The sequence below is a fragment of the Camellia sinensis genome, chromosome 15, assembly GCF_055761805.1.
Source record: "Camellia sinensis isolate YWXY chromosome 15, ASM5576180v1, whole genome shotgun sequence".
Lineage (NCBI taxonomy): Eukaryota > Viridiplantae > Streptophyta > Magnoliopsida > Ericales > Theaceae > Camellia > Camellia sinensis.
This window is the reverse complement of record NC_138975.1, coordinates 6,224,000-6,296,088: the sequence shown is the minus strand read 5'-3', so window position 1 is coordinate 6,296,088 and position 72,089 is coordinate 6,224,000. Positions and strand designations below refer to the sequence as shown.

General features: G+C 37.3%; 1 protein-coding gene across 1 annotated transcript; it reads left to right on the top strand.

Moving 5' to 3' along the window:
• Window positions 1-20,240: 20,240 nt before the first annotated feature.
• LOC114290770 (P-loop containing nucleoside triphosphate hydrolases superfamily protein) lies at window positions 20,241-53,128 on the top strand. The gene is made up of 22 exons (XM_028234739.2): window positions 20,241-20,552; window positions 22,286-22,670; window positions 24,202-24,318; window positions 24,419-24,501; window positions 25,841-25,987; window positions 26,080-26,228; window positions 26,349-26,479; window positions 26,630-26,752; window positions 26,891-26,964; window positions 28,103-28,693; window positions 28,844-28,955; window positions 29,100-29,237; window positions 29,580-29,909; window positions 31,133-31,403; window positions 31,516-32,837; window positions 34,128-34,527; window positions 34,623-35,554; window positions 35,705-35,770; window positions 35,862-35,987; window positions 37,811-38,055; window positions 38,136-39,253; window positions 52,584-53,128. Exons 1-22 carry the CDS (start codon window positions 20,410-20,412, stop codon window positions 52,670-52,672), a joined length of 7,092 nt encoding a protein of 2,363 aa, XP_028090540.2. The 5' UTR covers window positions 20,241-20,409; the 3' UTR covers window positions 52,673-53,128.
• Window positions 53,129-72,089: the final 18,961 nt, after the last annotated feature.

Sequence of the window (72,089 nt, the reverse complement as noted above, 5' to 3'; positions counted from 1 at the left end):
TAACCAATACCAACTGCCACGTGTGTGATTACGATTGAAGATTTGAATTGTCTTCCCATATTGCCCTTATCCTGCCACATGTCGAACTGTGATTGGCTTATACAAAATATGTAGCCAACAATATTTTGAGTTTTTAAGTTTTAAGATTTGAGTATAATTGTTTGTAATATATTAAGACTTAGACATATAGTTGTATGGCTGTTATTATGTTTGTTGGTTGCGAAACAAAAACAAAAAAATGCTTGAAGGATATGTTCTTAGTTTAGTTTTGAAAACTTGATGCTGGATATGTTCTTAGTCAGTTTTATGGTTTTGTTGTTTCCTATTTTCCGAAATTTTGTCGGGAATGTTTGTTGGATTAGATACATTACTATTTGTCATAAAAAAATGTCATTAATTACAAGTTTTAACGATAATTTATAAAAATCATGACAAAAAAAAATCATTAATTGTCAATTTTTAGTGACATATATAAAAAATTGTCACAAAAAAATTATTTTTAGGGACAATTTTATCAAGACTTATTTTCAATAGGACTTTATGGGAATTAAGTCTAACTATTAGGATCTATTGGTAGTTTACCTTTTTTATTATTTATTTGTTGTTATTGGATAAGGATTTGAAAGTCCAATCTAATTTTACAAGGATTCGATCAGGCCCAATTTCTAAAAAGGAACATGTGAAAATAGGTTCAGTTGTTGTAGGACTTTGGTTTGAAAGGCCCATTTTATTCATACAAGGTGGATAAAACCAGGCCCAAAATGGAAGAGCCCAAACTGTAAAAACTGCATCGAACTGCACCAAATCATATAGACTGGTTTGGTGCGGTTTATATATATACCTCAGTCCGTTCGGTCTACAAACTTACAAAATCGAATAATTCGGTTCAGTCCAAAAAACTTGGAAAAAACCGGACTGCACAGATTTCGCCCTTGGTATCTCTTATGTACCAATAGTTTATGGTACCTTATATTTATGGGAAGAGAGGGGGAAAAAAATAAAGAAACTACGATTCATAATAATTTTTGAGATGTTCATATGCTGAATTTCTTAAAGAACCAGCTGGTGGGTTCCTTTTGATCTTGTGAATCCTTGGTTTGGTGGTTTTGAATGTTTGTGAAATGACCTTTGTTTGTCTTTACTCAAGTATGATGCATCATACTATAACTGAATTGGCCATTTTTCTTTCGGACTTTATCTGATCGAATAAGTGATGCTGCGAGTTAAATAAGAAACTAGCCTATCGCTTGTGCTATGTACGGGATAATTATACATATTTATATTTATTTTAATTTTTTTTTAATGTATAAATTATGATTTTTAAGATTTTTTATAAAAATAATTTAACAATCTTATCACTAACCATAGTGTACAGGAGAAATTAAAAAGGCTATTGTAGTAACTATGCACGGGTTGTATCTATAATTATTTTTATGAGGGGATTTTAAATGCTAATTAGGGATTTTGACCAAATCAATAAATGCAAGCATGTGGATTGGAAAAAATTAACAAATGCTGATCAGGGGATTTTGACCAAATCAATAAATGCTGAGATTTTTTTTATTTTTTTAAATCAAAAATTTAGAAAATTAAGATTGAGAGATTGGGGCTCCCACAAGGCTTGGGGTTTAGAAACCCTCTTTTTCTTAATATATTTACAATCTATACTATATATTAAGCAAAATGGGGTTTCTATCCCACAAGCTTTGTAGAAGCTCCAATATGTCATTCCTAATTTTCTAATTTTTCGTTTTTTTTAAAAAAAATTAACCTCAGCATTTATTAACTTCTTTCAACCTACAAGACTTTTTGATTTCTCTCGTAATTACTGTAGTACCATTTTTAAAACAAATTATTTGTATATTAAAAAAAATTAAAACAAATATAAATATCTATATCTATCTATTTATTTATATCTATCTCTAACCCACAAGTTTTATAGGAGTTTCAATATCTGAACCTTAATTTCATAATTTTTTTGATTTTTTTTTTAAAAAAAACTTATCACTTATTAAATTCTTCCAAGTCTTTTTAATTTCTCCAATACACACACTCTCTTTAACTTTTCACATACCTATTGCAAACAGTAAGTCTCCTTTTTGTTTTCTCCTTCTTGACTTCATGCTTCTACACTTTTAACTTCAGTAACCACGTATGTAAACAGTAAGTTTTCTTTTTGTTTTTTTCTTCTTGACTTTTCCTTTTGTTTACTGTTTTAATATTGCAGTTAGATAGCGCATAAAAATATTTGTGATTTGTTTAGCGAATAAAAAATTATAATTTGATTTTTTAATATGATTGAAGTTAGATAAATATAAACCCTCACAAAGACAAAAATCTGATTATAATTAGTTGAATGATTCTTTTTTTTTAATGTGATTGTAGTTAGTTTAATAGTTCTTTTTTTTTATTTATTTATTTTATTATGGGAAAAATGTGATGTGATTGTAGTTTGTTCAATGGTTTTTTTTTTTAAATATGATTGTTGTAGTTAGTTCAATGGTTTTTTTTTTAATGTTATTTAATTTTTTTATTTACTATTTTAATTTTATTTTTAATATGATTGAAGTTAAATAAACATAAGCACTCACAAAGAAAAAAAATGTGATTGTAATGTGATGTGATTGTAGTTTGTTCTTGACTTTTCCTTTTGTTTACTGTTTTAATATTCTAGTTAGATAGTACATAAAAAATATTTGTGATTTGTGTAGCGAATAAAAAATTATAATTTGATTTTTTAATATGATTAAAGTTAGATAAATATAAACTCTCACACAAAGAAAAATGTGATTATAAATAGTTGAATGATTCTTTTTTTTTAATATGATTGTAGTTAGTTTAATAGTTTTTTTTTCATTTATTTATTTTATTATGGAAAAAATGTGATGTGATTGTAATTTGTTCAATGACTTTTTTTTAATATAATTGCCGTAGTTAGTTCAATGATTTTTTTTAATGTTATTTAATTTTTTTATTTACTATTTTAATTTTATTTTTAATATGATTGACGTTAGATAAATATAAATACTCACAAAGAAAAAAATGTGATTGTAATGTGATGTGATTGTAATTTGTTCAATAGTTTTTTTTTTAATATGATTGTTGTAGTTAGTTCAATGGTTTTTTTTAATATTATTTAATCTTTTTATTTACTATTTTAATTTTATTTTTAATATGATTAAAGTTAGATAAACATAAACACTCACAAAGAAAAAAATTGTGATTGTAATTAGTTCAATGGTTCTTTTTTTTTTTTAATGTGATTGTAGTTAGTCAATGGTTCTTTTTTTTATTTATTTATTTTTTTTATTATGGAAAAATGTGATGTGATTGTAGTTTGTTCAATGGTTCTTTTTTTAATATGATTTAATCTTTTATTTACTATTTTAATGGTTTTTCTTTATAATTATTTATGAAAAAAATATGATTGTAGTTAGATAGCATAAAAATATTTGTGATTTGATTTGATTTTTTTCTGATTTGATTTTTAAAGTACCAATTATTGATAATGATTAGATTATATTTTGAAAAAAAAAATTGTAATTGATTTTTTTAACTCACTGTGCTTTTTGAAAAAAAAATTATTGTGTTTTTTTAACTATCAATTCCCTTAATTTGTGATTTAATTTTTAACTCACTGTGTTTTTTGAAAAACAAAATGGATTGTACTCATTAGGATCACATAATGTACCAATTATGTTTTTTGAAATACAAAATGTTTTTTGCTTAATACTATACTAGCCAATCACCTGTGCTATGCACGGGATAATTATAGATATTTATATTTCCTTTAATTTTTTTTAATATATAAATTATGTTTTTTAAGTTTTTTTATAAAAATAATTTAACAATCTTATCACTAATCATAGTATACAAGAGAAATTAAAAAAGCTACTGCAGTAACTATACATGGGTTATATCTATAATTATTTATATGGGGAGATTTTAAATGCTAATCAGGGATTTTGACCAAATCAATAAATGCAGATATGTGAATTAGAAAAAGTTAATAAGGAATTTTGACCAAATCAATAAATGCTGAGGTTTTTTTTTTAAATCAAAAATTTTAAAAATTAAGATTGAGAGATTGGAGCTCCCACAAGGCTGTTTAGAAACCCCCTTTTTCTTAATATATGTACAATTATCTATATATGTGAATTACAATTTTTAAATGTCTTTTTTTTTTTTAAATGTCTTTTTTTTTTCCTTTTTTATATTATATTAAAGTTTAATATTTTGATAATAATCATATGTGTTAGACTTTTTAAAGAATTAAATGTCATCTTTTTTTTATTATATTATATTAAAGTTTAATATTTTGATAATAATCATTTGTGTTGGACTTTTCAAGAAATTTTTTTATGCTTGTTCTTAATACATTAAAGTGTTATTATGAGGGATAATAATTATATGTGTTGGGACTTTTTAAGGAATTCATATGTGTTGGATTTCAAAGAATTTTTTTTATACTTGTTCTTAATGCAATAAAGTGTTATTATGAGGATAAGACTTGGAGGTTGGGAGAAATTAATAAATGCTAAGGTTTTTTTTTTTTTAAATCAAAAAATCAAGAAATTTAGATTGAAAGATTGAAACTCCCACAAGGCTTGGGGTTAAAAACCCCCTTTTGCTTAATATATAGTATAGATATTAAGCAAAAGAGAGTTTTTAACTCCCAAGGCCTGTGAGAGTTTCAATATCCCAATCTAAATTTTCTATATTTTTTTATTTTTTATTTAAAAAAAAAAACTCAGCATTCATTGATTTGGTCAAAATCACCTGATCAACATTTATTAACTTTTGTCAATCCGCATGTTTTTTTACATGTCTGCATTTATTGATTTGGTCAAAATCTCTTGATCAACATTTAAAATCCTCTCATACAAATAATTATAGATACAATCCGTGTATAGTTACTGCAATACCCTTTTCAACTTTTCCCATATACTATGGTTAGTGATAAGATTGTTAAATTATTTTTATAAAAAATCTTAAAAAACATAATTTATATATTAAAAAAAACTAAAACAAATATAAATATCTATAATTATTCCGTGCATAGCACAGGTGATAAGCTAGTTATCTGTATATATGAATTGTGATTTTTAAATATCTTTTTTTTTTTTAAATGTCTTCTTTTTTCCTTTTTTATATTATATTAAAGTTTAATATTTTGATAATAATCATATATGTTGGACCTGTTAAGGAATTAAATGTCTTTTTTTTATTATATTATATTAAAGTTTAATATTTTGATAATAGTCATACATGTTAGACTTTTCAAGAAATTTTTTTTATGCTTGTTCTTAATGCATTAAAGTGTTATTATGAGGGATAATAATCATATGTGTTGGGACTTTTCAAGAAATTTATATGTGTTGGATTTCAAAAAAAAAATTATGTTTGTTTTTAATGCATTAAAATGTTATTATGAGGGTACGATTTTAAGGTTGGGAGAAGTTAATAAATGTTAAGTTTTTTTTTTAAATCAAAAAATCAGAAAATTTAGATTGGGAGATTTGAGCTCCCACAAGCCTTGGAAAAGAGAGTTTTTAACTCCCAAGGCCTGTGGGAGTTTCAATATCCCAATCTGAATTTTCTATATTTTTTTTATTTTTTACTTTAAAAAAAAAAAACTCAAAATCCCCTTATCAGCATTTATTAACTTTTGTCAATCCACATGTTTTTCTACATGTTTGCATTTATTGATTTGGTCAAAATCCCCTTATCAACATTTAAAATCTCCTCATACAAATAATTATAGATACAATCCATGTATAGTTACTGCAATACCCTTTTCAACTTTTTCCACATACTATGGTTAGTGATAAGATTGTTAAATTATTTTTATAAAAAATCTTAAAAAACATAATTTATATATTAAAAAAAATCTAAAACAAATATAAACATCTATAATTATTCTGTGCATAGCACGGGTGATACGCTAATTATCTATATATGTGAATTACGATTTTTAAATGTTTTTTTTTTAATGTCTTCTTTTTTCCTTTTTTATATTATATTAAAGTTTAATATTTTGATAATAATCATATATGTTGGACCTGTTAAGGAATTAAATGTCTTCTTTTTTTATTATGTTATATTAAAGTTTAATATTTTGATAATCGTCATACATGTTAGACTTTTTAATAAATTTTTTTTATGTTTGTTCTTAATGCATTAAAGTGTTATTATGAGGGATAATAATCATATGTGTTGGGACTTTTAAAGCGATTCATATGTGTTGGATTTCAAAAAAAAAATTATACTTTTTCTTAATGCATTAAAGTGTTATTATGATGGTAAGATTTTGGGGTTGGGAGAAGTTAATAAATGCTAAGAATTTTTTTTTTTAAATCAAAAAATCAGAAAATTTAGATTGGGAGATTGGAACTCCCACAAGCCTTGCGGTTAAAAACCCTCTTTTGCTTAATATATAGTATAGATACTAGCATATCACCCGTGCTATGCACGGATTGTGTTTACAATTATCTATATAAGTGAATTACGGTTTTTATTTTTTTTTTTTTTTAAATGCCTTCTTTTTTTTTTTCCTTTTTTTATATTATATTAAGCCGTTTTGGGAAGAGCACAAAAACGCTTGCGTTTTTGTTGTTATGGAAAAAAGCTGAGCCAACTATGTTAACAAATTATGTAAAATTTCAAAGTTTGGCAAGGTTATTTTGGTCATTTTATTTTGATTTGATGTCATAAACAAATATTAACTAAAAAAGTCAAAAGCTAGCTTTTCACCAATTTCTCAAATCATTTTCTAAAAAAGTCAAATAGCTTAGTAAAAAGTCAAAAGCCAGCTTTTTACCAACTTCTCAAAACACTCTTAAAGTTTAATATTTTGATAATAATCATATATGTTAGACTTTTTAAGGAATTAAATGTATTTTTTTTTATTATATTATATTAAAGTTTAATATTTTGATAATAATTATATGTGTTGGTCTTTTCAAGAATTTTTTTTATGCTTGTTCTTAATGTATTAAAGTGTTGTTATGAGGGATAATAATCATATGTATTGGGACTTTTCAAGAAATTCATATGTGTTGGATTTCAAAGAATTTTTTTTATGTTTGTTTTTAATACATTAAAGTGTTATTATGAGGGTAGGACTTGAGAGTTGGGATAAGTTAATAAATGCTAAGATTTTTTTTTTTTTAAATCAAAAAATCAGAAAAATTAGATTGGGAGATTGAAGCTCTCATAAGGTTTGGGGTTAAAAACCCTATTTTACTTAATATATAGTATAGATTAGTTGCTTTTCTTTTTTGTTTTTGGATGACTTCAATCTTTTAATATTCTGTATAAATATGGTTGATGGATATTTGTTTTGTATGTATTGAAGTTTATAATTTATATACATGTATGAATGCTAAAGCTTTTGTAAATATCTTTTTACATTTATCATGTATGATATTTGAATATATATACATATATATGTAAGTATAGACCAATGTGTTTATTATAAGTTTAAATTAATTTGTTAATTTTATGTTATTTTTCATACCAAATTGTTAGGTACTTGCTATTGATATTTTTGTAGAATTTATACTAGAAAGCTGTGTTTTTTTGTTTTGTTTTGTTTTATTTTTTATTATTATTTTTTTTTTGTGTGTGTGACCACAAAATAATAGACGCTGTAAGTTAAGCGGTCCTATTTGGATTTTACATTAGACACCAAACTATTGCTCTACCATCCTTTTTATCATAATCATTTGAAGAATATTACCTCAAAATTTAAGTCTAAATACATTTTACCCCTCACCTTAAGACTCATATTTTTCGTCCATTGTCCCAAGTTATAAGAGAAGACATGGCCCTTGCAAATTTGAAATTTCTTCACTAATAGAGAAGTATAGATTTTTTAACTAATATAGGAGCTCAAGATAGAAGGGCACGAACATGATCAAGGCTTCTTTGTGAGCCCGAGCCTTTATTGAAGGTTGATGTTGATAAAGTTATATATTACTGTTATTTTTTTTGTATAAGTTTATTTTTAAAAAATTGTGGACTCAATCAATAGCTCCTCAATAAAATTTTTAAAAACTTATCATAGTTTAATAACTAGGAATTATTAAATTTTAGGATAAATGACAAACACACTTTTCTGAAATTTATTTAACTTATAAATTACTTTATGTAGTTTTAGAAATTACATTATACCCCCTGACGTGTATAAACCTATAAAGGCCATGAATCACTATGAACAACACAAGCTCATCACTTTGAGCCCAATACGTAACCCAGCTGGTGAGGTCCAGAACAGCTGGAATCCAACATGGCATAAAGAGCCAATGACATTCAGACACATGGCAGGTGAAGGACGAGCCACATCAGCAGACAAAGATCTGCAAAGTTATTGCCACTGCACATCACCATTAATGCAGCCCATCACAGCATTTATTACGACAACACCTCTCCGTCGGAACAGGATCCCCTTACCCTGAACAAGGTAAGCTACAGCATAGACTGTCGGCGAGGAGGGCAGGTCGAAAGGGACAGCGAAATGATTACCAAAGGATATAAGCAAACGTTGAAGATAAGAAGAATGTTAAGCGTTCTATCTCTAATCTCTCTCTACACCCTGCTTCTCCTTCTAACTTGCTCGTCGAAGGGTTCACTGGGGGATGACCCCGTTCCCCGTTGGACTTGCTTGCAGGTTATCCGGTGGGCTTGATCATTTGAACATAGGCCTGAGGAGCTTGGACCTGTCCGATCCATTCACTGGAACAAACTGTATCATCAGTTGGCGCCGTCTGTGGGAAAGACTTTGCTCCGTGCGCCAGTTGTGCTCATTGTCGCCGGAGACCCTATCCCAACAACCTTTTCCTCCTACCTATCAAAGTGTATAGTCAGGACTAGATCCATGGCTTCTCACAATAATGCTGGCGACCATCAGGCCGACCCCCCAATCCAAACAACCCACCGCAGTATTTTATCGAGCTCACCAACAACATTAACCGCATGGCCGAGCAAAACCAGGTCCTGATAAATGCTTTACTCCAAAGAAACCTTCCAATGCCTCCTCCACTACCTCCAGATATTCCACCCAACCAAGAAAGAGCCCCGAGCCATACTGTTCCGCAACCCTATCCACCCAACTTGGAAGGTTTGCAACCTCCTCCCCCACATATAAATCTACCACCTCCACCCCCACACCCGTCGGTCGTGGCACCAGCCCCTGAAGGGGAAGCCAGCAGCATCCAGCCCCCATTGATTGATCATGGTGACAACATTCCCCTCTAGGATGCTGAACTCCGAGCAATAAAGCTCCAACTCCAAGGGGTCATGCAGAACATTCAGCATAAACCCTCTACCATGGCAAACTCACCATTTGTTGCCTCCATCCGGGACAAACCTCTACTCGCCAAGTTCAAGATGCCTACCATTGACTCTTTTGACGGTACGACGGACCTAGTCGACCATCTGGAGACCTACCGAACCCTCATGATCCTCCATGCCTTTCCTGACAAGATCATGTGTCAGGCTTTCCCCGTGACACTGAAGGGGTCAGCTCGACTGTGGTTCAGCCAGTTACCAACAGACTCCGTCTCCACTTTCCAGCACCTCAGCGACTCCTTCCTTAGCCATTTCATTGGAGCCCAGCGCCAACGCCGCCCGACAACCCAACTCCTCAACATCCGTCAGACCGAGGGGGAGTCACTGCGCTGTTTCGTTACCTGCTTCAACACCGAAGCCCTGTAAGTAGCGAAAAACAATGACAAGGTCACCCTCACGGCTTTCATGGCCGGGCTACGATCGTCCGATTTCCTCTTCTCCCTCTCCAAAAACCCCTCGACCTCCATGGCAGCCCTACTCTCCAAAGCCCAGAAATACATGAATGCTGAAGATTCACTAGCCGCTCGGCAGGATCTAATAGCTAAAAACCCCACCCCCAGAGAAAAGAGAAAAGACTCAGAACCCAGAAACACCCAGTGTAATAGCCAAACACCCCACTATACAGACCGACCTCCTTGCGCTGACCGGTCGGCACCAGCCCGACCTCCCGGTCGATTCGAGCGGTACACCCCCCTTAATTCTCCCATGGAACAAGTCCTCAACCAGATCCAACGGGACTACCCCCTCAAATGGTCCCTACCTGCATGGACCCCTTCCAATCGGAAATATCAGTCCAAATATTGTCGTTTCCACCAGGACCATGGCCATAACACTGATGATTGCATCAACCTCAAGGATCAGGTCGAGACCCTAATACGTTAAGGGCGTCTCAACCGGTTCACGGACACCCGCCCTCAGCAGAGGCAAAGAACAGAGCCCCTCAGAAACAACCGCCGACGCACCCCACCCCGGCAGCCAGCCCAACCTAACCAAGGCCATGATCGCCCTTTACAACAGCCTCGGCCGCCAGGTAATCCCCCTCCACCAGTTGGTGAAATCCGAGTCATTTCAGGTGGCCTTGCTTGTGGGGGACCATCCCGCTCGGTTCAGAAGGCAGAACTCAGAAAGATAAGGCAAGGCTCAGACAAAGCAGTTGCCACGGTAGACCGACTCTTCAAACAGCCCAAGCAGAGCCCATCACCTTCATGGACGCCGATTGTACAGGCATCCGTTATCCTCATGATGACCCTCTCGTTATTTCTGCCCTCCTCTCCGACTATAAGGTCAGACGGGTTCTCATAGACAACGGCAGTTCTTCAGACATCATATTCCTCAACTGCTTCCGCCAGCTCAAGGTTGGGGAGGAAAGTCTGTCCCCCCTCCAAACCCCTTTGGTCGGTTTCACTGGCGACCGGGTGACCTCCATCGGCTCCATCTATTTGCCCATCACCATCGGCGAATACCCATGGCAGACTACCAAGTTGCTCACTTTCCTTGTGGTCGATTGTCCCTCTGCCTACAACATCATCCTTGGTCGCACCGCCCTCAACGCTTTCCAAGCTATCACTTCAACCTACCACCTCGCCATAAAGTTCCCTACCGACCTGGGCGTCGGGACAGTAAGAGGAGAGCAGACCATAGCCATGGAATGTTATGTCGCCTCACTCAAGGAAGTCAAGCTGAAGGAGGCCATGATCATTAAAGGACTTGACGTCCGAGATGAGGACGAGCTGGTCAGAGGAGAACCGATGGAGGAGCTCGTTGAGATTCCCATCGATCCCACCAACCCAATGAAAACTGTCAAGATCGGCAGCCAACTATCCCCCCAAGCTAAGGCTGACCTTATTGCCCTTCTGACCGAGCACAATGATGTATTTGCCTGGACTCATTCAGACATGCCAGGCATTGACCCCTCTTTCATAACTCACCGCCTCAGCATTGAACCTCATTTCCGACTTTACCGCCAGAAGCAGCTAATCTTTCATCCGGAGCGTAATACTCTTATAGCCGCAGAGGTTGACAAGCTCCTTGAGGCCCAATTCATCAAAAACGTGGACTACCCTAAATGGTTGTCAAACGTGGTCCTAGTCCGCAAGAACAATGGCAAATGGTGACTGTGTGTCGATTACTCTGACCTGAACCGAGCTTGCCCCAAAGACAGCTATCCTCTTCCCCGCATAGATCTGCTGGTCGACGCCACGGCCGATCATCAAATGCTCGGCTTCATGGATGCTTTCTTTGGTTACAACCAAATCCTGATGCACCCGTCCGATCAGGAACATACATCTTTCATTACTAACCGAGGTACCTACCACTTCCATGTGATGCCATTCGGATTGAAGAATGTTGGGGCCACCTACCAATGGTTGGTCAATGTTGTTTTCCATCACCAGATAGGTCGGAATATGGAAGTATATGTCGACGACATGCTAGTCAAGAGCAAACTCTCCACTGATCATCTGACCGACCTGCGAGAGACCTTCGCCACCCTACGCAAGTACCAAATGAAGCTCAACCCAAAGAAATGCGCCTTCAGCGTAGGATCTGAGAAGTTTTGGGGTTTTATGGTCAGTCAGCGGGGCATTGAAGCTAACCCTGAAAAGATCAAGGCCTTGATCGAGATGCAGTCACCCAGAACAATTAAGGAGGTTCAAAGACTCACTGGCCGAGTTGCAACCCTCAATCGCTTCATTTCCCGCGCAACGGATAAGTACCTATCATTCTTCAAAGTTCTTCGACAAACTTTTGAATGGATGGCTGAATTCGAAGAGGCTTTTCAACAGTTGAAGCAGTGCATTGCCAACCCCCCCTCCTTTCACAGGCAGTCACGGACGAGCCCCTCTTTCTCTATTTAGCCGTATCAAGCACCGCTGTCAGTACAGCTCTTATATGGGAAAACAGCTTTGTCCAACGATCGGTCTACTACATCAGTCGGGCCCTCAGGTGAGTGGAGTAGAACTACCCACTGTTAGAAAAATTGTCCTTGGCCTTGGTCACCGCCTCCAGACGACTCCGTCCTTACTTCCAAGCCCACTCCATAGTGGTCCTCACCGACCAATCCTTGAAGAAGGTTATGCAGCAACCAGAACTTTCTGGCAGACTCATGCAATGGTCAGTGGAACTCAGCCAGTTTGACATCTCTTACCGGCCTCGAACAGCAATTAAGGGCAGGCTATCGTCGATTTCATCCTAGAATTCACTAATCCTACCCCAACCACTGCCTCTCCACCCCCACCAGCTCCCATCTAGCCAGAAGACCCTCATTCTTAAACTCTCAACATCGACGGATCATCCCGCAGGGAAGGTAGTGGGGTTGGCCTCATCCTCACCGCCCCTGAGGGTGGTTATTTCAAATGTGCTCTCTGTTTCTTGTTTGAGGCCAGTAACAATGAGGCCGAATATGAGGCATTGATAGCAGGTCTTCACCTAGCTAGAGATATTGGTGTCAGCTACATCCGAGTGTTCAGCGACTCCCAGCTCATCGTCGAACAAATCACGGGAGAATTCGATGCCAAGGAGGACACAATGCGGGCTTACAGGGATATTGCACTTCCCCTTGTTTGTCTCTTCAATACCTTCCACATCAAACACATTCCTCGGGCAGAAAACTCTAAGGCAGATGAGATGACTCAGTTGGCTTCCGCAGACCAGTCCGACCTCAGTCGTGGTGTTCGCCTCGAATACCTATCTCACCCCGCCATTTTCCCCGACCAGCACGAAATACAATTCCTCTAAAATGAGCCCATCTCTTGGGCGTCGGACATCTTGCTATTTCTGACAACGGGGGAACTTCCAGACGACCAACAGCAAGCCGCCAAAGTCAGGGCCTGGTCGTCCAATTACATCATCGTCAGCGGCATTTTGTACAAATGTGGTTTCTCACGCCCCTATCTGTGGTGCCTCAATCCGGCTCAAGCAACCTATGTGATGCAATAAATTCATGAGGGTATCTGCGACAATCACTCAGGCGGCAGGTCCCTGGCCCACAAGATACTTCGCACTGGATATTTCTGGCCTACTCTCAACCAAGATGCGACTGACTTCGTGCTCAAATGTGATAAGTGTCAGCATTTTGCCAACATCCCCCATGCTCCACCTACTGAATTGATCACACTTTGCAGCCCCTACCTGTTCGCCAAATGGGGGATCGACCTAGTTGGTCCTTTACCCACCGGCCGAGGCCAGACCAAATTTGTCATTGTCGCCATTGATTATCTCACTAAGTGGGTAGAGGCAGAACCCCTTGCCACCATTACCGAGCGGAACACAATCAAGTTCATATAGCAGTCGATCGTTTGCAGGTTTGGCATCCCCCAGGCCATCGTCTCGGACAACGGCAAACAATTCGACAACGCCAAGTATAGGATGTTCTGTGCAGACCTCCAAATTCAACCATGTTTCTCTTCCCCCGGTCATCCCCAAGCCAATGGCCAAGTTGAGGTCACCAACTGTTCTCTTCTGAAGATCGTCAAAACCATGCTAGAAGTTGCTAAGGGACTTTGCGCTGAGGAACTACCAAATGTACTCTGGGCTTACCGAACTACAGCTCGGACTCCCGCTGGGGAAATCCCTTTCTGCTTAACATACGACGTTGAGGCGGTTATTCTGGTGGAAGTCGGTCTGCCTACTCCTAGGGTTTTACATCCGGATCCAGCACTAACGGAAGAGCTCTGTCGGGCAGACCTGGACCTAATTAAAAAACTCAGAGAGACCACTGTTGTCAGACTGGCCTCATACCAACAAAAAATGAGAACACACTACAACCACAAAGTCCAACCAAGGGAGTTCGCTGTAGGGGACCTTGTCTTGAGAGAAACAACTCTTGCCACCAAAAATCCGAGTGAGGGTAAACTGGCAGCCAAATGGGAGGGACCTTACGTTGTGCAAGCCCGACCACGTCCGAGCACCTACCAACTTCAGGACATGGAAGGTCGAGACCTCCCCCACCCCTGGAACGTTGAACACTTGAAGCGCTACTTTCAATAAATTCTTACTGTTGTATTGCTCAGTTGTTGTATTTTCTTTTTGATGCATAATGTAAACTTTGATCGACTGGACTACACTGTCCATGACAACAATTTTATATCTCAGCTATCTGTGTGTTGTCTCAATAACATTTTCATTTGCAACACTTATTAACAGCCTCAGCCAGACTGAGCACTAAAAGCCTCAGCCAGACTGAGCACAATAAGCCTCAGCCAGACTAAGCACAAAAAGCCTCAGCCAGATTGAGCACAACAAGCCTCAGCCAGACTGAGCACAACAAGCCTCAGCCAAACTGAGCACAACAAGCCTCAGCCAGACTCGGCACCAGAAGCCTCAGCCAGACTCAGCACAACAAGCCTCAGCCAGACTCAGCACAACAAGCCTCAGCCAGACTCAGCACCAAAAACCTCAGCCAGTCTGAGCACCATAAGCCTCAGCCAGACTGAGCACCAAAAGCCTCGTCCAGACGAGCGCCAAAAAGCCTCAGCCCGACTGAGCATGAAGCACTCGGCCAGACCAAACCTCAGCCAGCCTAAGCATAACAAGTCTCTGCCAAGAACGAGCGCCACAATTTCAGGTTCAGATTGAGTTACTTACAATGTCAGTGAATCATAGCTTAGCCCCAACTGAGCACGCATGCAAGGCTCGGTCAAGGCCACCCATGCAAACTTCATGCTTGTGGAATTAGTAGACACACTTAGTCACAATTCCAGCTCCAAGTCTTTACACCACTCTTTGCTCAGTCAAATTCCAAAGACGTTCTTACACATTTTCTTTACAAGTCAGGTTATTTTCTTCTCAATCAAACTCTTACAAGTCATCCTCTTTCCTTACAAGCCAAGCCTCACTCCATAAACCACTAACCTACTTGAGCAGTGTGGCAAACACAAACTTATAATTTTATTACATTTTAAATTTCACTCTACATTGAGGAGTTCCTAACTTTACTCTGCACTGAGTTTTTATTACAAGTTCAATTTCACTCCCCATTGAGAAGTTCCTAACTTTACTCTACACTGAGTCTTTATTACAAGTTCAATTTCACTCTACATTGAGGAGTTCCTAACTTTACTCTGCATTGAGTTTTTTATTACAACTTCAATCCCACTCTGTCTTGAGGAATTCCTAAATTCAGTTTTTATTACAAGTTTAACCCTATTTTGCACTTCATAATGATTCATACACAAGCTCCACACACAAGCCACCATTCTCATCCATTTCAGATGCACAAGCAAAAACAATCAAATGCAAAACACAACTGAAATTTTATTTATTCACAACTTTGTACATAAGTTCATCACAGCAATTCAAAAAAACAAATAAACAAACAAACAAAACAAAACAAAACAAAAACAACCACACAATGCCTGTGCAAGGTCTTCTTCTTCTTCAATTACTCCTCTTCGCTGGACATAAGGTCTTCTTCTTTAATACCCTCATCCAGGGGGGTCTGGGCCACATCGTCGTCGTCGATTTTCACACTACTCAGGTCCAAGTCTGGGAACAGCTCCTCAGTTTTACGCTTGAACATCTTCCAACCACTGTCCCAAAACTCAGCCAATTCGTGTTTATAAAAGTCTGACCGCTGGAAGCTCTCAATCACTTCCAACTCAGTCCTGCCTCCAGCGGTCGTCATCGATGGGCCCGCCCCCCCAGACTCCTCCCTCGCCAAGCTGCTGGCGACCGCGGCATCAACTGCCATCTGAAATTCAGCAGACCCCTTGAACTGATCCACTGCTGCAACGCACAGATCGGGGTATGCCACTCTTTCAGAGGCTGCCTTGGCTCTCTCTTCGTCCAGATCCTTCTGCAGGGTCGCCCTTTCAGAGGCCTCTTTAGCCCTCTCTTCCTCCCACTTCTTCTGCAGGGTCGCCCTTTCAGAGGCTGCCTTGGTCCTCTCTTCAGCCAACTCCCTCTGCACGCTCGCCCTCTCAGAAGATGCCTTGGCCTTCTCCTCCTTTAACTCCTTTTGCAAGCCGTCCCTCTCTTCCATTGCCTTCGCACGCTCGGCCTCTAGCTCCCTCTGTAGACTGTCAATCTTCACGTCTGCCTTATCTTTCTGTTTAACCAGCTCTTCATTACTGGTCATCACCTCTTCATGCCATTCGAGCGCGACCGCGCAGGCTTTTTGGGCCTCCTCCAGCTTCCTCTGCTCGTCAGCCAACTGGAACTCGAGCGACACAACCTGGCGGCGTTCGTTCTCCAGCTCCAACTTGACCTCTCGCAGCTCAGCATGGGCACTTTTCCAGTTTACACTCTCCTTCTTCAACCTTGCAAGTTAAGCCTTGGCCTCATCTGCCTTGAGTTTTGCAGCCCCGCCTTTCTCAGTAGAGCCCTTGCTAAGGTGGTTATCTCCATTTGAGCGGAGCATAACCCCCTCAGCAGCTCAGCCTCATTGAATTTGGCTGTTGAGCGCAAGGCTACCTCTTCCACAATCCCCACAAGGCGATCTGCTCCTGCCCTGGTTGGGCCCTCTTCTGCCTTCAGCTGCCCAGCCACTGTGCGAGCGTGGTAGATCACAGTCGTCAGACTGACGCCCCTTCCTTGGAGCGCAAGACCGCCTTGGGACTGTCCTCTTCCCCTTGGCTCAGGGCCTGTTGCCCCACCTTCTGTTTGCACTTCGGGGGCGACCTTCGCGACCCTTGAGGCGATCTCCACCATCGCTGGGGCGACCTCCACAACCTTCAATACTGGGGTGACCTCCACCACTTCTTGGGCAGCCACCCTTCCTGGGGTCTCCTCCACTGCCCCATTCTCTGCCTCCTTGACTATAGGGGTGTCTTCCCCCCCAACCTTCGCCTTGTTCGACCCAGGCACATCTGCAACCCCCTCAGGGGCACTCCTCTTTTTCTTCTTCAGAGCCTCCCCTTCCTTGTTTGTCTGCTCCTTCACAGGATCCACTAGGGCCGATCGTGGCACAAAACTGCCTAAGTCCTTCCCTTGGCTTGGGGCGCGGTCGGATCCTCTCCCGCGCGATCGGCTTAGGTAGTCGGTCTTCCTGCGCCTCCTTAAATTTTGTGGCCTTGGCCAGCATGTCCCTATCCTCAGCCTCCTGCACTTTCCTCCTTGCCTCCAGTTCAGCTCGCTCCACATCTCCTCCGCTCGGCGGAGGACCCAACCCCGCTGCAAACAAGGCAGAGGGTTGAACGAGTTCGTCCCACCTGACTCCCTCCTTCTCCCGCCACACCTTCGCCCTCTTTATTCTCTCCTCTGCTGCTGCTCCTAGTTTTGGCTCCACAGACTTGGTGGGCACTTTCCAAATGGTGCGCAATCCAACCCCTCCACTGGCGGACACATAGAACTACCGTGGTCTCCACCCCTTGATCGACGACGGTAGCCCCGCTACCAGCCCTTTCCCTGCTGCTGCCTGCAGAGTGACCCAAGTCTCTTGCTGCCCTGAGGCCTTGTAACATGCAAAGAATTCGTCTACTGTCATGGCCGCCTCTTCGTTCGCCTTCGGCCACGCACTTGCACAGGCCAGTACTATCTTCCATGCATTGGGCATTAGTTGGCCAGGCGCTACCTCCAAACGATTCAGGACATCTACCACCACTTGCGGCAGGGGCAGCCTCAGTCATTCCTTCAATGCTTCCTCATAAAAGGGCAAACTCCCCTAGCCTGGCATCGGATTGCCTCTCCGTCGACATCGGCAACAATAACTCTATTTTAGCAGGCACCTAGTGTTTTTCGCGAATAGCCTGCAAATCCACTGCAGTAACCGTTAATTTTTCAGCCTTCGTGTGCTAGTGATCTGGTTCCACCTGGCTGATTGGCTTCAGAGCTGCCATTACGGTGGAGACATGAGATCGTACCACCGGCTCACCCACCCTCTCCGTTTGCCTCTCCGTCCTATATTGCTCCGCTAACTCCACTGCATCGTCATCACCAAGCGGATCCACCCTGGCATTCGCAGCTTCTTCTTGGGCCATTTCTATGGTATGTCTGCGAATTACTTCAGATGCAGGTACAAGGAAATCGAAAAAGTGTTGCATAGGTATATCGCGAGCAACAAAGGAGTTAACACTTGGGATGTTTTGATTTTTTGCAAACAAATAGGTGAATCGAATAATCCCAAAAGCCCAAGGCTTACCCGTATTCCAAGGGTCACAATTAATTTTCGCCAGTTTGAAAACTTTTCAAAACATCCGCCAAAACTGTCTTTTCAACACTCATAATGACCTATCGTTTCATTTCTGATCCAACGCCTAATCTCCCCCCCCGCGGGATGTTACCACACGTACGACCACGATCCACTGTCTCCTCCTCTTACCCTGTCTTTTCCATTTCAAATCACTACGTGACACGCCGCCTCTCGAGCCCCACGCCCCTCCACCTCACCCTTCGCGGTCCACCCGCCTCGTGGTCGACCCTCCCACTCGGTCACCCTTCGCGATCGGCCCTCCTCGTGGTCGACCCTCCCACTCGGCCAACCTTCGCGGTCGGCCCTCCTCGTGGTCGACCCTCCCACTCGGCCAACCTTCGCGATCGGCCCTCCTCGTGGTCGGCCCTTCCACTTGGTCACCCTGCACGGTCGGACCACCTCCTGGTCAGTTCACCCTCTCGGTCTCCCCTGCCGGTCGACCTCCATCCTGCCAATCCCTAACACCCTCATCTTCTTCATTAGTATTCCCTTCGTTTGACTAAAGCTGTACTCGAGAATGGGGGACTACTGACGTGTATAAGCCCATAAAGGCCATGAATCACTATGAACAACCCAAGCCCATCACTTTAAGCCCAATATATAACCCAGTTGGTGAGGTCCAGAACAGTTGGAATCCAACATGGCATAAAGAGCTAATGAGATTCAGACACATGGCAGGTGAAGGACGAGCCACATCAGCAGACAAAGATCTGCAAAGTTATTGCCACTGCACATCACCATTAATGCAGCCCATTACGGCATTTATTACGACAACACCTCTCCGTCAGAACAGGACCCCCTTACCCTGAACAAGGTAAGGTACAGCATAGACTTTCGGCGAGGAGGGTAGGTCGGAAGGGACAGCGAAATGATTACCAAAGGATATAAGCAAACGTTGAAGACAAGAAGAAGGTTAAGCTTTCTATCTCTAATTTCTCTCTACACTCTACTTCTCCTTCTAACTTGCTCGTCGGAGGGTTCACTGGGGGACTTGCTTGCAGGTTATCCGATGGGCTTGATCATTTGGACGTGGGCCTGAGGAGCTTGGACATGTTCGATCCATTCACTGGAACAAACTGTATCATCACCCCCTAAAATTTTTAATTTTATAACAAATAATTCATTTTATTAAAAAATCATTAAGTTAATTAACAGTTTCTAATAATGTTAAAATTTTATTTCAATCAATAATTCAGATAATTTTATTATTATATAGGTGAACCATTAAAAATTTTATTTTTTAAATTAATTATGTTAAATAAAAAATTCTAATAAAGAGATTTTTATAATTTTCTAAACGACACAAAAAAAAAAAAAAACTAATAATAATAATAATTCGTATTTTAAAAGCTATATTTGTAATCAGAAATGTTTTTTTCCCCGAAATTTTCCCCCCGAATAGCTCGAAATTTAAGAGAGAGAGAGAGAGACGAGAGGAGAAGGGGAGGAGCTCCGCCCGTCGTCGCCTCGCCTTCGCCCGATCATCGCCCACCGTCGCCTCGTCATAGCTCATCGCAGCCCCGCCGTCGCCTCCGCCTCTGCCTCGCAGCGCCCCCTGCCTCTACCTCCACCCCTGCCCCCGGCCCCGCTTCCGCCTCCAGCCCGATTTTATTAACCCCCTCCTGTTCTTCTTCCCTCCTCCTCCTCCTCCTCCTCCTTCTCATTTTCTTCTTCTAAAAAAAAAAAAAAAATTTAAAAACGACCTTATTTTTTGAATTCGGAGATTCGGGTTAATGTGTAATTTACCCTTCAAATTTCAATTGCCAGCCCACTCCATATCCTTCGACTAGTTGCGCGCCGTTTGATATCTTTCAGGACGCTTTTCATCACTGTCTGAAAACCCTCTATATTCTCATCGCGCGCTTTTTTCTCTCTTTCTTTCTTTCTTAAAACCCTAATGTATAGCGGGGGAAGGTGAAGGAAAGAAGAAGATGTCGAAGAAGGGAGCAACGCGGAGAGAGCTCCTGGACCGATGGAGAGGTATTGAAGATGAAGACGACGATGATGATGACGATGCTATTGCTTCTTCTGATCCTTCAAGAAGTCGTCGACTCCGCCAACTTAAAGAGGAATGGTTCGTTCTTCTTCTTCTCAATTTTGTTTTAGTTGTCGTTGTTTTCTCCAATTCGAAGTGATTCTTTACTTCATTTGTTGATATATCCACAGACCCGATCTTGCATCGCTGGTCTCAAAACTCAACTTTCCTTTGACGGCAAGTTCGAACATTTTAACTCTCTGTCCTTGCTTGGCGATATCTCGCTGCATTAATAGCAATAGCATTATGCCTCTCTCTCTACTAATCATGTGGACTCAATTTTGTTTATTGAACTTCATCTTTTGGATATGAAATACGGTAAATGCTAAATGTGCAAAAAAATGTATTGAAATATATATATATATATATATATATATATATATATATATATATATATATATATATATATATATATATATATATATATATTTGAAATGTTTTGGATTTTTAACTTTTTTGCCATTTTTTGTTTGTTAACGTTAGCAGGTTTCGTGTAATATACACATTTGCTAGATAAAGAGTGGTAATTTCCGAGAATTATAAACTTATACGGCTTAAGGGATTGATGAAATATTATTATTACTGGACAGATAAAAGTTTCTGAACAATAAACAGTAAACAGTAAACACAGGCTGAAGGTGAATTTGATGTCTTTCTAAGGGATTACAGTCCCAAATTGCATAACTATGGGGCAAAATGGAGCATGTATAATGTATCTGCAATGTGCGTGTAAAAATATTTTTTTATGTGAGGATGAGGGCTGCTAAATACTTTCTCACTTTTATAGCTTGAGTTGATTATTGACACAAATAAAGATTTCAGCAAGATGTTGACCCTATTTGGGGCTGTTAAACTAACTGGGTTGGTCATGAGTAGCTCAATCAACTTGTTTAAAAAGTGGCACCTTTCATATAATAAGTTGTAACTTGTAAGCTTACAAGTTCATGTGCCATCTAAAAGGTTTGTCCCATATAAAATAGAGGAAAGCAGAAAAGTTTATCTTTTTAAGATTCTGTTGAAATGTCATTTTTTTAATGAGGGAAAATACAGACTCACAAAGAAAATACGTAGTTTCTTTATAAAATTGTGTGAAGCCAGTTATTTTGAAGCAAATCATGTATTTATGATGAATATTTCTATTTAAATCAACCTAATTAAATGTTATCTAGTCATATAAAACTCTAGGTAGCTGTTGGGTTAAAACGAATCAAGACCTACCATGGTACTATGAACAATGATGTAAAGTTATTATGTGCAATTTGCAATTATGGGCAACACTTTAACTTCCCATCATTTTACTGTTGCCTACAATGTTAAACATAATGTACCAATGGAGGTGAGACATCCTAAATATGATATCAATTTTATAATTTGGATGCTGAAAAATAATCTCCAAAATGCATGCTAACTTTCAAGAACTCAAGTTGCCAGTCCTCCCTTCGTAACTCTCTTCTCAGGCCTTGTATTAACACGCTAAGTTAATTGGTTCAGATTGGTTCTGACCTGTGGCATAGTTTCAGTGCAAGAATCTTTGTGTGTGTCAGTGATTTGAAGTATGTATCTGTGCAATTGTGAAACATTGCCTTGCAGGAGGTGTTCTATTCTTGTGTTTCTCGTGACTATGTAGAGTAATAATTACTGTTCAAGGTCAGAGTAATTCTCTATTAGCAATACTTATTTTGTGTAGATACGTTGTATTTGACTTTATTGTTGAAGTATCAATCTTTTCGGGTTTGTTCATTTATTTGCTCTAGTGAGTGCTTTTGATACAGGTTTTCAGATGCATTTAACTTCCTGGTTTATTTGCCAAAAGAAAATCATATCTGGTGTGGTGCTTGGGATTTGATGGGACCTCTCTTGGAGACATTCTATAATTATTTTAAAGATGTCCGCCTTGATTCTCCTTTGAAGCTTTTATGGAAGAGGATATCTGAAGAAATGCGACAATGCACACAATGTATCTGTCAGCATCACCAAGCCCAAGAGATGTATAATTCGGAGTATGAGTTGAGTTCCATTGGCCCTCTTCTTAGTGTGCTGCAGAGTCTTGATGAAGAAAGGGTATCTCAACACCTGAAAGAGATCAATTCCAGAATAACACAGGGAGGATATGATCCTGTGCGTGATCATGTTGAAGTTGTTAGTGTCATGTTTGAGGTACTTGTGTTGTTTTCTTTAGTATTCTTCAGTTTATTTATTTGTTTTTTAATTTGTGAATACCATTAACAATTCTATAATATTAATTGCTTGCGATGGTGTTGTAGGACGAGAAGGGGATTACTCTCCTACTAATAGTGAGCTCAAAATTTATATATGACAGCAGAAAAACCTAGGGTTAGGGGCTGATTTTAATTGGGTTTTATTGGGCCAATCAAAAAAAAAAACATAGGGATTTTAAGTGCTAATAAATGGGCAATGTTTTGTGGAAGTGAAAGAGAAGACTTTCGGAGGCTTATCTTGGGCTGTTTTGGGCACTGTAACAGTAAAAACTGAGGAACAAGTACTAGTTTTCCGTATTAGGTTGGTCAATCCAAGTAGACAATGATTAGGGTTTTGAAATAAGGTTATTCAAATTTGGCTGTGGGACTTTAAAGGCTAAAAGTGCTGGTAATAGAAGAAGAAGAAGAAGAGTCTAGGCATCACACCTGAGGTTAGGAATGCGAGAAGCTTCTAAAGCTCTGAAAAATTCTCTAAAACACATTCTCCCTTGAATCAGAAATAATTTCATAGCTTTTATAGACGATTAAGTTTTCCTAATGCAATAGGAATTAGATTTTCGATTAGGAAATTAAGATTTTTGACTCCCAAAACCTATCCAAAACAAAATAAAACTTTTTAATAAAAACCTTAATACATAACTTGATCCATATCCCAACCTATAGGTGATCCCTGTATTCCATGTTGAAGAAATTTATGCAACTGAAGTACTCCTAACATACTAGACACTGAAAACCATATGGGAAATAGACCAGATTAATGTCTAACCTAAATAGCCCCAAAGATGACTCTACTAAGTGGTTCCTATAAGTCACAACTTGAAACTATGCTAACTCCTAAATTTAAATTTATTTTTGCTTGAGCATTTTATAGCCTGAATCAAATAGCATACTATAATATTTTTTTTACATGTGTGAACCTTGTATTCTATGCATCTAGTAACCTATTGATTAAGGCAATTAAGGTTGCAACAACAGAAAGTAAACAAAATGTTAAATTTCTATGCATCAATTAACCCGTTGATCAAGGTAATTAAAATTACAAAGGAAGACAAACTAAACATGCCTTGTATTTGTAGGAAGATTAGCATTATTTACTCTCTTTTTCTGTCATGAGAAGTAGATTAGTATTATTTATAGCTCAACACATGACATAAAATCAAATCGGAAAAAGAAAGGCTTTCAAGAATCAAGCCTATCTTGAATTCGAAGGAATAACTCTATATTTCAGATGTTGAAGTTCTGTTATTTAAATGATGTTTTTGGTTGGATCAAGAATTTTGTCACTATTGAATGACAATCTTGTCCAATGACGTTATTTTATACCAGCCATTACTTTGTTATATTAGTTTTATTTGGTAATTTTATATTTGTAGTTGATCAAAAAATGATTTTTGATTCACTTGCTCAGTAATATTGTTCATACATGGTCTCTGGATCATGGAATAATTTGGTTTTCCATTGAGGTACAGGTTTTGATGTTCCCCATCCTGTTGGAGGACCAGTCATTGGTCACTGAGTTTCAAATATTTGTTGAAGTAATTGATAACGCTCACGAACTGACTTTGTCTGGACATCAACAATATCCGGTAATTTTCTTGGTCATTTGATTGCTTTTATTATTGATTGGCCTTGGATTCCAATTGTATTTTCCCTTGGAAAGTCATCCTCTCCCTTTTTTTTGGTCAGGGAGTTTATGCATTACTTTTTCTTAAAAGTAGAAGAGCACGTTCTATTGGTTTACGCCTAGCTGGAAACATGGGAAAATTGAGGTACTGTTTTGCTGGTACTTGGTGGCAACCACACTACAAGGACTCAACATTTTATTCTTCTTGTTTGCATCAGTGATGCTGATCTTTTTTATTATTCTGTATGTTGTTATTGGTAATCGGTCTTAAAAAATGGGGTTTGGGGCTGTGCTCCAGAGAACACCCCAGAGGCTTAGACTGCATTCCCTCAATAAAAAAGACTCAATTTTGAATCAGTTGGTAATAAGCCACCAATTAAGCTGTACACCCCAATTTGCAATAATATTCTAGGATTGTGGTGTAATTTATAGGTATTCACATTGTGTGCCAAATTGATCCACTTTAAAGGTAACATGGACTGAGATGATGTTCTCTTGTGTGTCAAAAGGGCAATACTGCATCTATAAGTGGTTTGGTTTAGGTTGAGTACAAGTTTTTCCCCTCCTTTAAGAATAATGATTTTTTTTTTTTAATAAAAAATAATTGAGGTCTTAAGCTTTACATTTATCCTCAGCCACCTCTAGCAACCAATAAGGAACACTGGAGAATCACCACTTGTCTAAGTCAACAGTCAATGTGTTTGGCCACATATTGAGCCACCTGTTTGCAACTTTGACCACCACATGAAACCAACATTTAGAAAAATTCCCAGATACTCTTATCAACATAACCAATGATACTGAGCCGGTAATTAGTTTTCTGGTGCCAGTCAGTTCTGCAACCACCACCAATTTTGGATGAGCTTTCTCTGGAGCTTTAATGGCTCCAGCCCTTAACATCCTCCCCCCCCTCCCCCGATGGTTCCAGGCCCCAGGACTCCAAACAGTGATTACACTTGTTAACAGAACAAGGTTCATGTGGTGAAGTTTTGGCTGCCTTGACACAGCAGAATGGTTAAATAGATTGTGTAGCAGACTCCAATAGTTGGGTTAAACCTGTTTTGAGTTCATAAAATATTATTTCACTGAAAATGATTTATGTGTGGCATTTGCTTAAAAAAAAAAAATCTTGTGCTTGGTCGATAGGCTTCTATGTTGATTGTGAACATATTAAATTGTTCATCTTTGCATAACAAATGTGAAAAAAGAATTGTTCATACTTATACAATTAGATTAATAAAAGTGATTATGGTCTGGGAAATCCAACACTAATGAAATGTGTAAATTGGTGCTGCTGGGGGCTATGTTGCTGCTTAGCAAACAGTGAAAACGTTGCCACTAGTCTGAAATTGGTGCCGTCAACTGCTGGTCTATTTGTTTATTCAATGAAGAGTTTTACCATTGGGTTTCATTTAGAAAATTATTTTATGCTTCATGGCCTCAGGTCCTGATTCACTTTTGTTTCTTGTGTTATTTGTCTGCAGGAGAGCAACAGATTTGGAACCTTTGCAGCCTTTGCTCAAGAAATGCATTGGTTTTTTAGAGACAGAAGCATTGCCATCGACTGTTGACACTTCCAGGCCCAGGGTGCAGCTGGATCATATAACTGCATGGCTTGGGATCAAAGCATTGTAGGAAGTGATGGCTTTAATTTTATGTCTTCAAAAGTTGTTCTACTCCCTGTTTTTCTGCTAATAGTTCTTCCATGTGTCTGTACTTGAAGGCTTGGATTTTTAGAGCCTCCAGCATTTGAAGAAGGCATATTGGAGCGATATCCTGTTTTTCTTAGTATTGTACTCAACCATATCAGTGATGATTCATTTGAATTTTCCTATGCAGTTAATTGCCTGAGACTACTCTTTGAAATGCTTGGTATGTTTCCTTGCATGTTTCTTCTTCATTATTATCATCTTCTTTTTATTTATATTTTCTATTTTTAAATTCCACCCCCTCTCCTTAGTTGATAATTTTTCATATTGGAACTTGTTTAAGGATGCAAGCTTTGGTTGAGGGCTACATTGTCTCCAAGCTTAATGCGCAACACTCTATTGGGGCAATGTTTCCATACTCGAAATGAGAAAAGCCACAAGGAGATTTTTGACCTTTTCCAGCCTTTTCTGCAGGCATGTCTGTATAGTACTTCTTCATTATGATTTAGTGTCCTCTATCAATGGTTATCTTTTTCTTCATTATTATTATTTTTTTCTCCTGAGGTTGCAATTGTTCAAGTCATTTGTTGACATTACTGATGTGTGTAAGTCCCATTTATTCAGTCTCTTGAAGCTTTGCAAGATGGTGAGCATGAAAAGCAGCGAAGGCATTTTATTTATTTTCTTTTACATCAAGTTACTGTCAGCAGTAACTTCAGCATTCTGATGAGAAAAAAGGCTTGTCAGGTTCTTATTCCATCCTCTGGATTGTCTAAGCACTGCTATGTTACACTTCAATCAATCTTTGTTCTATTGCCACATAACATTGTCATTTTCAGTAAGTATGTCTACTATTTATTGTAACTTGCGAGGTTGTATTTGCAGATAGCTCTTCTCATCATTCACCGAGGTTATAAGATTATCCCACCTTGCCCGCCTTTTGAATGTGCACATATGTGGTATGCACCGATTCTCATTTGAATGTGTGACAAATCCTTATTATTATGAAGTATGCATTAAGTATGCTTAATGCGTGTGCTTCGTTTTAATTTTTGTTAGCTTTTTGCTATTGGTATTGGGATTAGTAGAGACATGAAAAAAGCTTTTAGTTCGATATCCATTTTTATGATTGGTTCTAGAACAGTGCTGATGGAAAAAATGGGAAGGAACAGTGTTTTAAAAGGTGTGCGCCTAAGCTTGAGGTGCAATATTCAAGGTGCAGCTTAGGTGCTGAGGTGAAGGCTTTTTTTCGAGACGTGAGGTGTGGGCTTCATGGGCTTTACATATTTTTCTACTCGAACTGTTGGTTAAGTGCTTTTTTGTAGGCATACCCACAGTGATTCAAAACTCTTCAATATAAAATGACCAAATGTGGTCAAAAGAGAGCAGAAAGTGATAAAAGATTGAATGTTATGTTTATATCTTTTGTTGGATATTATATTTATAGTTTTTAGAAGATTGAATGTTATGTTTAAAGATTATCGGAAATAGTTATGATTTTTGAAATTCTATATATATTTGTTATGTTGAAAAGTTTGCTTATTTTATAATTTTGCTTTTCTTCTACTACTTGCGTTTCGCTTTGGTGAGGCGCGCGCCTCGCTTCGCGCTTAGGCTATAGGAGACCTTATCGCCTTGGTGTGTCTAGAGCCTTTTAAAACACTGGGAAGGAAAAGGAAGGACTTCGGTTTGAAAGAAAAAATAGAATCTCTGCAAGGTTGGATAAAATTTGAATAAAATAAATTTGTAGTAGTGGATTTTATATCTTTACCATCCTGCTGCTAGTCTGCTACTTGGCATAATAATGGGCGAACTGTTAGCACATAATACACATTTGTGCATGCCTCTCCATTTTCATCAAGATACAAATGAAGGAATTTTTTGCTTGTATTAATTTTTTTTGTCTTTATTTGTTACCTCATGTGCTGCTTCTCTCGAAATTCCATTCTTTATAGTAAAAAGTTCAAAGATCTGAATAATAGCCCAGCTTTGTGGACCAATCTGAAGCTAACCTTTATGAAGATGTGATTATGCTAGACCATTATTTGCTTGTTTGCACAGACAGACTTTTATGGCTTTTGCAATTTTATTCGACAGGGGTCCTTCTCTGGTGTCTTCTCTAAAGGATTCGTCGCTTCACAGTTCTCTGCGACAACCTGCGTTTGATCTTATTCAAACTATTTTAGTATCTGATGCTGCAGCTTTGGTAACTTCAATGCTGAACTGCCACACACCTCCAAGCTTTAGTAAAAACATGTCTTCTGAGTTCAATGATGATGATGAGGATGAAGGTGTTTTGTTTGCTCGTGATGTTGAAGAGAAGGATGATAGTTGCTGGAATGAATTCAACTTGCAGAGTAAAGTCACCTCAAGTGAATTTGGGGAATGGATGTGCAGTCCAATGTTGTGGTTTGATGTTTTAGTTGAAATTGATCCCTTAGTCCTTCCTGTATCATTTTCCAAGGCTGTTTTCTGGGCTTTATCTCGTTTTTCTATAGTAGAACCTGAGAACAGCACAGAAATGGCACTTCCAGTTAGAAATTGGTTGTCAACTTGTGCCTCAGAAATCTCACATCTATTTGGATGGAAGGTTCCATTAGGTTATGATGATGGTGGGGATGGGAAGGAGTCAAAAAACTCAATCAAAGTTTCAACAATGTGTATTCCTTTAGTAAAAGCATTCAAGAGGTTAGTCTCATTTTTTTTTGTGCGATCTTAGTGGTGTGGCCTACTTTTTGTATACTGATTGCTGTAAATAAAACTTGTATTTATGTGTGTGCTTTGAATTATTAAGCTAAGAGTGGACATAAAATGTTAGTGACTCAAGGTCTTTTACAGATTAATTACTCATTTTGGTGTTAAAATGGAGCAAGGAGAGCTTCGTAAGCAGTGGACCTGGGAACCAAGGATGAGTGAAAGTTTGATTCTTTTGCTTGTGGATCCTAATGATGTAAATAATTTACATATGTTATATGTATAGTTTTATACTAACTTTTTGACCAAAGTGGTGTAGTCCTGGATTTTTCTCTTCCACTTCTTGTATCATTGCCGTTCCAATTAAAAAATTGGCACTGAAAGTTTCTCCGTGATGCAGAATGCGAGGCAAGTTGGTAGAAGTATCCTTGAACAAGTTTCAAGCACGCGTGGCCTTGCTTGTGGTTTGCAGTTTCTTTGCTCCTGCTCCTCTTCTTTGTCTGCCATTCTTTTTGGTTTAAGACATGCTTTGAAGCTGGTACTACTTTCTATTATGCCTCTCAAAAGTAATTTGTTGTCAGAATTTTGACCATTGGTTTTGCTAAAGGATTTTATAGGACAAGATAGTAGAGTGGTAGTGCTATTAATTGTAGAGATTTTTTTTGGGTGAATAATTAATTGTAGAGATTTAAGCTCTAAACAATCCCTTCTCGTCATTGATGCACTATTTGTCTCTAATCATTGGTATGAAAAAGTTGCTAATATATCTGTTAATGGATAATCATTGACCTTCCAACTCATGAGGCATCGGAAATGGTTAACTCGTGGGTCATTAGTGCGCGCTTATTGCTCATATAGATTTTTTTCCCCCCTTTTTCAGGTTCAAATAGATTCAGTTCTGTTAAATTTTCAGATTTTACATCATTTCTTCTTCGTTCTGTGCAAACTATTAAAGGAAGGGGTTACATCTACCGCAACCTTGCCTGGAAACTCACCAGATGACATAAATATCTCAAAGGTCTCTTCGCAAGGTGGGTTTCTGTGGCAGCCAGTCTTTGATTCTGTGGCCCATAATGTTGATGGACATTCAGCAAATGTCGACTTGTCGTCTTGGGAGGAGTTTAGTTACTTACTAGCAGGAATTGCATGGCCTTTCGTTCAGAAGTGCTTGGCAGAAGGGAAAGCATTTATTGGTTACAAAATCTCCCAGGTATTATTCCCAGTCTTTTTCAAAATTCTGAGTCACGTTTCCCTTTTTGTTCTCCAATTTTTGACTCGTTTTATTTATTATTTATCAACTCTTCAATTTGAAATACATGCAGAACGGTTGTTTAGTGGTTGTGGACATATTTTTGAAGCTATAGGTGTCATAGACTTATGGTGACTCTCTTTCTCCTCGCTCTCTCTCTCTCTCTCTCACAGACAAATTACTGGGGGCATTATTTGTGATCACTTTGATATCCAAAATAAAGTATATTTTGACATCATCTAGAAGGCAGATGTAGGAATCTGTGGGCCTTTTCTTGGTCAGAGAGAACCCAACTATTAGGATGGTTACTACTCTGTTAAAGCAGATATCCGATTCTATTTGTTTAGATTGTCTCATCAACTCTTAAGCTATTCTTTTGTGTGGTTGGAATTTTGATAATTTAGATTCAATGCACAGGATAGGATATAGTATTGTCATCCAAATACATAAATACTTTCCTGTTATAAATTCATGGCATCCAAACATTCTATTCCTGGAATACTTTTCAACAAATACCCTGCACATCAATTTCATTTGTTGCCAGTAGATTCTGATAACGTGTAGGAAAGATTGTAACATGGAAACTCAGTGCCAGAGGCTTAGACCTCATATCTGAACCATTGCTTACAGCCAACACCCCATATGTTGTAACCTTCCCTTTGAAGCTCTGTGATCATTCTCTTAATTCCTGTAATACCTCTTGCAATTAGGGAGGACAGCATTCAAGTTAAGGGTAAATATGAAAAGTTCTCCAGTTCCACCTCATCCGTCCTAGAGTGACAACCACAGCCATCGTGTATTCTATGTGTATACTTGTTCTTTTACATTTATATGTATAGATAATATTCGCTATTGATTTTTTTTATTCTAAAGATTCTTTTCTTTTAGGATGCTTCTGAATGTGAGGGTTTAGTGTTTAAAGTGTTCTTAGATTTTATTTATATGCTTTGGCTGCTTAGTATACCTGTTGTGTACTTGGATTTTCTACCATCTTATGATTCAATAAATTTTAATTGCTGTGGGCTTGATATGGCTTCTAATTGCTGTTGAACTGATTGAAACCTTTGTAATGTTCCAAGTACATGTCGGAGGCCGAGTAATTTACTTCAAAATTCTGGAAATCAGCTTGCTGCATCTAAGCTTAGTAGTCATTCTTTTATGTTTATGGTCATTTGTTATCTCAGATGACTTGTATCCGTTTACTTGAGATCCTCCCTGTTGTTTTCGAAAGGCTTCACCCTTCATTTCATAAAGTATCTGGGAAATCGGGGATGATGGACAATTTTATTGACTACAAATGGCTTAATGATTTGATGGATTGGGGAAGGTCATCGCTTGCAGTCATAGTTAGATACTGGAAACAAACTCTGGTTTCTTTGCTAGGTTTGCTTAAGAGGTCATGCTGTGATAATTCTACTTCAGTGATCAAGGCCATTGAGAAACTTATTTCATGTGGTGAGTTTTCCAGATTTAAGTTTTTCATCTCCTTTCATTTTCTTATCAATCATCAAGTATTAGTATCATCATTAATTTCTGTTTTGATATGTATTGCGGCTCTGCAATCCAGAAACTGTTGCTTTGGATGAATTGACAGAACATGTATCACGCCTTTCAGTTTCATTATCGGCTGGAGGTTCTAAGGTAGTTAAAGATATAAACTTAAAGTCAGGTTCTTTAGCTGCTGAAGACTTGCCATTCAGGAGAAAGTTTTATGCTCAAGATGCAAAACCTTCCTCGGAGGATACAAATGTGCAGATTCTGGACTCAGTATCATCAGCTAACAAGAGGGATAGAGATACTGTCATTGTTCTTTCCGATGACGAGACACAGATGGAAGTTTCAGCCAATAAGTCCATCCTCTCCAATGTGATGGCAAGTCGTTGTGTGTTGGATGAAAAAAGAAGGGCTGCTAAAGGAGTTTCTGGAGGTGATTTTGCCGAAATGAATGTTACCACCACTGGCACTTCAGAGAACTCAATAGAGGATTTTCAGCAAGCCGATCCTTATTGTGCTGGTTTTGTTTCACAGAAAATTGACTCAGATACATTGCGAGGCAGACTAGATCCTGCATATCTATTCAAATCAAAAGCTGTAGATAGTAATAGCAAAGATAAAGCTGTAGCTGTAGATAGTAATAACAAAGATAAAAACTCCAAATGTAGTGTAAATGATACTTTGCCATTGCAATGTAAATATAAATTGGAGAATTCATCTGGTGCAACAGTCAGTTCCAAAAGAATGGATCAAGCATGCATCAAAAAGGATTCAGAAACAAGTGCTACTGTCATAAAAGAGTTGGTTCATGATACTGAAGCTGATCCATGGGAGTTTGCATCAAAATCTTCAAGGCGTCAACAGTCATATGCAATAAAACCAACCACTACTGCTCCTAAACGGCAAGTCATTCAACTTAACTTACCTGTGGAAATCAGATCTGGCTACTTACATAAGATGGAAGGTGGGTTTAAAAGATTCAGGCCACCAAGGCTTGATGACTGGTATCGACCCATCCTAGAGATAGATTACTTTGCAACAGTGGGATTAGCATCTGCAAGTAAAGAGGAGAATCAAACTGTTAGCAAATTAAAAGAGGTCCCTGTGTCTTTTCAATCACCTGACCAATATGTGGACATTTTCCGACCATTGGTATTGGAAGAGTTTAAAGCACAGTTGCATAGTTCCTTTCTGGAGATTACTTCTTCAGAAGAGATGAGTTGTGGCAGTCTATCTGTGTTGTCAGTTGAGAGAATTGATGATTTTCATCTTGTTCGCTGTGTCCATGATGATGATGTTCCTGCAGGATGTAGAAGCTGTTCAGAAAATGACCTCATTTTGCTTACAAGACAGCCTCTGCAAAATTCTTCACATGATGTTCACATGGTTGGAAAGGTATGTAATTTATTAATTTATGCTGTTTGTAACATTCAAGACATTAATTGGGTATAAAAAGAACTTACCTGGTGTAATCGAGGGTGCTAGGAGGGGTGGAGTGTGTATGGACCCAAACTATGGGATATAGTCTAAAGTGGTTACCTTGAGACTTGAACAAACATTCTCTTGCTTGGCAGTCCAAACACCTCTAATTGTCTCTTACAAATATGCAAATGAGTCTATACTATTCAATTCAATGAGCACATGCTCGTCCAAACGTGATGGGTAAATTTCAATTTTAGTGAACTTGTTGATTATACTTTGAGTTGCAGATGCATTATGTGTTTAATTCTGTTCATTGTTTTAGAATTTTTTTAGACTTTACATCGAATACAAGGAAGTTTGATACCTTATTTGCTCTGGTTGTGCACTTGATGATTTAGTTTTTAGCCTCAACAAGCTTTTATAATCTTGCAACAACTAATTCCACTTCAAGGCCATCTGAAGCTCCATTCAACATATATATAGGTGCTGTTTGGTGTAGCTGTTAAAACAGATTATAGATTATAGCTTAGCAGATTATAGATTATGACTTTAATCAGAATCTGTTAATCTGTTTGGTATAGCTGTTGGATTATAGATTTAAGTTACTGAGTATTGTTTGTTAAATAAGTTGTGAAATAGCTTTTTCAATTAATTTTTATTTTTTATTTTTTATTATTCACTATTTGTCTACATTTTTCATAAAAAATAATAATAATATTTAATAGTCTATTTGGGTCTTTTTCTATTTTTAAAAAAATAAAAAATAAAAAAATCTAAGAGTATAACCGTGAATTAACATGTCCACAGCAAAAGTTGATAATCAGAAGTAAGGGGTGAGCAGCTTCTCAAAATCAGTTTTTTTGATTCAAAATAAGTTGTTAGAATCAGAAGCTGTTTGAAATAAGTTTAACCAAACAGTTCAAAATAACTTTTTAAAAGCCAGAAGCCATAAGTTGGCTTAAAAAAGCTCCACCAAACACCCCCATAGTGGTTCTGATAGCAGTTAACTTTGGAGGATGCCTTGATGTTTAGAAGCTGGATGGTTATGGTGATTGATCTACTCTATATTTGAGTTATGAATGTATGATTGATTATCAAGTAAGAGACTACAATTTTGCAGTCAAATTGTTTACATTTTGGGCTGCACATGAATGACTATCAATAACATAATGGTGAATTGTACAATTGACCAAGTTGTTGGCAATGTGCCTACTCCATTCGTTTTTGTTCGTACATTCTGCTAAACATGTCTCTGTGTATTAGGTGGAGAGGCGTGAGAAAGACATCAAAAGAAGAACAAGTATGTTAGTTATCAGGTTCTATCTTCAAAATGGATCACGTCTGAATCGAGCTAGGAAGCTCCTTATTGAACGAAGCAAATGGTATGTTAGTCGCATTATGAGCATTACACCTCAACTTCGAGAATTCCAGGCACTATCCTCGATAAATAATATCCCTCTGCTTCCTATTATCTTGAATCCCGTCAGTCATCCTTTTGGTCATTATGAGCCTAAAAAAGGAGACCTCAGTAAGCTTCCCCAACCATTGCGGCGTGTTATTAAATCATCATATAATGACAGTCAACTTCGAGCTATTGGTACTGCCATTGGACCTCTGGATTCAATGAAAGAATATGAAATGTCTCTTATACAGGGTCCTCCAGGTACTTCATTTTTTTTGTTTGATCCAACTGTTTGGTAGATCTCAAATTGCTGTATCCATGATTTTGCTTTTTATTTTGACTGCATTTACTATTAGGTACAGGGAAGACCAGGACTATTTTGGCCATTGTCAGTGGTTTGCTTGCTTTTTCTTTACAGCGAATGAATTATATGAAGAAACCATTAAATGACTGTTTAAAACCAAGCCATAGTGTATGTCCTAATGTGAAAACCCAGCTTAGTCAATCTGCTGCTATTGCAAGGGCTTGGCAGGATGCAGCCTTGGCTCGACAATTGAACGAAGATGTAGAAAAGAATTGCAAATACATGGGAAATGGCACAAGAGGAAGGGTGCTTCTATGTGCACAATCCAATGCTGCAGTTGATGAATTGGTATCAAGAATATCCAGTGAAGGGCTTTATGGAAGTGATGGATCAATGTACAAGCCGTATCTTGTGAGGGTTGGTAATGCAAAGACTGTTCATCCTAATTCACTACCCTTCTTTATTGATACACTTGTTGATCAGAAGCTGGCAGAGGAGAAAATGAATGCAGGTGATGCAAAGAATGATTTGAATGTTGTCTCTTCAATGGCTCACCGTGCTAATCTAGAGAAGCTAGTAGACCAAATTAGGTTTTATGAAGCCAAGCGTGCTAACTTAAGGGATGGATATTCCAACTCGAAAGGCTTATTGGAAGGAGAAGCTTCAAAAGGGGATGATGGAAAGGAAATGTCTGATGCTGAAATAGATGCAAAACTAAGAAAATTGTATCAGGAAAAGAAAGCAATCTATATAGAACTTTCGAGTGCACAGGGAAGGGAGAAGAAAGCGAATGAAGACAGCAAAGCTCTTAAACATAAGTTGCGGAGGTCTATATTAAGGGAAGCTGAAATTGTGGTAACTACATTGAGTGGATGTGGTGGAGATCTGTATGGAGTGTGCTCTGAATCTATTTCAAGGCTTAAATTTAGCAATTCATCTGAGCATGCATTGTTTGATGCCATAGTCATTGATGAAGCAGCTCAAGTAGAATCTCTTCTCTTCTCCTGCTTCTCCTTATCTTCTTCCTCTGTTTTTTGGTCATTTTGGTTTTCAATCCATTAGCGTGATGCCATCTTTCTTTTTCTGCAGTTTGGTTTAATTATTTTTTGAATTTAATTTTCTTGGTCATTGTAGGCTCTGGAACCAGCTACTTTGATTCCACTCCAGCTCTTAAAATCAAAGGCAACTAAATGTATAATGGTATGGGTCATTGGATTCTTTATTTTGCAAGTACTGTGTTTTCTATCTGTACTTTCTATCGTGACTAAATAGTTAAAATTTTGTTTTGAAGGTTGGTGATCCGAAGCAGCTTCCTGCTACAGTTCTCTCTAATGTTGCTAGCAAATATATGTACCAATGCAGCATGTTTGAACGTTTACAAAGGGCTGGTCATCCTGTCATTATGCTTACTGAGCAGGTACACTGAATTGCCAGCATCTCTGACACTTTTAGGTACTTTGTATGCCAACTGTTATCGTAAAGTACCTTGTGAAATCCAAGATAAAAAAGTACTGTTGTAATGAAAATAGCCTCTCCTACTATGGTTTCCAGGGGTTGGAGGATCTGAGATCCCAAATTAGCCTTGGGATCTGTTCAAACGTTGAAGTGGCTTCCAACAATCTTCAAACACCATTATTAGTTTTTCCTCTTTCTTGTCATTTTATTCCATACGGAGCTTCCAATCAAATCAAACCGAACCAAACCAAACCAAACAAGCTTTAAGTCCCATCAAATGGGGTTGGCTATATGAATCCTTCTTCTCCACGGGGCTCTATCAAAGGCCATTTCGTTAGTCAAATTAAGTAGATCCATATATCTATTTACAACGCTAGCCAACATTAATCTAAGCCTACCCGGTCTCCTAACACTTCCATCCATCGTCATTGCGTCGCATCTCTTCACTACTGCCTTTGTTGGTTTTCGGTGAATATGACCAAACTATCTCAATCGATTCTCTCTCAACTTATCTTGTATCGGTACTACTCTTACCCATTCTCGAATACACTCATTCCTAATTTTGTCTTGTCTTGTCTTGTCTAGTCTTGCTACACATTCACCTTAGCATCCTCATCACAGCAACACTCATCTTATCTACATGTTGGTTGCCCATGCTCTCTCCAGGAATCACCTTACAATCACTGCATTTTAGGCGGTCCACTTTCTCACTAAAAAGTAATCTATTTGGCTCTTAACTAACCCACTCTTAAAGGTTATCAAATGCTCCCCCGTCATCTTATACATAGTATTGGCCACTACCAGGTCAGAAGCCAACGCAAAATCTAAGATACTCTCTCCAGTCTTATTTCTATTACCAAAACCGTATCCATCATGCACCCTTTCATAGCCTAGTTTATCTATGCCTACATAGCCATTGAAATTTTCACCTATAACTAGATTCTCTCCTACGGGTATCTCCTGTAAGATTTCATCCATTCTCTCTCAAAAATTCCTCTTTGTCTTATCATCTAATCGTACTTGAGGGTGTATGCACTAATAACGTTTACTATATTTCCTTCAATTACTAATTTAATTAACATAATCCTACCCCCTTTCCTAATGACCGCCACTACATTTTCCACAAGACCCTTGGCAACTATACTTCCTACTCCATTGCTGCGTCTATCCTTACCAGTATAATACAATTTAAAACCGGTATCCTCAATTTTCCTAGCTTTCTTACCTGTCCACTTAGTTTCTTGAACGCCTGCTATGCTAACTCTCCTCCTAATCATAACATCTACCAATTCCATCGTCTTACTAGTTAAAGTTTCTATATTGCAAGTGGCTACCCTAAACCTGTAGTCTTGGACTAGCTTTTTTACCTGCGCTCGTCCAGAAAAATGCGGGAACCTTTGCCCATTTTTCACCACACCCAAGCGTCGATGCGGCGCCCCTTGTTCACTTTTCGAAACACCTAGAGGCAAGCACAATACGTCACTTGAGGGGAACGACCTAGCATTTAATCGATTCAAAATATGATTCATTGTCATAAGGGATCCGAGGGACTTTTTACATGTTGGCTGTTGGTTACCTAACACACAATCCTCCTCCTTTACCTGGGCTTGGGACCGGCGGAGTTGTTAACTACCCCGGGTGGAGTTTACGAAGCTTCCAATAATAAATTATATTTTACTTTTATTATTATTTGGTTGATTTGCAGAAAAAAGCTTCTGTTACATTAAATATCTATAGCTTCACTATCTGTCAATTTCTTGAGAAACTGTCGTTTATCATTGGCAGTATAGGATGCACCCAGAGATATGCCGTTTTCCGTCGTTGCATTTTTATGACAACAAGTTGCTAAATGGCCATCAGATGTCTGAAAAGTCAGCACCATTTCATGGGACTGAGAGCCTTGGACCCTATGTATTCTTTGACATTGTTGATGGGCATGAGCTTCATGGCAAGAATTCTGGTGGAATGTCGCTTTATAATGAGTGCGAGGCTGATGCTGCAGTTGAAATACTTGGTTTTTTCAAGAATAGGTATTATCTTCCTCTTCCCTATATTGTGATTCATCTGGAAAAATTTCTTCTAAATTTTGCGTTTTGGTTACCCTGCATAGGTACCCATCAGAATTTGTTGGTGGTAGAATCGGCATCATAACTCCTTATAAGTGTCAGCTTTTGCTATTGCGTTCTCGGTTTTCTAGTGCATTTGGATCTTCTGTTACAGCCGAAATGGAATTCAATACAGTGGATGGTTTTCAAGGCCGGGAAGTTGATATACTGATACTTTCAACAGTTAGAGCTGCTGAAACATGCTCTGTAGCAACCAAGATGAACTCTAGCAATATTGGGTTTGTTGCAGATGTAAGACGGATGAATGTTGCTCTGACAAGAGCTAGGCTTTCCCTGTGGATTTTGGGTAATGCAAGAACGTTGCAGACGAATCATAACTGGGCTGCTCTTGTCAGGGATGCTAAGGAAAGAAATTTGGTAATATCAACTAAAAAGCCTTACGATTCCATGTTCGAGTCAGCTTCCAAGAAACATGCTGTTGTAGAAAATTCTGATAATCGTTCAAAAGAGCTGAAGAATGGTGGAAAGAGTCATGAACCTACCAGGCATGCTGGGCCAAAGCAAAATAACGCAGAGGACACCCATGCAAGGAAGAAAAGATACATCGGCTCTGGAGCTCATATTGACAGCAGAAGAGCTAGATATGAAGATAATCTTTTAATGACAAGCGGAAGTAAAACTAACAAAAGGGCCAGAGATGAGCGTGATCTTTCAGTAAAGAAAGATCCCCAATTTGAAGCTGTTGCTAATTCAAGCAAGGGAAAAGGTGAGTATGAGAATCCAACTAGTGATGTAGACCACTCTGATAAAGTAACAGGTGATAGATATAAACATTTGAAACCAAAAGCGTCGAAAGGACCTGTAGAGTCTTTTGAACTCAATAGAAGGCAGAAAAAAATGGGAGCAGCAATACTACCCCCTGAAGGCAGCGTACAAGAGAGAGATGGGAATGATGGAGGCAGAGCTTCAAATCAGAGTGACACACCCAAAGATGCAATCACACAAAGGAAACAACAACGTGATGCTGTTGATGCTCTTCTTTCTTCAGCTCTTATTTCTTCAAAAAAGACACAGACTTCATTGAAATCTCTGCCTGCCAAAAAGCCTGATTCACCAAAATCAAGTGCGGGTCGTGGGATTAAACCAACCAAACTAAGGAAAGGTAATATTCTCTGTTCCATATCTTTAGGTGTGAAACATGTTCCTTATTTGGTTCTGCATAACATAATGTTCATGCATGATAGGCAATTGTTTTCACTGGCAGTAGCTTTGTAAATTTGCAATTTAGGAGGGCTTTGATTTTGTAATATGTTTCAAATTAAAGTTTTTGAATATCTTGATTATTCTTTTTAAACATGGTAGGTAGGGATACCATTCACCATTTTTATGCCTATATTAAGAGAGTCCATTTTTAGATATTATACCATACTAGCTTACTACCGGTGTAGGTAGTTTGTCCAGCTACATGGCGCTGCCACTTCTGGCTGCTCAAGGGAAATTGGTGTCACATGTCAGCTTCGTGAGGTAACACGTGGGCCAATCATAAGTCACCATTCTTTCCTATGAGGTTGAGATTAGCAGTTGAGGATAGTGCATGTGGTGCCCTAGTCTTGAGCCTAGGCATTCAAGGGGCCTACACCTTGATCAATCTTAGAGAGTGGCATTGACCAACCAAGTCATGCAATTCACCAAAGAATGCATTATACCATGTTACAGGGTCTCCCATGAGGCTTATCATGCCTATTGATTGCTACCTGTGATATGAGACCCCCGAGGTCTGCCATTGGCTCAATAGGTTGTGGAGAAACCTCTGGAATGATGAATCAATGGGGTTGGGAGACCTATTTATGGCTGCGCTGTCCCATGTGGTTTGATTCCTCCATGCGTCGAAGCATCCATCTTAAGCCGATTTCCAGTTACTGCAAGAGCAAGACCCCCATTGTCATCCTCTCTCTTATCTAAGGTTGCCTTGATGTGCTTGATAACATAGAAGAAGACTTGTATATTCATTGTATTACAATCAATCAAAACTAAGAACAAATATATATCAACTAATAGAATAAAACCCTAAGCTAATAAGTGAATAGAATAAAACCCTAACAACCTAAAGGACTAAACTATCCTTAATGAATAATATAAACTACAATAATCAACACCCCCCCCCCCCCCAAATTGAGGATGCGAGCGCAGAAAGTATCGAAAGTTTGCCAAGAAGAAAACGAAAACGAGCAACAGTGTGAGTCTTTGTAAAAAAATTGGCCAACTGAAGAGAGAAGCGAACAAAAGGGAGAGTAATAGTGCCAGCCTGAAGATGTTGTTTGACAAAGTGACAATCTATTTCAACATGTTTGGTCCCTTCATGGAAGACTGAATTATGGGCAATCTGGACGGCACTCTGATTATCACAATACAACGGAGTCGGATCAGAAAGAGAGACACCCATATCATAAAGAAGCCACTAAAGCCAAACGATCTCAGAAGTAGCATGAGTCATGGCACGATACTCAGCCTCAGCAGTGGAACGAGCAACAACAGACTGTTTCTTACTCTTCCAAGATATGAGAGAATCACCGAGGAAAACACAAAGTCCAGAAGTGGATTTGCGATCAGAAATGTCACCTGCCCAATTAGCGTCAACATAGGCACGAAGAGTCAAGTCTGAAGAGGCAGATAACAACAAGCATTGCAACAAAGTGCCACGAAAGTAGTGCAGAGTACGGAGTAAGGCAGCCCAGTGTGTGAAACGAGGAGCAGAAACAAACTGACTGAGAATGTGCACAACATAGGAGATATCCAAACGAGTAACGGTGAGAAAAACAAGGCAACCAACTAACTCACGATATAAAGTGGGATCCTCAAGAGGAACGCCATCAGAAGCGGAAAACTTAGCATGCAACTTAAGAGGAGTATAGACAATTTTGTCATCAGTGAGATTGGCACGAGAAAGAATATCACGGGCATATTTAGTCTGAGAGAGAAGATACCAGTAGGAGAAGTAGCAACCTCAATATCAAGAAAATACCAAAGAGACTCCAAATCCTTCATCTCAAACTCTTGAAACAACTGATGCTTAACCTCTGCAATAGTACTATAATCAGAGCCAATGATGATCATATCATCCACATATAAAAGAAGGAGAACAAGGCCAACAGAAGTGCGCCGAACAAAGAGAGGACAATCATGATGACTAGGGCGAAAACCAAGCTGAAGTGCAACAGAGTGAAATCGCTCATACCAAGCACAAGGAGACTGCTCGAGACCATATAAAGCATGACGAAGACGACAAACAACACCAAGAGGGTGAGAGAGACCTGGTGGAGGGCGCATATACACTTCTTCAGCAAGATGCCCATTCAGAAAAGCATTTTTGACTTCTAGTTGAAACAAAGGCCCCAGTGATGGGCAGCAGCAACAGAGATAAGAGTGCGAACAGTAGTCATCTTGGCAACGAAGGCAAACGTCTCATTGTAATCAATCCCATACTCTTGAGAAAAGTCCTGGGCAACCAAACAAGCTTTGTACCGTTCCAAAGAACCATCAGAAAGGGTTTTGACCTTATAGACCCATTTACAGCCTACAACATTCTTGTCAGCAGGTAATGGAATCAAATCCCAAGTCTAAGTGTTAGCCAAAGCAGTTAACTTGTCATTCATGGCAGCAATCCAATTGGGATCATGGCATGCTTCCTTGTAAGACCTGGGCTCAAAATAAGTATGAAGACAAGAAAGAAAAGACTGATAGGAGAGGGAAAAGCATGTATTACCAAAACCATACCAGTTCGGAGGATGACGGTCTCGCTTTGGAAAGCGATGTGCAGGAGGAGCGGAATCCAAAGAAACGGCTGGAGGAACAGTAGAGCTAGAGATAGGTGAGCTCGGAAGTGCTTTGCGGCGCTCATACACAAGAAGAGGAGTAGGGGAAACGAGGAGCTGGAGAGGAAGTAGCTAGCGAGATATCAGAAGTGTGAGTAAGAGGCAAAGTAGAGACCTCTAGATTAGAAACAAACTCATTGAGAGAAACATCAAGAGGAAATGGGTCAATGTGAACCAATTCATCATTGGTAATAGGAACAGGGGTGGAAGGTATAGTGTAGTAGGGTAGTTTTTCTAGAAATGTGACATGCCTAGACACATATAGCTTTTTGGTGGCAGGATCATAGCACCGATAACCTTTCTGATTAATGCCATACCCTAAAAAGACACATAGAACACAACGAGAACTAAGCTTAGAGCGCTCCCGTTTAGGAAGGAGCACAAAGCATGCAGAACCAAAAATACGAAGAAGAGAATAATTGGGAGTAACACAAAAAAGACGCTCATGCGGAGATGAGCTGGAGAGGAGGAGTAGGCATCCGATTGAGAAGATATGGAGCAGTGAGCATAGCTTCTCCCCAAAAAACAGAAGGGACAAAAGACGAGAGCAACAAAGAGCGAGCTGTATCAAGGAGATGGCGATGTTTGCACTCAGCTCGACCATTTTGGGTAGGAGTGTCAGAACACGAAGATTGATGAATAGTGTCATGAGTAGCTAAAAACTCCTCAAACTCAGACAAGTAATACTCACTCTCCAAATCAGAACAGAGAACTTTAATGGTGGTGGAAAACTGAGTGTGAATCATGGAGTGACAATTAGAATATATTTTGTAAAAAGCAGATTTTCGAGTCATCAAATAAACCCAGATAAACCAACTGCAATCATCCACAAAAGACACATAATATTGCGAACCACCCTTAGTAACTATAGGGGAAGGACCCTAAACATCAGTATGAACCAATTGAAAATGAGAAGATGAAATAGAACTACTTTTATTAAAAGAAAGATCAGACATTTTAGCCAGTTTACAACCACAAGACTCAGAAATATCATTAATGGGAAAATTGCCTAAATGTCCAAACTAAATTAACATCCTCAAACGATCACTCGACAAATGACTTAACCTAGAATGCCAAATATAAAATAAAAAAGGCTTATTGTTTAAACAAAAAGAAGACAATGCAGTAGAAGACACTTCTGGAGGAACATGCAAGCTGTCCAAAATATATAGTTCTCCAACTCTACGCCCGATCCCAATCTGCCTCTTGGATACCCGATCCTGCACAACACAATGAGAAGAAGAGAAAACAAAATCAAAACCAGAATTAGATAATTGACTAATAGAAATAAGACTGAGTGAGGTGAGGCACATAAAATACAGGAGAAAGAGACAAATGAGAAGAGGAAATAAAACCAATAGAGTGTACAGGCATAGAACAACCATTAGCAGTAGCAATAGTGATAGAAGAAAAAGGGGAGACACAATTACTAAGGAGAAATGCAATAGGGGTCATATAGTGCGAACAACCAGAATAAAAAATCCACAAAGTGTGGATATTACTTGAAGATGATGAACTAGACAAACCTAACTAAGTGGTAGTCATAGCAGAGGCCTAGGATGAAAGCTTTGGATTGGCCACCATGAAAGACTTGAACTGCTCAAACATAGACTACATATTGGAAGACGGACCATTCTCAGAAACTGATGCAAAAAAGGCGGCAGATAAGTGAGATCCTGAAGATGTCGGCTTAAAGGATGGTGGACCAGATGAACAACCCTTAGGCTACAAAAGTTTAGGACAAGCATGTTTCCAATGACCTTTCTGATGACAGAAACTGCACTCATCCATAGAAAGTCGAGGCTTGGGCTTACCAGTAACCTGAAATAAAGAAGAATGTGGGGTGGGCAAGAGCGGAGGAGTGGCAAAAACTGACTGGGAAGTAGGAGCCCCATGAGCCACTTTAAATCGAGTTTCTTCCACAATAAGCTCACGGACAGCACCATCCACAGAAGGCAAGGGAGACGGATGAAGAATAGCTCCCCGAAGTGGCTCAAATTGATCACAAAGGGCCATAAGAAATTGAACAAGACATTGCTTCTCTCGATACTTGGTATAACTGTCAAGTAAATGCAAATCTGATGGTTCTATTAAAGCAAGCTGATCCCAATAAGTAGTCATCTCATTGTAGAACTCCTGAATGGACTTATCTTTCTGACTAGCACTGCGAATATACATCTCAAGTTCATACTGTTTTGCAAAGTTAGACTCAAGGTACATAGTTTTCAAATAGTCCCAAACTTGTTTAGAAGTAGAATACTTGGAAAAATTCATATCAATGGTAGTTTGAACTGAATTATGAAACCAAGTAAGAATTTGTGCATTTTCTTTATCCCATTTAGCAACATCGGCCTCAGTTTCTTGGGATTTCACAGGTCTAATAGTCATACCAATAACATAGTTCCACATGCCTTTACCCATTATAAAATTTTTCATTACATGAGACGAATAAGTGTTAAAATTCAATGTATAAAGAGAATTGTATTATTGATTGATATATGTTATGTTTACAATGAGTCCTATATATAGAAGATTAAAGGAGGTAGGTATGTAGTAGGTGGAGTAGTAGGTGGAGTAGGTGGAGTGGGTGGAGTGGGTGGAGTAGGTGTAGTGGTAGGTTTTGGTACATTTTAACAGCCCCCCGCAAACTCAAGGAGGATAGGAACTAACCAACTTGAGTTTGGAGAGACTAACAAAACAAGAAAATAGACGAATACATAAAATAAAAAAGGATAGGAGACACTGTATGGTCGTGTCAGACCGTTGTAGAAGACTGTGTGGTTATGGCAGACCGATGTAGAAGACACTGGCTCGTGTCGGACCGATGTAGAAGACAGTTTATGGGGTCATGTCGGACCGTTGTAGCAGACAATGTTGTGACAGTTGTTGTGACAGTTTACGGAGTCTTACTGGACCCTTGTAGAAACTAACCGGAATTAATGTCGGGACAGTTTACAGAGTCTTGTCGGACCCATGAAGGAGCTAACCGGAATCAATGTCGGGACAGTTTACAGAGTCTTGTCGGACCCTTAAAAAGTCGCACCCTCAAAAGGTGTGCCCAATCTATCAAAAGGCGTGCCATCAAAAAGCGTGCCCAATCCATAAAAAGACGTGCCATCAAAAGGCGAGCCCAAGTCATAAAAAGGTGTGCCGGACATGATGGCGAGGCGCGTCACCACATTGGCTTGCGCGCCCGTTTTGTCGTCTGGCGTCAAGTGGCGCGCGATGCGCGTGTCTGCCTTTGTTATTTAACCAAGGTTGAGGCGGAGGCTGTGCAAACCAGTCTGAAACCGCCGAAAATCCTTTGAAAAAACTCTTCCGTTTCTGAGAAAGAGATTTTGGAACACTCTGTTGCCATTCTGTAACCAACCTTTCTCTGAAACACTCAGCAACCCATAACATGGCCTCGTCTTCCCGTTCAGTTACCCAGAATATGGCCTCTTCGTCCCGTGGTCTGCTCACTCTCTTTCCAGACCTGAACGAGTCCACAAGAGAAATAACTGGTGCTGTGGCCAGTGAACCTCAACCAAACACCTCTGGTTTTGCTCCGTTGAACTTTCCGATGCGGTCTGTGAAGCAAAAAATGGCGGTGCAAACTGATATTGAGGCCAATCAGTATACTTTGAAGTCATGTGTGGAAACCATGACTGCGGTCACAAACTTGTCGCACCGGCTGCAGAGTAGGACAAATGAGGTGCAACAGTTAAACGCCCAACTGGCTCTGCTCCAACGCATGTATAAGGATGCGCGAGCAGAGATAAGTGTGCTAAAGGCAGAAAACAAGGAGCTGAAGCGGACGGCCACCGTGATGTTTCGATTTGGAGGTCCGCCATATGCTGCAGTGGAGGAGCAGGGTGGAGTGATCGTGCCCAGTGGAGTGGGAAACACGGAGGCAATACCGTCAAGGGCCGCCCAGGACGGAGGCAAGAAGAAAAGACCGGCGGAATAGGCGAAGAAGTGAGGTCGATTGGTGGCCGGCTGCAGAAAAGAAAACCGGCTGCAGAAAAGAAAACAAATCTGTGTTGTTTTTTTTTTTTTTTTTTTTTGTGTGTGTGTGTGTGTGTAAAATTGTGATCGGGGTTGATCCCTGAGATGAATAAAATATGGTTTGGTGTGCAAAGCGATATGGTATGAATGGAATGGGAAAAAGATTAAAAATAATGTAAAAGAAAAATAAAGAAAGAAATAATAAGAATAAAGTTGAAAGCAAAACGAAAGATGGGGGTTTTTTTTTTTTTTTTTGGTTTAATAATAATAATAATAAAAATATATATGTATAGATAGAAAAGAAAGGAAAAGAGAAAAAAGAAAAGAAATTGAAGTCAATGTATATATATATGTATATGTTTACATATTAAAATATAGATAGAAGATAGGATGATGAGGTTGTGGGTGGGAAAAATGATAAAGTATTTTAAGAGATAGTGGGTGGTTCATGTGAGTAGTCTCGTGGGTGATATATAAAAAAAAGAAAAGAAAAGAAAGTGGAAGAGAGTGGGAACATATTGATGATGAAAAATGAGAACCAACCCATGTGGGTGGAGGTGGTATGTAGGGTATTTAAACACTTAATTAAAAGGAAGAGAGAGAGTAGATGTGCCAAGAGAGAGCCAGCCTCCCCTCATGCATGTGTATCTCTATGTCTTATCCCTTAAAGTGTAATCTTTCCAAACCCGAATATTCCCATCAGCAATGCTGAGACACTGCAATCTGACGAGGACAGAATAGAACTAACAAGCTGCTCTTTATCCAGGTCCCATACCATAATTGATGAAATTTCACCAGAAGCATACAGATTTCCAGACTGCTGCTGCCAATCCACAACAGCATTCACACTGCGTACACCAGGTCTATGACCTTGGATTGAACACGTTGTTGTCTTCGCTGGAGAAGAAAGATGAGTGCTTCGAGGTTCATCAAGTGCGTCACCGTTGGCGATGGAGCTGTTGGCAAGACTTGCATGCTTATTTCCTATACCAGCAACACCTTTCCCACTGATTATGTGCCGGCTGATTGGAGCTGAAAAAGCTGAAGGGAGCTGCGGCTTACATTGAATGCAGTTTGTTCCTGATGTCAATCATCATTTTTCGATCAAAGGTGGTCACAGATCTAAGATAGGCTGTGGCCACAAATGATAGAGAATCACATACGTCAACTAGGTGTCAAACCTTAGTTGAAAAAGAGGATCTACTCCACTGATGGTGGAGGATGAAGGCAACACAGATCTGAAATCGAAAGCGACGCGACAACAGAATGATTGCTGAAGCTGCTGCCATGGTGAGGAAGGTGGTGGCACCGGCATGGAGCTCCGTTGTGAAGGTGGTGAAGAAGATTCTAGCGGACTAGGTTGAGGTCCGGCGGGCGGCCAAGGCGAGGTTGCCGCCCGTCGGTGAAGCGAAAAATACTAAGTTCTTAACCTTGCTCTGATACCATGTTAAAATTCAATGTATAAAGAGAATTGTATTATTGATTGATATATGTTATGTTTACAATGAGTCCTATATATAGAAGATTAAAAGAGGTAGGTATGTAGTAGGTGGAGTAGTAGGTGGAGTAGGTGAAGTGGGTGGAGTAGGTGTAGTGGTAGGTTTTGGTACATTTTAACATGAATAATTGGTACCATCTAACTTAGTAGTAATAGCTTGCAATTTATCATCAGCCATAGTGCTATAATTAAGCAACACAGTAAAATCAAAGCAGACTCACTAATAGATAACCAGAATTGCTATAGCTGTGATTAAAGCGCCTGTTAGGTCAAACTTATATCAACCAGAGTTGTGACCCAATCACACTCAAATACCAATCCGAGAAAGAACCAAGGCATGGAAGAGAGAGAGAGAAACTAAACCTAAACCAGAAGACGAAGACGAACCAGATGAATCGAAACAGGGAGAGACATCACTTTGATGAACCGAACTAGAGCACTCGGTTGTAGAGAGCTTCGATCGAACCAGAACCAGCAACAAGGACCAACATAATGCTTCAAAGTGCGACGAAGAGAACAGAGACCCCAACGAAGGCCTTGCGAAGAGAGGAAGGGGCTGCGATGGTCGATGAAGACTTGCGAGAGGTATGCTAGCATCTGGAACCTTGCTCTGATACCATGATAACATAGAAGAAGACTTGTATATTCATTGTATTGCAATCAATCAATCAAAACTAAGAACAAATATATATCAACTAATAGAATAAAACCCTAAGCTAATAAGCGAATAGAATAAAACCCTAACAACCTAAAGTACTAAACTATCCTTAATGAATAATATAAACTACAATAATCAATAGTGCTATCTTATTGCCTGCAAGCTTTCTAGAGTCTACCTACAACCACCTCAGCATCTGCTATCCATGACAAGCCACTATTTTAAATATGTAGTTAGATTACCAAACCAAACCAAACCAAGTCTTAAGTCTCATCAAACGGGGTCGGCTTAAATATGTAGTTAGATTGCGAGTCAATAGTTGGTACTCAGGATCCTACTTTCTTTTGTTCCAATATTTCTATACGTTTGCATATAAGTGGACCCAAGTGCTAATTGACACTTCTACAAAGTTGTTCATGTCAGACACTTTCTTTTTCCCCCTTTCTGTGTCCATATTTAAAAAATAAAAGCCTCAAATTCAGATATGTGTCGGCACTCGTTTTGTGACATGTCAAACACTTCTTAGGCCGTGTCTCCATTCTATGGATGCTTGCTAACATGTGATTATGAATACGACTAATGTTATACCATGAATTAAAATGTATAATTGTTATGACCCATGAGTCTGATGACTAATCATATAAACTTTTCATTGAACATTTATTATTGAGTGCAAAAAATGCATAATTTTTTTTAATAAAGAAGGTGATTTAGGAAGATGAGAGAAATCTTATGTGTGCTTGCTACACGATGTCTGATTATTAACTATTATGGTCCATCAGTCTAAAAATTAATGTAAGATTACTATATACAAGTTGAGTAATGATTTTTTCTATTGTGTAAATTAAGTTAATAATATATATAGATGGTCATAGATAGATAAATTCAATAATTTATTATATAAGAAAATTATCTGTAGCGTGATCTATTTGTTTCCATGTTCTAATTTTTTTGTATTTTCCGTGTTGATGTGTCCATGTCCGTGTCTTCATAGATAATGTCTTTCCCTCTAGTTAGATTCTACCGCGACTGACCTATTTTGTGAATTTTTTTGGTATATGTCATTCTGTCTTCCCATGTGCGTATTTTTGTGTTTCATCTTTTTTCATTTTTCTTAGCCGTTTGACTTCTTATTTGCTTTCAATATTGCAATAATTTTACAGCCTAATGTGAAAAACGGATAAAGACATAATTGAAGCTGTCAAAATTATTCTGTTTTTGATATGTTGAATTGTGCGATGATAAGCTAAAATCTGCTCATATTGAAGTTGCTCACTTTTGCTCACTCTCTCTGTTAGAATTTACCATCACCTACCACCAATTTACCACCACCTACCACCTACACCTACTACCACATTTTCTTCTATATATATGATCATTGTAAACAATCAGATATCAATCAATAACAATCAATATTACATAAATTTCAACATGGTATCAGAGCAGGTTTAGCACCTAATATTTTTTTGCTTCACCGGCGGGCGGCAACCTCACCTTAGCCGTCCGCCGGACCTCAACCTATTCCGCTCATTTTTATACACATACCTTCCCATCACTTGCCATGTCTGCAGTGCTTGCTACTTGTTTCTTTGTTCGAAGGCATCGCATAAGACGAGAAAGGCCTCGAGCTTCACATGTTCGTGAATTCCACGGGATGAGTAGTCGTCTAGTGAAGGCAATGCCAAGCCTAATTTTTACAGCTGTAGTAGAGGATAATTGTACTTCAGCAACGTGCGCTATATGTCTTGAAGACTACAACGTTGGAGAGAGGCTTAGAGTACTGCCATGTCGACATAAATTTCATGCGTTTTGTGTTGATGCTTGGCTAACCACATGGAGAACCTTTTGCCCTGTCTGCAAACGTGATGCCAGAACTAGCACAGGCGATCCACCGGCATCAGAACGCACACCGTTGCTTTCGTCAAGCCCGGCTTCTGTTGCTTCATCTTCGGTATTGTCATCCGTAAGATCATCTTTAGCATCATCTTCAGCAATTCCAATGGCTGATGCTTCTGCAACGCCCCTACATGTGAAACAAGACAATGAAGAAGAAGAACAAGATCAAGAAAACTCCAAAACCCAGAAACGAATTTGCGATTTCTGTGGAGAATCTCAAGCTCTCTTGTACTGCAGAGCCGACTCTGCAAAGCTCTGTTTCTCTTGTGACCAACAAGTCCACTCCACCAATCAGCTCTTCACAAAACACACTCACTCTCTTTTTTTAATATTTCAACCCACTCTTTCTCTTGCCCCACATGGGCATGTCTCCCCCCACTCATTCTCTCTCTCCTATTTCTACTTTCCAACCAACCATTTTAATATTTCAACCCACTCTTTCACCCCGTGCTTTGAGCAGTGATTGATTTTTTTTATTTTTTATTTTCCTCTTCTTTTTTAAAACAAACATCATCATCTCATTTTTTAAAAACCACTCTCTACGCACTAGCATCTTAATATTCTTTCTTTCTTCTGTTTTTTATTTTTCTTTCCCATTCACAGCCCCATGTGCACCATTCATCTTCTTTATTTATTTTCTTTATTTATTTATTTATTTATTTATTTTTCATTCAAAACAAAAAAAAAATAAAAAAAATAATCATACTTAAAAAAAAAAAAAAAAAAAAAAAAAATTAAATCACACACCTTTGCAGGTTTTCAAAACCGTGGGCCCAACGCTCCACTTTCTTTCTTTTCTTTTCTTTATTTATTTATTTATTTTATTATAAATAAAAAAAAAAAAAAAACAAACAAACAAACAAACAAACAAACAAACACGGAGGAAGAAGACGAACTGCAAACTCATTTTATTCATATCGGGCCTCACCCCGATCACCATTTTACAAAAAAAAAAAAAAAAAAAAAAAAATACAAACAAAACAACCACACCCACAGTGGGATTTTTCTTTTCCCTTCTCTATTCTACTGCAGGTCTCTTCTTCTTACTTTTATCTTGGGTGTCCCGTGCCAGTCCGGTCTCCGTGTTTCCTTGTCCACCGAGCACGTTCACTCCCCCAAACTCCTCCACTGCAGCATATGGAGGACCTCCAAATCGGAACATCACGGTGGCCTTACGCTTCAGCTCCTTGTTTTTCGCCTTTAGCACACTTATCTCTGCTCGCGCATCCTTATACATGCGCTGGAGCAGAGCCAGTTGGGCATTTAACTGCTGCACCTCATTTGTCCTGCTCTGCAGCCGGTGCGACAAGTTTGTGACCGCAGTCATGGTTTCCACACATGACTTCAAAGTATACTGATTGGCCTCCACATCCGACTGCACTGCCATTCTTTGCTCCACCGACCGCATCGGAAAGTTCAACGGAGCAAACTCCGGGGCGCTTGGTTGAGTTTCCAGTGCCACCGCACCAGTTCTCTCTCTCGTTGACTCGTTGAGGTCGGGAAAGAGAGTGAGCAGCCCGCGGGAAGACGATGAAGCCATTTTCTAGGCAACAGAGTGTTATACAGAATCTCTCTCAGAAATCTCTCTCAGAATATCTCTCGCAGGTTTTTTTGCCTCAGCCTCAGCCTCTGTCTTATAGCCGAGGCAGCCACGCGCATCGCGCGCCTCTTGACGCCCGACAAACTGGCACGCCTTTTCATGGCACATCTTTTGATAAAGTGGGCACGTTTTTTGATGGCACGCCTTTTGACAAAATTGGGCACACCTTTTGAGGGTGCGACTTTTTAAGGGTCCGACAAGACTCTGTAAACTGTCCCGACATTGATTCCGGTTAGCTCCATCAAGGGTCCGACAAGACTCTGTAAACTGTCCCGACATTGATTCCGGTTAGCTCCTTTATGGGTCCGACAAGACTCTGTAAACTGTCTTCTACAACGGTCCGACATGACCCTATAAACTGTCTTCTACAACGGTCCGACATGACCCCATAAACTGTCTTCTACATCGGTCTGATACCACCTTACAGTGTCCTCTACATGGTTATGACACCCCCATACAGTGTCTTCTACAACGTTATGACACCACCATCCAGTGTCTTCACCAATGGTCTGACACGACCATACAGTGTCTCTTATCCTCTTTTATTTTTATGTATTTTCTTGTTTTGTTCCTCTCTTCAAACTCAAGTTGGTTAGTTTCTATCCTCCTTGAGTTTGCGGGGGGCTGTTAGAATTTACCATCACCTACCACCAATTTACCACCACCTACCACCTACACCTACACCTACCATCACCTACCACCAATTTACCACCACCTACTCCTCACCTACCACCTACACCTACTACCACATTTTCTTCTATATATATGATCATTGTAAACAATCAGATATCAATCAATAACAATCAATATTACATAAATTTCAACACTCTCTCTCCAATTGGAATTATTTTTAATTGATCCAACACCCATTAGTATTTTGATATTCATAAATGTCTTTGCCAGGTTTGAGGTCTTAAGTAGTTTGCTATTATTTTTACATTTTACTCTTCTGATCAAATAATTAACTTGTAACAATTCCAGTGTCATCCTCATCAAATGCAAAGGAGGATCAAACTCATCAATACCATAGTAAGAGGGAAAAATCTTTGCGCTCTCGGGAATTTGGATGAAGTCTTCTAGTATTCCATTTCATGATTATAGGAGCTAAGACCATCTCCATATCATTCAATAGCCAACACTGAAATTATAGGGTTTTCTTCTTTGCCAACCAAACCAGAAGGTAACGGCTGCTTCTCCTCTCTGGTCTTGGAATTTTGTTTGTAGATGAGCCTCTTTCTTTTGGTTGATGCTTTGTATAGTAATTCATGTAGTCTTGGTCATCAGCCTTTGGTCCTTATGTTTGGTTTTCTTTCAAACTAATCTATGTATATTGCTGTTGACATAAATAATAGTGATCTGGTGGCCCCTAGTGCAAAAGTTTTGTATATATTTTTTCAGTTCTTTTCTTTTGTTGTAATTCTCTTTAAATATAATTGACTTTACTGCATAGATTGTAAAGTAAATGTGATTATGTTTACTGAATTTTGAACTATAATTTTATATTTTCAATTTTTTTTTTTTAGAAACTTGGTCACATGCTTGAGTGTGAATATTGCTTTTAGTTAAACTAGGCTTATGTGAAGATGGTTGGATGGCTTGTTATATATTGTTGGGTCAATTTCCTACCAACTAAGGTGCTGTTTGTTCACAGTGCCAATTTTCTGTTAGAAACATGTTTTTGTTTTTAAATTTTTTGGCAAAAATGAGAACATTTTTCGTACACGCACTTTTTCAAAACATATAAAGAAAAAAATAAGAAAAATGTTTGGTGAGTTGCTGAAGGGACCAAGTGGCCAGAGGGAAGGGATTAAAGGTGGGAGGGAAGGGGTGGAGTGGCTGGAACGTGGTTGGCTGAGGGTGTGGAGGAGTGATGTGGGAATGAGAACTTATTTTGAAAACAACTTTTTTTGCTGGTTTCCTCAAATTTTGTGAATTTCGCCAACTATTGTCATTTTTTGGTAACAAAAACAATTACCAAATGTTTTTACATTTGGTTTTCAAGATTGTCGCAAACAAAAACAGAAAGCATTAAACTAGGGCGTCACTAATTGGGGTTTAAGCTCTTGAAACCATTGGTTGTTTCTTTTCGTATTTGTTGTTTTGTCTACAAGAATGTGTTTGTTTCCCTGTTAATGTTTATTGTCGACTATGTGTGTTTGTGCACCCTGTTCAGTTCAATTCAATTTGTGTGTGCGAGGCAAGGCTGTACCTGAGGGTGGGTGTTAGATAGTTTGATATACATTGTTGTGCTTATTTGCTATAAACTTTTGAGGTTTGGGACAGTTGGTAGTTTAACAAAGACTTCTACTCTTATAGGAGTTATTGTTAATTGATGCATCCTTTTTGTCTGGTGCTAGCTTAATGCCAATAGCTATGTGCTGTTCTGTCCTGCATGCATTGTCATGGACTGATCGTTATATTCTGATTAAACCGTTACTTTTCTCTTTAATAAAATATTAGTATGAGAGAATGTTGTGTCTAATACTGTAGTAATCTGATTTACCTAGCAAGATGAAGTATAAAAGACACAAGAAGAGAGGACTGAAGGAAGAGAATAGACAACCTGATAAATCATCTCAATTATAGTGCTAATGATGCTAACATTGCTAAGGGACCTTGCTAAACAACACAACTACCTGACCTTGCTAATCTTTTATCATATTGTTGTTGATATTTTTATTATTATAATATTATAATTTCTTATTCGTTTACTATTAATTGGTTTCATTTGAACTATAAGAGTATGTATGCCAGCCTAGAGGATTTTGAAGTGTCTTAACTGAGTTTTTTGGTGTTGGCAAGTGATGTGTACAGTACCATCTCTTTTGGAACAGTTTAATTTAGTTATGATAATGAACAAAAACAACATTCATTCAACTTATATTTCTTTTTGGTGATTGGAACTGTATTTGATGGTGTTGAAAAGGTTCAAAGTGTGTTGAAGTTTTTGTGGATTTTGTCGATTGTGAATTTGAGGGAAGTTGTTGGTAGTAAACCTACAGCCTGGTGGACAACCGGTCTAACAGGATGAAAGGCACCTGAATGTTATATGTTGCCTTAAAAGAGTGCCCTAATGCCTATTTGAGGCTTCATTTACGAATGTAAAAGATTTTTAAATAATGAAATATAAGTGTGAGACAAATGGCGTGTTTCCCATGCGGGGTTCATCATATGTATGACTCTTTTTGTTAAAAAGAGTGTTGCCATTAGTACTTATCAAAATTTTTTAGATCCCACATTTCTTTGGATCCCAATCCTAAACTCTAAATTTTAATAATATTTTTTTGGACACCCCACTTATTACCAAATTTATCCATATTCATAATATTTTCACAATGAAATACACACCCACTTAATTTTCCATCCCTCTCTTTCTCTGACTCAATCTTCAGAGTTTGGAGTTTTGGTCATGTATAGAATTCTTGGATCCCAACCCTCCATCACTCTCGTCGTCGTCTCGGCCGTCAACGGAGCATTCCGACAACTCTCATCTTTTTTGAACGCTTTCCGTATCGCCGAATCAGTAACTTCTCTCATCCTCTCATCATCATTTTCTTCGTTGCTTTTTGTATCTTCGTCATCGCTGAGATCGATCGAAGATACTTCAATTGCTACGGGATTTGCATAACCGTTTGCAAGATGAGGAAAAACAGAATCATTGTTTGAATCGCCATCAGAATCATCGTCTGAATTGCCATCAGAATTATGAACGTAGTCCAAAACAATTTGTTCACCACTGTGTAGCTGAAAAAATATATTTTGTTCAGAATCGTTTTGTCGAACAATAATGATCCTGTCAGCGCTGTATGTCCGAACAAAATTTGTTCATCACTGTGTAATTTGAATCCATTCTAATTCACAACTTAAAATAACATGAATTAAATTCATTCAAAATACATAACTTAAATCCATTCTAATTCATTTTTTTTCATTCTAAGTTAGTTTAACAAAGAAAATTATATAATTGACTATTTGTATTAATGTTCGGAACTTATGTATTGAACGAAAGGATTATGTTCAGTACTGTATTACCGAACATAATTCTAATAGTCAGCAAACCAGCACTGAACAGCTCGAACGAAACAAGAACTATCGAAAACGATCAAAAATGTTAATACAAGATAGATAAACTTATCAATGGAACGCCGGTCTCACTAGAATTGTTGCCCTCATCCTCCATTGCTCTACACAATGAAATAAGTGATGAAGTATACGTTATACTTGAAGCAAAACTTTCAAGTTCAATAGCGTTGATGATGGTGATGAAGATGACACATTCATGATTTAAGATAATTATGAAAAATAATAGATTTAGGGTTTATGTTAGTTGGTTATGAAAAGTAATTAGTGTGTTTGGTTTGAGTTTTTTAAATTAAGTTTTTTGAAAACTGAATTTTTTGATTTTCGTATTTTTTTTGTTTTTAGTGAATATTTTTAAAATTTTAAACATTTTTTTTTTACTTTTTTAGATGTACCTTATTTAGATGTATCTAAAAAGTAAAAAAAATTGTGAAAAAATATTTTTAAAAATTAATAAATACATAAAAATACAAAAAAAATGTATTAAATTCTCGTTTTTTTTTTTTGTATTTTTGGTATTTAGTGAATTTTTAAAAGGTTTCTTTAACAATTTTTTTACTTTTTAGGTATATTTATGTTAGGTATGTCTAAAAAGTAAAAAAAAAAATACTTAAAATATTAAAAAATTCAGTAAAAATAAAAAAATACGAAAAATAAGAAAGTAAAATTTTTTGAAAATAGTTTTTGGAAAACTCTAACCAAGTATAGGTTTAGAGTTTACAAACATGGAATACGTATAGTTAGAGTTGGAGGTTGGGGTGGGGGTGGGGGTGAGGGTGAGTGTCCAATATTATAGAGTATTAGTTTTTATTAATAGATGGGTGTTTTATTTAATAATGTCTTTTAATGTAATTTTACTTTAAGATATAATTATAATAAAAAAAATTATAAAATAAAGAGTCTAAAGAGTTTTGACAATTGCTAATAATAGCACTAGTTAAAAATTAAATTTACTTTTCATTCATACTTGCAGACTTACGCTATTGTACTAGTCGTTAGGCTTTTTGCATCTTTGTAAAAAGGGTACTAATAGTAATAGTATCACTCGTTAAAAATTAAAGAAAAATGTTCGGGAGCATTAATTAGTGTTCCCACTAATTAGGTGGTAGTGGGTGTCCTCATTAATGATGTGATATTTTAATCTTAGAGTTGTATTTTTTTTTTTTTTTTATTTTTTTAATGTATTAATACTATTAGTGATGATGTTTTTAGTGGGATGAATCATTGTTGAAAATTAAATTTACTTTTCATTAGTACTTGCAGACTTACGCTATTATACTGTCGTTAGGCTTTTTGCATCTTTTATACACTGTTGGTTGTACATTGTCTTTTAACTTCTACTCATCATGTCATCTGCACTTTTAACTTATTTCAATGTGATTTTTCTTCTTTTGGTATACATACAATGAATTTCTTCTAGTCATGGAGCTAGGATTAGGGATGTGTGTGGTGTTGTTAAGATAATTTAAGAGTTGATTTGACATGTCTTAAAAAAGATAAAAAAATTATCACTATTGATAAATTAAAAATATAAAAAAAATAAATTTATATTGATGCAAAGTACAAGTCATGAATGTATGACATAGTGATGAGTCTGTCTCGGTACAAATTACACATGAGTGCGCAACAAATTTACATAGGACAGTGCTGTTCAGTCTATGGGGGCTCATCATGGGTCCCGTTTTGATAATCTGAACCGTTAATGTGTAGAACTCGTCGAGTACTGTATGTCTGTAAAAAATCACATTGATCGGATATCGTTAACTACATGATCAAATCAGTTTTGTATAAAAAAATGGATAGTGTTATAGTTAACAGTTGAAAAAAAATTAATCTAATCAGATAGCTATTGATATCCGATCAACGTGATTTTTTACAGGCATATAGTACTCGACGAGTTTTACAAATTCAACGGTTCAAATTATCAAAACGGGACACGTGAGGGCCCCCACGGGCCGAATAGCACCGTCTAATGCAATGCCCAAAAAGTAGGCAACCATTTCTTATCATCAATTCACTCTGCCCAGACAGACGGCCATACTGTCTACTGTCCTTGTCTTCTCATATACACTAATTTATATAATTTTTTAATACACATTTTTTTGTAAAAAATTAAAAAGTTAACCCAAACAACCATTTTTTTTCTAAACTTTTTAGTCTAAAAAGTCAAAAAGTATACTTATTTAGAACACCTCAAACGAGTAAAATTACAAATTGAATGACGGAATGACAAATTACGATTTAGGTATATTGGCGGATTGAAGAATATTCTAATTAATTATTAAAATTTTCATAATATATAATAGTAATTTGCATAATATTTTTCTTATATATAGCACAAATTAATTTTACATAATATATTCTATATATAAAACTACTAATTTGTAATAAATTTTACATCTTAAATTTCTTATATTTATTTTTATTTTGATATTTTATTAGAGATTAAAAAATATATGTATTAACTACAACGGAATTGAACGATTTTGAAAACGGATTATAAATTTTAAAATTTAATTTATAATTAATAGATAGGGCAGTGTAGATTAATATAAATCAATATAACTTTAATGAATTAGACGATATTTTGTACGAACCTAAGTAGGATGATGCGGCTATGTATTAGTCTGATCTTTCCTCGAGTGGCAAGATAAACGAGTAATTCACTATTTACTATTGAGAAGAAAAAAAAAAGTTCAAAAAATAATGATGAGTGGAGTTTCACCTCTTTATAAATTTCATTAAAAAAATAATGGAGAACGACTAGTATTAAGATTGTAACAGGTCAATATAAAAATAAAGATGTAGGTTTCATTTGGCAATGACGGCCGGGGCTAAATTAATCGCTAAAAAATAAAATATATTAAAAATTTAAAATATGCTAAAAAGTTAAAATATGTTAAAAAGTTAATAAAATAAAATAAAATAAAATATCATATATAAATTATAATCATTTTTTTTTTTCACAATCAGTCTAAAAAAGTTCCAATTCTAAAATGTCATTTTTTTGGCCAAACGACAACTTAAATTTGTTGACGTTCAATGTTTAGTTACGTACTGCAATCTCACTAGGAAGTCTAATTTAAACATGAATTTGAAAGAAATTGAGCTTTTTACTATTTAGGGTAATCTGACCATATGGGGTGCAAGTCTACCTTATGCGGGTGCAAGTCTTTCATGTGAACCAAAGGTTTCGTTCAATTTTTGAAAATTTTAGGTTGGAAAATTTTTCTTATACTGTGTTTGGTTGGAGGATTTGGGGAGAGATTTGAAAAGGGAAAGGGAAAAAGTGTGTGAAACTAGGTGAAATATAGGCATGGTTTATTCACATTTCATCCACCTTTTCCATTTCTCTTTCCAAATCCCTCTCCAAATTCCCCAACCAAACACAACATTAGAGAATTTGTAAAGTGTAGTGAAGGAAAAGAAAATTATTTTCCTACTTGTGTTCATTTGATAGGAAAAAAGATTGGATTATAAAGTTTCATGCGAAATTTTGTGTTTTTTGCGAGAGTAAAAAAGTAGGATAGGTAGGTCCCACAACTTTCTTGCTAACTTAACATGAAACAAAAATACAATAAAAATACAAAAAAGTTAAAATTTTCTGTCATTTACTTCACTTTCGTGTCAAGTGCACAGAGTAAAAAAATTCATATTTACTGCAATTATTTTGAAATTGCCCCCCATTAGAATGCTTGTCATTTCCCTTTCATTATTTTTGGTGTTGGTGTTGGTGTTGGTGTGTATGGTGTTGGTGTGTGTGCTGGTGCATGATATACAACTACCTACTCCTTGAAACTTAGATATGAATAACAAATAATGAATAATGATCCATATGACGATTGCAATTACAGCAGGCTGACCCAATTCAGTTCACTTGTAATTAAAAAAATAAAAATTTCAGAAAGTTGGATTTGTTTCTTTCTAGAGGTGGTTGGTTGTAAGTCCCAACCCCTGTTTTGGAGCTACGATACGAGGAGGAAGCTGACACTTCAACCCCATTCGTTTTCATTCAATCTACGCAGCTGTTTTTAGGTTCATGCATGCATTGTTACTCTCTACTCTCCCTAATCATTCATTCATATTTTCATATTTTTACTTTATTTTTTATTTTTATATTTTTTTTAAAAAAAAAATATTTTATTATTCACCGATAGAACAAATACGAAAAGCAAACCTTCAAACTTGACACAATAATAATGTTATATTTATCATATATTTGTAATATTTATGGAGATTAAATTAAATACTTTAAGTTAGCGGGAATTCTGTAATCATATGTAGGTCATAGCATGTGAGTGTAGACTATGGAGTTGCAAATATCACTAGTCATATATATATATATATATATATATTTTTTTTTGTCAACATTCTCAGTAGTTAAATTTTTTAGTTTGTTAGTAAAATTAGTATACCACTTAAAGAGTGGCCGTTGCTCCATCAACTCAAATTCTTAACATTTTTTCATTACACCCTAAGATGCAACTATACGCCAACTTGCCACAAGAACCTTGGCTCACATTGTCATATTGACTCACTTGTATTTCTAACATAACATTAGTGAGTTAAGAATAGGCAACAAGATCATTGCCCGAATTAAAATGGGGAAAAAAAAAATGATTGAACAAGGATTCTCTCTCTGTGTCTATCTTCCAAATCCAAGGGTCACCCAGTACTACAACCATGTGCAACAGTCAGAGAAGTGAGAGGTTTATGTGTTTAAAAATAAAAAATACAAAATCATATAGTGGGTGTGTAGGGCTCATGTGAACATTTCATATGGTGAGAAGGGATCATGTGATCAAGATGCAAAGTAAACGTAGGATATATATAGTCTATATGTACTTTCTTTTTTTATTTTTATAATTAGGTATCGGACTAATTTATAAGTACTTTAACTAATTTCAAAATTCTAAAATTAACGACTGAGTAAACTTCTAGTGATCCACTGTAATCTATATATACCCTTTAAGAATGGGAAATTATAAAAAAAAAAAAAAAGAGAAAGGAAAAAATTACAAAAATGGAGAATCAAAATAATTACTCTAGTGGAATGAAAAAAATGCCCCTTCCCCCCTCTCTTCCTTTCATCCTCTTCCCAATCCACTCCTTGTTGGCTACCCATCCCCCTACCCAACTTGGCCACTGCCAACCCCACTACCACTCCCACCCTCTCGCACTCTCGTTAGTTCTTTTTCCACCTTCACTTGCCTTTCCCACCTTAGCCCCTTTTCCCATTACCACCATTGCGACACCCCAACTTTTTTCATACTACTGCAACACCACAAGTGTGAGAAAGAGAAAGATAAATAACGAACCTTAGATCTTTTGCAAATCGTTTCAATATGGGGGTTTCAGTGATGGGTGGAGAGAGCGCGAAAAAAAAGGGACAAATTTGTGAAGATATCATATTTTTTAATTTTCACTCCTATAATAATTATAATTATAATTGATTCTCCATCTCTATTAATTTGGTTTTGGCGAAAAAATAAATTTTTTTCTTATAAGAAACCATAGGAATTATAAAGGCCATCATTGAATCTAAGAATTATATAGAACTATATTAAATAATGTCTTCATACTATTAAGTGTTGGCATTGAGTCAAGGTAATGTGCAGCCTAAGCCTATTCGTGGGATTTTTTTTTTTTGGACATGTTCGAGCCAGGTTGGCTAGTGGGTCAAAATATTAGATTCAAACCCTATTCAATGGGCTTGGCCTAGACAGGTTTGTAGATTGGCCCGATAAGTCATTTTTTACGTGTCAGTTCGAATGTTTGATATTTTTTCACTATATCATAAAGTGTAGTTCCACACTAATTTGTTGCAAGGGCCTTTGACGCTAAACTTACTACTAACTACCTTTTATTTTTGGCAAAAAGTAGAAAATAATCTAAAATGATATTACAACTTTACAATTGAGCATACAACGAAGAAAGGCATACCTCAGATTAGTAAACATGCAGCCAACTTGACATCCCCATAACTTTCTACTAACTTAATGCCTAGCTTCTTGTTTGACCATTTAATCAATGAGATACCATTATTACTATTTATTTATTTGTTTTTAGTCTACTCCAATTGGAAAGTGGTCCACATTTTATTTCCTTAATTGCTGCATCACATGATCTCCCTTTCTTAATTGATAAATTTTGAGCAGAGGTGATACAGAACACCAATTTAAGACCACCACTCGGACCCCTAATGACGTAGACTTTGAAACACATCTCAGATGTTTTATTAAATATTCATATAGATGTAGAATTTATATTAGGTAAATCTCATGTAAATTTTATATTTATCTAAGTTATTTAATAAAAATATTGATAAAATATTTAAGATCTTAGCATTACTCATTTTGCAATGGACAGTCCGTGTGTTCACACACTATCTGCGAAAAACAAAAAAAAACTCTGCAAAAAGTGCTTTGGCTCGCTCTTTCTTTCTCCCTCACATTTTCACACATTAAATTCCCCATTTCACAACATTCTACCATACATCCCTTGCAATTCTTCCATTAGTTCAACCTCCTCACCGGCAAACCCATATTGGGTCTTCAGTTTTTCCAAACCCTCCAGCGACTCTCACCAATGTGACCACCGCGACCGCCGGCACCCTTTGGACTCCTCTCCCCCACCCCCACCTCCACCCCCACCAACTTCGGCCCATCTAACACCACCCTCCCTTATTCTTCTTTCAAATCTATTTTTTCAGAACAAAACTCGTGTACAAATCAATAATTCTCCAAAAATAATATATAGAAAGAAATGAAAAATCAGAGAAAAGAAATAAAGAAATTGAAGCAATCAGAACCAGAGTGTTGGCTCTGAATGATTTTTGTTGTTTGTTATTGTTAATTGAATAACTCATGTTGGGTTTGCCTCAATTTTGTGGTGGGTTTGATAGTTTTTAGAGGGAGAAAATGCGTTTGATCAAATTTTGTAGTGGGTTTGGTAGTTTTTAGAGAGAGAAAGTAGAAGGAAGAAGAAGAGGAAGCTGAAGAGGAAGAGGAGGTTTTGGTTTTTATCATTTCTTTCTTTTTTATGGAGATTCTGTTGGAAATGGTTATAAAATTCTGGATAAAATCAGAATTTTTTCCTAAGTTCGGTCTATTTTTTAGGTGGGCCCCGAGTGTCGATTTACTCGGGTCAAAGTGGTAACGCGTTCTATGCCGCGTTGTGATTCACGTGGTATATTTGGTTGCTCAAAACCATTACCGAGTGAATGGGAAATTGAAGCCAAAGTGTGCTCCACGGAAATGGAGTTTTGGTGAAAATTCCTTAAAGTTGTAAATTGGCTTGTCCCACATTGATTTGGGGGGAAGGTTTGAAAGGGTTTATAAGGCTTAGGGTGAGATACTTGGGGTGTGCTCCAAGGGGTACCCAAGTGTTTTAGAGGAGAGGTTATGGGCAAAATGGGCTAGACCCATTGGACCCAAAAATCACCACGCGCGCCGTCCGTCCGGTCGGGCGGGCTGGGTGCGTGGTGTGTGGTTGGGCTTCTAATCTTTTTGGGCCAAAAACATTTGAATTTTATTTTATTTTTTATTAAAAATAAAATCCAGAATTCAAATTAAATTGGTTTGGATTTTTTGTTCATCCAAACAGGGCCCTTCCCGGTTTCAAACAGAAATAAACTGTTTTGAAATTAATGCACACCCAAACAGGGCCCTTCCCGTAATTGCTATCTGTTTGAATTGTTGAATCTGTTTGAAATTCAAAACCCAACAGGTATCATACCTGTTCAATTCAAAACCAAGAGCCACATACCTGTTCAATTCAAATCCAAGAGTCACCTTCACATCTATAAATAGGACCACCCTCATTTGATGTTTGAGATTCGAATTTTCGTACTCCATACTCTGCAAATTATATTCTTCATCTTGCTGCATTTTATTTCCGAAAGAAAGAGTGTAAACACTTAGTGCGTTCGTAAGGCAAACAATTTGTAGTGCTGCTATTGTTTGTGGTAGATCATTTCATCCTGGGAGATAGACGTCCAAATTCTGAAAGCACCGTGGAGAGGACGAATCTGTCTTAAGGACACAGTGTTAAACACTGGACTTGATCAGAAAAATTATTCATATAAATTAACCAAGTAAGTTGTTTAATTTAATTCTGTTTTTATTTGTTTATTTAATCAGATTTTAATTTTGTTTTTGTAACAAAATAAAATCTGTGGTTTTATTTATTTATTTTTATTTTGAGTTTGATTTTTGTAATCAAACATATTCTCTCATTTTCTCTATTTCTTTTATTCTTGTTGTTGTTTTGTACACAACAGAATTTAATTCTTTTTAAATACAGTGAAGATTGTCCAACAGATTCAACACTAAATTTGTGGCTTGAATTTTAATTTTTGTTTATTTCCATTTTTGAGCCTAAATCATCAGATTCTGATGATTTTATCATGTTCTTTTTATTAATGACTTGTTGGGTGTTCTTCTAAATCTACATTGGGGTTAAATTTGCAGATTTAATCTTTTGATCAATGGGGAATCGCTGGTCTCGTTGAAGTAGATTGGCCACCAATGGGAAGAGATGAGGGAGGAAGGGAGGGAGGGAGAAGAGAGATCGAGAGCAATATAGCACAAATAAAAACTATTGAGAATAGCCGAGCAAGGATTCTCTTCTTGGTGTCTCTACTAGTCTTTCTCTTTGCAAATGCTAAGATTCACTCTAAGAGAATCTAAGAGAATCCAACGGTGGAGATCACTTTATTAAAAGAAATTTAAATTAAAAAGTAAATTTTTTTTTTTTAATAAAGCGAATTGGGCCATTGGATTCGCTTAAAGTGAATCTTGACCATTGTAAGGAATGGACTAAGTAGAGAAGGCAAGATTAGAATCCTTGCTCGAGAATACCCACACAAAAAAACTCTAAGAAAGAGAAGAGAGAGAGAGAGAAAGAGAAGGGGAGCGTGACTGACTTAGATGTAGTCTATCACGTGACTCATATCTAGTGGCGGAGTCAGAAAATTAAATTAGAAAGGACACTTTTTAATTACAATATCGAAAACTTTTACAAAATTATTTTACGCAAGTTTTTACTATTGATTTCAAGAAACATTAAAAAAATAACGTTATTTATAACTAGTCTATCATGTACAAGATAAGAAAATATAGATATAAGTCTTAAAATAAATTATATAATGATAAATTATTTTTTTTATATAAAATTTGATTAAAAACTCAATATAATGGTAATATCACGTCATCATTAGTATGTGATATCACCAACTAATAGTAAATAAATACATAGAGAGTGAACCTCACATGTCAAATATAACTAACAATCTAATAAATTTCATATCTTTATAGTGAGATTACTTATACTTGCATGTTAATAATAATGACATTATCGTTACATTCAAAAATTTTCATAGATAATATGGTTTACAGTAGTCTTTTCATTTTCAATCAAAACAACTATTATTGTTCTCATAATTTTTAAAATGTCATTGACATTTCACTCTAATAATATTTTTGTAATTTTTTTTATTTAAAATATTTTTTTTATATTTACAAAAAAGAAAAGAAAAATAATGTAGGCCACTAATTAGTGATTGCACTAGGGATGTGGCAGTGGGTCCCATCCACTGCCACATGTGTTTTGTGTCTTAAGTTTTGTTTTTATTTATTTATTTTTTACTTGTCACATCATTAATGGTAATGTTAGTGATAAAAATTTAGTAACCTATATCATTGTCGAAAAACAAAATCTCAAAATTCCGGAGAGCACGTAACGCCCCTGGTGCTTCTTCCTTCTGCCACTGCCCATATCCACGTCAGTGGAAGTTGAGTGGCGCTCTCAAAATGGTGGTACGAAGCATTAATCAATTTCGAGTAATGCCATACAACTAAAATTTATGTATACCTTTTTTTTTTTTTTTAATACAGAATAATAAATCTTATTTAATTCATTGAAAAAAAAAAATCCATCACAGTAGTTTATGATTTTAAAAAGAATATAACTTCTCTCCAATTATAATACGTGAATTGAAGAGAACAATTTATTGGTTGTGGGCCCATCAAAGAATTATTTTAATAATCCTAATTATTTATTTTGTAATACTCATCTAAGCAAATTATTGTTGAAAAAATTATATTGATCGAATATCAATAGTCACATAATTAAATCACAAGAATATGCAAAAAAATAGACTGCATTCTTAAAATTAGATTTTAAGTTCATTTTTTTGCATAATCAAATGATCCGAATATATGATTATCGATATTCAATTAGTCTAATTTTTTTGCTTATATAATCTTCTCGATAAATTTTACAAAATAAACTATTTGGATAATTAAGACAGTGAACCCACAACAAGCAAACTGTACCTTCTCGTCTCCAATCCAAATATATGGATGGGAGAGAAGCTATGTTGCTATAAAATTGTCATCGTGACACGTTGGATTGTTTTGAAAAGATGCTTAAAAATTCATTTTTTGGTTTTGTTTTTTAATTTTTTATTGAAAAAATAATAATAAAAAAATAATAAATGATATGATTTATAATAGGTTGAAAGCTGGAAGAAGTCATATTTCCAAAATAGCCTATTATTCATATATGTGTATTTTTTGTATTTAACTTTGAGTATGTTTAACATCTTTCATAAATTTATTACCGTAGCTTAGTTTTGCTTTGCTGCATATGCAACTGAGTCTGAATCTCAGGCCTCGTTTGGGAACAGGCTAATTTAGTAACTTTTTGGCTAATTGGCTAAAAAGGTAAGTAAAAAAAACTTGTATGTTTGGGATGACTTTTTGACTAATTACGAAAAATTGTGCAAAAAGTAGAGAGAAGCCGTAATTGTTGACTTTTTGGTATGACTAATTGGCTAATTGGCTAATTTAGTAACTTTTTGACTTTTTGGCTAAAACAGAGCCTTCCCAAACGAGGCCTCAGAGAGTCCAAAAACCAAAATGAATACAGAAGGCTTGATTATTGTATTGACTTTAAACGTTGTATTTGGTCAGAAGATTTGAGAAATAATTTAAAAAGAAAAAAAAAAAGTAAAATGTAAATTAAATATATCTACATTTACATAATTTTACATATATTTTTCTTTATCCTTTTTAAATCTCTTCTCAAATTTCTCAACCAAATATAGTGTAACAGACCAAAAGCCACATTAGTCAAATGTTTAATGAGTTCTGCTTATAATGCATTAATTACGTTTATGCATTATGTATTTGCAACTTTAACCTTTGGCCTAGTGGGTGATGACTGGGGTCTAGAGATTTGCTCTCTCTCAAGTCTCATGTTCGAATTTTCTAACTACCAAATGCATACCTTAGAGTCACGGACCGCAAGGCGTAAACCCTCTTTTAGAAGGCGCAAATGTTGGAAAATGGCTTTTGTATAACCTTATTTTTTGCTAACTTTGAGCATTAATTAAAGTGGATCCAAGCGTTATTTTTAACGTTTCTAATTGGGTTCATGTTTAATGCCGCATAGTGAATAAAATCGTGTATTTGGTTGCCCAAAATCATTTCCGGATGAATCAGAATTCAACATGCATTTTCGGATTCGTAGAATGGTTTTAGGTGAATTTCTTACACATTTGTGAAATGTACATGTCTCACATTGGAAAGACTTATGGTTTTGAATGGGTTTATATATCTTATCTTGGGATACTTGGGATGGGCCCTAAGAGGTATCCAAATTTGTGAAAGGATGAGGTTATGGATGAAGTGGGCTAGACCCATTGGACCCAAAATAAAAACCACCCGCGAGCTGGCCTGGGCTTGGGCGCGTGGTGTGAGGTGTGAGGTTGGGTTGGGCTTGTTCGGGCCAATACTTATCTTTTTGGGCAAAAAACATTTGCATTTTATTTATTTAATTTTGAATTTCGATTTCAAAATTCAAATTAAATTTGTCCAGTTTGTTTTTTCTCACCCAAACAAGCCCTCAATCCGAACAAGTTTTCTATCTGTTGAAATTCAAAACCAAACCTGTTCAATCTGTACGAACAAATTTATATCTATTTGGTACCTGTTCGAAACAGCCACCATTCTGCCTGTATAAAGGTTGCTTCCAGCAAGTCATTTGATCAGTTTTTCCATCATAATTTTGTCTTTCTTTGTCTAGTCTTCTCTGTGTTTCTGCATCTGTTTTGCATTTAATTTTAGGAAGAAAAAGAGAAAGTTACAACAGAGTTTTGGTTTGCTAGACTTGAATATGTAGTGTTGCAAATTTAAGTGTTAGTCGTTGCATCCTGGGAAGTAGACGCCGGTAAAACTCGAAACGCCGGAGCGAGGGTGAAATTTATTTTAAGGAGATTGTGTCCCACATAAGCCTCAACATTATTTTCTTTAAGCTTTTAATTCGGGAAATAATTTATATAATTATTTTTCTAAATTATTTATTTTATTGTTTTTTTTATTTACACAATTAATTTACACACATACCACTGTGGGTATAACATGTTGGAAATGGTTATAAAATTCTGGGTAAAATCAGAATTTTTTCCTAAGTTTGGTCTATTTTTTAGGTGGGCCCCGTGCGTCGATTTTCACGGGTCAAAGTGGTAACGCATTCTATGCCGCGTTGTGATTCACGTGGTATATTTGGTTGCTCAAAACCATTACCGAGTGAATGGGAAATTGAAGCCAAAGTATGCTCCATGGAAATGGAGTTTTGGTGAAAAATCCTTAAAGGTATTGAATAAGGCTTGTCCCATATTGATTTGGTGGGAAGTTTTGAATGGGTTTATAAGGCATGGGTTTGGTACTTGGGGTGTGCCCCAAGGGGTACCCAAGTGTTTTAGAGGGAGAGGTTATGAGCAAAATGGGCTAGACCCATTGGACCCAAAAATCATCACACGCGCGCCGCCACCGTCCGTCTGGTTGGACGGGCGTACTGGGCCTAGGCTTCAGCGCGGTTGGGTGGTGTGTGGTTGGGTTGGGCTTGTTCGGCCCAATACTAATTTTTTTGGGCCAAAAATATTTGAATTTAATTTTATTTTTGGTAAAATAAAATCCAGAAATCAAATTAAACCGGAAATAAACTGGTCCGGTTTTACTATACATCCCGACGGGCCAGACCCATTATACCCAAAAATCACCACACGCGCGCGCCGCCGCCGCCGTCCGTCCGTCCGGTCTGTCGGGCGGGCTGGGCTTGGGCTTGGGCTTGGGTGCGTGGTGTGTGGTTAGGTTGAGCTTGTTTGGCCTAATACTAATCTTTTTGGGCCAAAAACATTTGAATTTAATTTTATTTTTGGTAAAATAAAATCCAAAAATCAAATTAAACCGGAAATAAACTGGTCCGATTTTACTGTACATCCAAACAGGGTCCTTCTCGTTTTTTATCTGTTTGAATTATAAACTCAACAGATTTAAATCTGTTTGAATTCAAAACCAACAGGTTCATACCTGTTCAAACAGGTTTACACCTGTTTAATTCAAAATCTGCAGCCACCATTACATCTATAAATAGGACAACCCTCATTTGATGTTTGCAATTCCGAAAATTCATTATTTTCGTCCTTAAGAGCTCTGCAAATTCATTCTTCATTTTGTTGCATTATTTTCTTATAAGAAAGAGTGTAAACACTTAATGTGTTCGTAAGACAAACAATTTGTAGTGCTACTATTGTTTGTAGTAAATTATTTTATCATGGGAGATAGACATCCAAATTCTGAAAGCACCGAGGAGATGACGAATCTGTCTTAAGGACACAGTGTCAAACACTGGACTTGATCAGATAATTATTCAAAGAAATTAATCAAGTAAGTTGTTTAATTTATTATTCTGTTTTATTTATTTATTTAAATAAGATTTTAATTTTGTTTTTTGTAACAAAATAAAATCTGTTTTTATTTATTTTGTTTTATTTCTAGTTTGATTTTTGTAATCAAACAAATTCTTTCTTTTCCTTTATTTCTTTATATTCTAGTTGTTGTTTAGTACACAACAGAATTTAATCTACTTAAATACAGGGAAGATTGTCCAACATAACAATCTTAAACTAAATTTCTATTTTTAATTTATTTGTATATGACAGACAAATATTTTGTTTCGGGAAATTAAATAGTAGTCATATACTGTTTAATTTCTAAAATAGTAGTAATATACTGTTTAATGATTTCTTTGATAACATAGTAGTAATATACTGTTTATCATTGGAATTTTGCTACAAAATAGTATCCTGTATATTTTGTGTGTAAATTGTTTTTGTATAAAATTGTGATTGGTACATTTTTTATTTCGTTAGAAATATGACAACTAATAGTACTGAGACTATTATTATACCAACCCCCACACCTGTTGTGCCAATAATGACTCCGCAGTACCGGTAAATCATGGGGGAGAAGCCAGAAAAATTCAATGGCAATGATTTTAAAAGATGGCAACAAAAAATGATATTTTATCTTACGACATTGAATTTGGCTCGCTTCACTCATGAAAAGGCACTAACACTGAACGAGAGAGAAACTGACCGGCAAGTGGTTGCCACAGTCGATGCATGGAAACATGGTGATTTTTTGTGTCGGAATTATATCCTCAATGGGTTGGACAATACACTGTACAATGTGTATAGTGTCAAAAGTACTGCTAAAGAACTGTCGGAATCTTTAGATCATAAGTATAAGACAAAGGACGCTGGTACAAAGAAATTTGTTGTCGGCCATTTTCTGGATTTTAAAATGATGGATTCCAAGACGGTTATTAACTAGGTTCAAAATCTTCAATTAATTCTCCATGACATACATGTGGAAGTGATGGTTCTCAGTGAATCTTTCCAAGTAGCGACAATCATTGAAAAATTGCCACCATCCGGGAAAGAATTCAAGAATTATCTGAAGCATCAGCACAAGGAGATGAAATTGGAGGAACCGATTGTACGACTCAAGATTGAGGAGGAAATCTGTGGTTCCGACAAAATTCAGGAAACCATGTCATGCAGGCTAAAGCAAATGTTGTGGAACATGGACAAGGATCAAAGTTCAACAACAAGAAGCGGAAGCATGATAGCATTGGTCCCAACCAAAGATCTACTAGTAAGATCAATAAAGGGATCAACAACGGGTTCAAAGGCAAGTGTATTGTGTATGGCAAATGTCACGCCCTCAAAATAATACATAGACCCATCATATAACAGTTCTACAAGCATGATAGATAAATCACATTTCCATTCATCAGAGTTAATATTACAAAGGTAATTCATATAAATTCCAAATATTTACAACATTGTAAAATGCTCTACGGGCTTACATCTTTCTAAGTTATCACTTAGTTACAACAAAAGAAGAGTTCTAACTCTTTTACAAGCAAAGCCCTCGGCTCAGATTTACATTTAAATACAAGTAATGGCAAAATAACAAAATGAAGCCTTTAACTCCTAAACCTCCCAAGCTAAGACCTTGGAGGTGACATGGCATCTGTACCTGAAAATGGTGTCCCAAGAAGGGTGAGCCAAAGCCTAGTAGAGATATGCTAAACAGAATATGAGAATTAACTAAAACATTAGCATCTGATAAATGTTTAACACATGTAAACCAATTTACACCATTTCCATAATCCATCAACATTGATATTCATGTTTCAATCCGCTTTTATTTCTACTTCCAATTCAATTCATTAGCATGGTTTGTTTATCCAAACAATTCAAATGAGACTACAACTCATATAACAACACTTCTATCATGAAAACAATTGTACACTTCAGTTCATTTGTCATTTTACGAAACTACGTGCGAGGAAACCGACATCCAAACATAAATAAGGTTTCAGAACTTTCACCCTGGACACTCCGGCCAACTTAATTATCCATGGAGTCCATCTCCTATCTCCTCCCAAACACTGGAGTACATCCCCTATCTCCTCTTAAACAAATATACATATGCAATGTATTTAAACATGTTGTCATATACAATGACCAAACAAAGCACATATTCAATGTGTTAATTCATCCGTCATATTCAATGACTTAGTTCAATTGATTAGTTTCAGTTTATCTAATCATCAAGCATTTTCTACAACAATCATGGCCATCCTCCACTGATAGCTCAAAATAGATATATCTAAACAGATAAATAAATTTCTCAACAGATAATTTATTATATTTTCCATAGGTGAGTGATTTATTAATCCAACTACACCATTTAATCATAATATTTCCCAATTTCATAATTTCCAATCCTATTTCATATTTCCACATTTATTTCATCATTCATAACCATAACTTACACAATTTCAATTAGGGCATTTTTCTCCATCTTCTCAAATATTGAACCCAAGACCAAATCTCACCCATTATACACAAATTTCCCCATTCTCAAGATACATATAGGACCCCCAAAAAATAGAAAACCCCTCTTGTTATTTCAAATTCAAAACCTTAACTTTACCCAAACCAACCATTTATACAACATAACCAACATTTATGTTAAAACTCATAGA

What these genes read in the sequence shown, in the direction of transcription:
- LOC114290770 (XM_028234739.2), top strand. Translation starts at nt 20,410, where the DNA reads ATGTCGAAGAAGGGAGCAACGCGGAGAGAGCTCCTGGACCGATGGAGA. An exon ending in TCTTATACAGGGTCCTCCAG is followed by an intron (nt 34,528 to 34,622) that starts GTACTTCATTTT and finishes ATTTACTATTAG; the next exon opens with GTACAGGGAAGACCAGGACT. An exon ending in ACCAACCAAACTAAGGAAAG is followed by an intron (nt 39,254 to 52,583) that starts GTAATATTCTCT and finishes TAACAATTCCAG; the next exon opens with TGTCATCCTCATCAAATGCA.